The sequence below is a fragment of the Ovis aries genome, chromosome 13, assembly GCF_016772045.2.
Source record: "Ovis aries strain OAR_USU_Benz2616 breed Rambouillet chromosome 13, ARS-UI_Ramb_v3.0, whole genome shotgun sequence".
Lineage (NCBI taxonomy): Eukaryota > Metazoa > Chordata > Mammalia > Artiodactyla > Bovidae > Ovis > Ovis aries.
Genome location: NC_056066.1, coordinates 37722011 through 37783479, shown reverse-complemented (window position 1 = coordinate 37783479; position 61469 = coordinate 37722011). Strand labels below are relative to the sequence as shown.

Sequence of the window (61469 nt, the reverse complement as noted above, 5' to 3'; positions counted from 1 at the left end):
ATTGCGCTAGGTTGTAATACCATGTGATGTCAGCAGGCGCCTCCCTTCTATTAATAACACCCGATGTTTCCTGGCTGAAAATACCGGTTTCTATTCGACAAATGAGAAGGTAAAAGTAAACTTTGTGGGTCTGACATTTCATTTAAAAATTAAAAAGTTAACTTGGAACGAAGAGTGACTGTGGGTAGTGAAGGGCATATACATTTTTTCTGGACTAGTCCCGTTCAAGGGAACTTTTGGAAGTTTGCTCTGCCATCTGTCCTGTGTGATTTCTGTAGCCACTGGCCATGTGTAACTGCTGAGTGCTTGACACCTGGCTCATCTGACTGAGAAACTGAATTGTAAATGTGATTTAATTGTAATTAAAGTTTAAATAGCCACACATGCCCGAGGGTCACAGCTTTAGAGTAACCTTTGTTTCTGTCATTTCAGCAAAGGAGAGAGCAGAGAGTAAACAGATTCAGCACAGCAGCCAGTTAAGGCCCCTGCTCACCACGTCCAGATGAGGGTTCAGCTTCAGTTAGCTTATTGTCAAGCCAGTGGAACCGGAGCGATTTGGAAGTCAGTCTGGCCTTGCCACTTAACAACTGCTGTGGCTTGGGGCAAGCAAAGTCATCTCTTTGAGCCTCAGTTTCTTCGTCTGTAAATTGGGGGTAATAATACCTTCCTTGAGACTCTGGAGTGCAGTGCCGCCTGAGGGCGACGTCTACAGACATCCCCTGCAGGTGACGATGACAGACATCTAGTTCGGAGCTTGTCTTCCTGCTCAGTGTCACCAGAGGGTCGTCTCCTAGGAGTCAAGGGGCTGTGTCAGCTTTATTCTCTGGAGGTCAAATCAAAGGGCAGACCAAGGGGCTCTTGGGGCGGGGCGGACAGGGCAGGCAGGGGTTGTCTTCATCCCTACTCTGCTCTCTGGACAGTTAACTCCAGCAGGATCTCTGCTTCCTTCCTCCCGTTCTGGTCCAGCAGTCTGGTGCCTCTGTCTAGGTTATGTTAACCATCTTTTACTAGGGATTTTTGGGTCACCCTGAGGGGATACCCCCTCCCCTTCCCCTCCCCCTGCCCTCCCAACCCCCACCCCCACCCCCCCACCCCCGCCTGCCACCTCAGTCACTCCATCCTGAGTCTCAAGTGCTTGGGGGCCCCAACACACATGTGAGATGCTGGGGATTTCCTTTAAAGCTGCCCTACCCGGAAATCCAGAAAGCTTGTTTAACGTGCAGATTCTGACTCAGGAGGTCTGGCCAGCCCCCGCCCCCCTGCCGAGAGCCTGCGTGTTTTGTCGTCAAGGGCGTTTCCTCAGCCTGGAGTTTTCAGGGCTGCCAAGGGTGAGAACTGCTGCTGTGACGTTGAGAATCCAGGATCTGTAGCGGAGAGGCCTTCCTGCCCTGCAGCGGGACAGGGAGAGGCCTCTCCACCTTCCTTAGGGAGACGGCCCCTAAGAGGTTTCCAAATGGAAGTTCTGACGGGTCAGCGGGGCATTGTGGTGAGTGCGGGATGAGTGTGGACTGGAGGGAGGTTCTGGTCAGAGAACTAAACGCCCAGACCGCAGGTGATGGGCCTGTGCTGCCTGAGGTTTGCAGGATTTTTTTTCCCTTTTAATTTCACCATAACTTCAGGCTTACAGAAAAATCCCAAGAATAGAACAAAGAACTTCTTTTTTACTCTTCATCCACGTTCTACGTGTGTGTGTGTTTCTGAATTATACGAGAACAGGTTGCAGCTAGGACACTCTTTACCTCCCAAAGCTTTGGTGGTATAATTCCAAAAAATACAAAGGACATTCTCTCCTGGAATCACAGGGTGGTTACCTGACTCAGGAACTTCAGTCAACCCAGTGACGTCACCTTAGGCCTCATTCAGATTCAAATTTCGCCAACTGTCCCAATATTATCCTTTTAAACAAAATGACATTTAGGATCACAAGTTGCCTCTGATGGTTCTCTCTCTCCTAAGCCACTCCTCAGGCTTTCACAACACTGACGTCTTTGAAGAGAAAGAGCCGGTCATGTTACAGATGCTCTCTTGGTTTAGCTCTGTCTGATGTTTCCTCAGATTAGGCTCAAGTCATGCATTCTCGGCCAGAATTTTAGGGAAGGGATGCTGCTTTCTGCTCAGTGCATCGTACTGAGAGAATGTGAGGGCAGTTTCTTGGTTTGGGAGATTGTAAAGCAAATTTTGGTTATAAACACTCCCAGTGAGAAGGAAAATTAAGACCCAGGTAGTGGGATGGGATGAACTGAGAGAATGAGATTGACATATATACGCTATTGATACTATGCATAAGTAGATGATAACTAATGAGAACCTACTCTGGATACTATGATACTATCGATACTACGCGTGAATAGGTAACTATTGATACTATTGATACTACACATAAACAGATAACTAATGAGAACCTACTCTGGAGCACAGGGAACTCTACTCATTGCTCACTTGTTGTTGTGGTTTAGTTGCTCAGTCGTGTTTGACTCTCTTGTCACCCCTTGGACTGTAGCCCACCAGGCTCCTCTGTCCATGGGTTTCTCCAGGCAAGAACACTGGAGTGGGTTGCCATTGCCTTCTTCAGGGAACTTCCCAACCCAGGGATCGAACCTGCGTCTCCTGTATTGGCAGGTGGATTCTTTACGGTGTCCTAAATGGGAAGAAAATTTTAAAAAAGATGGGATATATGTATACATATGGCTGATTCACTTTGCTGTACGGCAGAAACTAATACAACATTGTAAAGCAGCAATACTCCAATAAAAATTAATTTTAAAAAGAGAAGTAAGAAATCAAAAGGACGCATACAGGGAAGCTGATGTGGTTTGTTCAAGCATCTGCGATTAACTCAGATCTGTGAAGGATGGAGCTGAGGTCCAAAGGCGGAGGACTCAAGTCAGAGAGGCAGGAGATAGAATAATGAAAAGCTGACGCCCAGAATGAGCTGAGACTACAAAGAATGCTGGAGGCAACCACGTGGGCTTTGAAATTGCTTGCTTAAAAAAACAAATTTGCTTTTCTGTCAATAAAAAAATAGAATGTGCCTATTGTGGAAAATCCTGAAAGCATAAAGAAGAAGATAGCTACTCCCTGAGTCCTAAAACCAGCTGGAACCGCTGCAAATATTTTGGCTCCTTTTCTCCCAGCTTCCAGAAGGGGCTTTGAAAGCCCTGCTTGGAGCAAGAATCGAGATAAAGAAGAGCCAAGTCTTGTCTGCCCCCCAAAATAAGGAAATTCTGTCACATGCTGCAACATAGATACGCCTTGAGGACTCTATGCTCAATGAAAGAAGCCAGTTACACAAGGACTCCACCTGGTATCACGCTGGTGGGGGTTGGTGAGAGGGCTGCCTGTGTGTCCACATCCCTCAGCGGGTCGTCTGTGAGCTGGGAGGAGTCCAGGGAGGCCGAGTGCAGCTTTGGGACCCAGAGCCACTGCCTCATTCTTTGCAAAACTCAGAGGCTCATTCCAAAAGTTTGGGCCTAGGCAAATACATCACTGATTTGTAAAAACGAAAGGGGGGAGGCAGGGTCTGTGATGGGGGCAGGTCCCAGCTTGAGATTAAGCTCTGCACACTTAAATTCAGGCTGGAGAGGCTGGGTGGGGGTGGGGGTGGGGCGGGAGGTAGGGAGCTTACGTCACCCAAAACAGCCTTCACAACCGTCTGACCAGGTGGCTATTTCTATTTTTTTTCAGGCGGGTCCTTCTCATTTTTGTTTTACAGACGAGGAAACCAAAACTCAAACGTAGGTGATGTATAAGACTCCATAAGCTCCCTACCCAGGTCCTTGGTCATCCAGAGGTCACCCTGAGAATCACATATGGCTGATGACTTCCTGTATTTCTGCACAGGGGTGTCCTCTGATCCTCTGAGGGTTGAGCAAGTTAATGCCCTCAACCAGGAAATTGATGGTAAATACCCCAATTTGTTTGCTTCTTGCTGAGACAATTTTTTTTTTTATTATGATAAAAGCGCACATACCATCTTAACCGTTTTTGACTTTGCAGTGTTACCGGTAGGCACTTTGTTATGCAACAGATTTCTAAAACTTTTCATCTTGCAAAACTGAAACCATGTGCCCACTGAATAGCTCCTCGTTCCCCTCCCCCAGTCCCTGATAACCACCATTCTACTTTCTGTTTCTATGAATTTGACTACTTTAGATACTGCGCTTAAGTAGAATCACACAGCATTTGTCCTTGTGTGACTGGCTTCTTTCATTTAGCATAAAGTCCTCAAGGTGTATCCATGTTGCAGCAAGTGACGGAATTTCCTTATTTTTTAGGCTGGAAAATATTCCACCATATGTATTTATCACATCTTGCTTATCCATTCATCCACTGATGGACACCAGGGTAGCTTCCACCTCTTGGCTGTTGTGAATAATACTGCTGTGAACATGAGTGTGCAAATACCCCTTCGAGATCCTGCTTTCAATAATTTTGGATGCATACTGAGAAGTGCGATTGCTGGGTCATATGGCAATTTTAAGTTTCTGAGGAAACATCATAGCATTTCCCACAGAGGCTGCACCTTCTTATTGAGGAGATAATTGTGGGTCCCGGAGGGACTGGTCACCATGGTAACCTGCTCACAAATGCTCTCCTTCTGTTGGCTGTATTCTCTTCCTTTCTCACCTCCACACTCTCCTACCTGTGTTTCCTGGAGTCCAGGTAAACTACAGGCACCATGTCTTTATTGTAGAGTCTCCTTCTGGCCAGACCCTCAACTAAGGCCTGTTCCTCACCTGAGACTACGCAGTTAGTAAGTGGCTCATCTGAATATCTACTGCTGTATAATAAGCCATCCCAAGACTCGACTGCTTCAGTTCAGTTCGGTTGCTCAGTCGTGTCCAACTCTTCGTGACCCCACGAATTACAGCACGCCAGGCCTCCCTGTCCATCACCAACTCCTGGAGTTCACTCAAACTCACGTCCATCGAGTCATTCAGCCATCTCATCCTCTGTCGTCCCCTTCTCCTCCTGCCCCCAATCCCTCCCAGCATCAGAGTCTTTTCCAATGAGTCAACTCTTCGCATGAGGTGGCCAAAGTACTGGAGCTTCAGCTTTAGCATCAGTCCTTCCAAAGAACACCCAGGACTGATCTCCTTTAGAATGGACTGGTTGGATCTCCTTGCAGTCCAAGACAACAATTTATTGTCATTTGTGGTCCTGCCCATTGTCTGGGCTCACTGGGTGGTCTTCATTTGAGGCCTACTGTGGCTGCAGACAGATGTTGATTGGACTGGAGGCATCTGAAGGCTCGACAGGGCTGGCCATCTGGAAGCCTGTCAGCCACCGCAGCCACAAGTGGTCTCTATGTGGTGGGCTTGCTCGCAGCCCAGTAGCTGGCTTCAGAGAAAAGCATCCCAAGAAAGAATATTCCAAGAGGCAAGAACAGGAAACTGCCAGCCCAGCGGAAGAGGCCCAGTGTCTTTCCCACTATGTTTCTCTGTGGGAGAAAGCACAGTATAGGCTAATCTAGATGAAAGTGGGTGGAGAAAGAGACTCCACCTCTTGATGAGCTCAGGAAGAGCATTGCGGCGGGAGAGATTTTGGTGTCCATCTTTGGAAAGCACAGCTGGCCACAGTGATGGGGCCAGGGTTCAGACCCAGGAAGTCCAAACTGAGAAATCATGACCTCAACCTCTAGCCTGCCTCCACCTAAGAGGTGCATTCTAGGAAGTCCTGATGTTTCCAGGGGGCTAGAGAACTAGCAATAATGGCAAACTTGAGAAATGCTGTTTTGATTTATTATGAACCCAATTTTATGTTCAGAGGGATGTGGTCTGGGGAAGTAGAGTTCTCCAGTGGATTGATAAAAGTAGAGATATTGGTAATCCTGAGGTTAACTTTAGGAAAATGATATACAGCAGAGCGTGATGAAGCTTCTTTGTAAGCATTAGGAAGGAGTGAAGTGACCATGAGGTGGGAAAACTTGGTGGGGGTGAGCTGAATAATCCTCCCACCCCATTGAGAAATCAGATCCTAATCCCTGGACCTATTAATGTTATAAGGAAAAAGGGTCTTGGCAGATGTAACAAGGATCTTTTTATTTTTTCAAAATTATTGAAATATGTATTTTTATATAAAAATATTATATGCTTTCATGTTCTATAATTATCTCCTCATCTGCTATGACAGGGATTTTGAGACATTATCTTGGATTATCTGCCTGAACCCTAAATGCCATCCTGTGTGTCCTTATAAGAGACAGGCAGAGGGAGACCTACACACGGAGAGGAGAGAGTGAATTGATGACAGAGCAGAGAAAGACGAAGATGCTGGACTTGGATGCTGGAGTGATGCAGCCACAGCCCAGGAAGGCCAGTGGACACTAGAGCTGGAAGATATGAGGAACCAGTTCCATCCCCAGAGCCCTCAGAGGGAGAAGAACCCTGCTCACACCTTGGTTTGCATCCAGTGATACAGATTTCAGATTTCTGACCTCTGGAACCTTGAGAGAATCTATTTCTGTTGTTTTAAGGCACCAGCTTTGTGGCACTTTGTTACAGAATCTGCAGAAACTAAAACACAAGCTAAGATCACTTTGTTTGCAGACAGGCTGGTGAGTAGCATGAATGAGCTGTGTCCAGTCAGCATTCAGATAATGGATTGGCAAACTCACTTCCCTGGTGGCTCAGACAGAAAAGAATTTGGCTGCAATGTGGGAGACCCGGGTTCGATCCCTGAGTTGGAAAGATCCCCTGGAGAAGGAAATGGCAACCCACTCCAGTGTTCTTGCCTGGAGAATACCATGGACAGAGAAGCCTAGTGGGCTACAGTCCATGGGGTTATAAAGAGTCAGACACAACTGAGAGACTAACATAAACTCATTCGTAATGAGAGTATTTCTGGGGGATTTGTGGCAGGTTGCACAGCTCTCTGCAACGTGTTTGTCATGAAGGGGTCTCTGGCCCCAGGCAGTGGTGGGGTCTGCAAAGAAGGGCCAGAGGGCTCTGCAGTTAGCTCTGCCCAGGTCACTGTTTCAATCAACATTACAGACGCAGATGGTGAGAGACTACGGCACCGGATATGAAGGTGATACAACGTTGGAGGTAAGAGTGAAAGTGGTCCCCAAGCTGAGATGAGTTAGTTCAATAGCTTGGCACTTTATGATTTTTTTTTTTTTTTTTTGCTGCACTGCACAGCATGTGGGATCTTATTTCCCCCATGAGGGACTGAACCAATGCCCCTAGCGTTGGAAGCTCAGAATCTTAACCACTGGACCCCAGAGAAGTCCCTCAATAGCTTGGAACTTTAGAATAAAGCTAAGATGAAATAGCTGAGAGAGAAGGTTAGATTTTCAGAAGAACCCATTGCCAAGCGAACAATGGGTTGAGAAGTTCTGGCCAGGCAGTAATTTCTTTGGAAAGGAGCTCAGGGCTCTATTTGTCAAGAGTATTTGTCTATACTGTTGACATTCATTCATGCTACACTGTCTCAAATTTTTTTTTTTTTTTTTTTTTAGGAGAACAGGATTTGGGACACTTTGTGGGAGGGCAGCGTCCAGTTCTTGGGGGGCTTGGGGGGAGATCCTAGGCACTGACTGCTGGTTGGAATGTCTGGGATAACCCTTATATTTTTAACACTTCTTTCCTTTTTTTTATAATGAGGGGCAGGAAGTAAGGAATCAGGAAACAAATGTGCTGGGTCATTGACCCTGTCCATCCTCTCCTTTCCACCATTCTGCATCGTGCCCCTCACCCCTTCAAACTTTACCACCCAGAACATGAAGCTACATAACACCATGTAATGTGTAATAAAATAGAGTCGCCTAAAGCAACAAGAGTCGTTCACTGTCTCACCATTTCTGTGGGTCCGGAATTCAAGAGCGGCTTAGCCGTGTGGTCCTGGCTCAGGGTCTCCTGTGAGGTTGTCATCAAGGTGCAAGGTCTACACTCACCTGAAGGCTTGACTGGGGTTGGAAGACTGGCTTCCAAGATGACTCACTCACATGGATGAAGTGCTCATGCTGGCCGTTGGCAGGAGGCCTCAGATCTTTACCCCACAGACTCTCCACAAGGCTGCTTGGGGGTCCTCAGCATGAGGCAGCTGACTCTCCCCAGAGCCACGACCCCGGGGAGAGCAGGTGGAACCCACAAGGTCTATCATGACCTAGTCACATCCTGCCATTTCCGAAACTGATCACGCAGGTCAGCTCTATGAAACGTGGTGGGGGACCCATTGCCAGGAAGAGGTAGGGGTCCATTTGAAAGTTTGGTTACCATGGGAACAGCAGGACGGGATGCCATGTGGCTGGAAGGTGATCAGGAGCTGGAGGGTGTGATGAAATCCTCCCCTACTTGGGTTGACCTAGTTCCAGCCCAGCTCCAGGATGGAGATCTCTGCTTCCCCGTTCAGCCAGTGGTGCTTCTGTACGTGCCAGGAGGGATTGACGACTTCCTTGGAGCCCTGCCAGGACACGGTCCACAGAGCAGGCCTTCGGGTGAGGGTGATGCATCGTGAAGACAAGAACCGTGGAGCCGCTGGCAGGAGACAAAGGCTTCCATTGAGGGGATGTGACACCGGGAGCCAGCCAGTCCACAGCCCCCACTGCTGTCAGGAAACAATAGGCATTTCAAGAAGGCACCGGAGGTGCAGCTGAGCAGTCAGTGACCTGTCACCATGGCTCACGTGCCCTCCCCACTCTGCCGCCTCAGAGGCTGTGCCAAGGTCCCTGGGATTTGTCTCAAAAGGTCAGTTGTTCAAAAGGGCTCTTTAAATCTGCAGTGTCTTCTGGGCTTCCTGCATGTTGTCCTGCCCAGTTCAGGGTGGTGCTTCGCTATCGTCTTCCGTCTGTGAAAGGCAGTTACCCACGTGCGTTAGGTGAGAAGAGACAGGGAACCAGGAGAGGGTTTGCACGAGGCTGTTTGGAACAGCCATGCCAGCACGTGGAGGTTCTGTCTGTGTCTGGGACTTCTAGCTGAGGTCAGGTGTCCAACAGGGAGCTGGTGGACGTTCTGTGCCAGGAGCAGCGGCGGGGGACCTGGACTCAGCCGCAAGTCTGCTGGCTGGGGTGCTGTGGGCAGCTTGGGCCTTGGCACTGAGCAGAGCCGCCAGCTGGATGTGGGTCTGTCCCTGTAGGTGTCATTCGACACAACGTCACAGATGAAGCACCACTTGGCAATGACGTCTCCCAAGCGCTGAGAGCATAGGAGGAAATTCCATCACAAGGACTTTCCCGGGAAATGTTCACTGGCTGCCTGGTCACCCAAGGCAGGGGCTCACGTGGCTGGCCTGAGTGTCCCTGATGGAGCATCAAGAGGGAACATCTATGCGAAAGACTGTGCTGTGCTTAGTCGCTCAGTCGCGTCTGATTCTTTGTGATCCCATGGACAGAGGAGCCTGCGGCCCGCCAGGCTCCTCTGTCCATGGGATTCTCCAGGCAAGAATACTGGAGTGGATTGTCATGCCCTCCTCCAGGGGATCTTCCCAACCCAGGGATCAAACCCAGGTCTCCAGCACTGGAGGCAGATTCTTTACTGACTGATCCACGAGGGAAGCCCAAGAATACTGGAGTAGGTAGCCGTTCCCTTCTCCATGGGATCTTCCCAACCCAGGGATGGAACCCAGGTCTCCCGAATTGCAGGCAGATTCTTTACTGTCTGAGCCACCAGGAAAGATTGTGCTGATCAGGCTTAAAGATAACAGATCAAAGTGGAAGGCTGCCTGAAATATTCTCGCAAACTGTTGGGGACGACAGACTGGTGTTTCAATCAGCATTTAGCTGCTAAGGAATGGGGTGAGCTTTGCATATCAACTTGTGCCTCCGTGGGACGGCTGGCTGGCTTCCTGGCCTTCCAGCATCTGCCTCCTTTTTCCTCAGTCTCTAATTTTCTTCTGGGAAAACTGTTTGCCCTCTCCCCATTCAGGTGCCATCGAACACCGCAAGAGGGGACCTTTTCCAGAAGTGAGCGTCACTCAAAGCCCACCCATGAGTGCGCCCTGATTTGGTTTACCTGGATGTTGGGAGTGCTGAGTCAGCTGAATTGTCCATGAATGGAACTACAGTTTACTTGCAAGGGGGAAGTTTGTTATTTTCAAGATAACTAGTTAGCAATGTTTGTAAAATCCAAAAAGCATTTAGTTGTGCAAATAACTACTCCCTTTTCACTAAATCCATCATTGCTAATTGCACTGCACACTTTCAAATCTGTTGTGAGCAAGTATCTCCCACTGCTCCTCCTGTCTTTGTGCCTCGCCCAGGCCCCCACCCCTGGTCCCTGTCTACTCTGACCTGTGTCCCAGGATGCTGGACATTTAAGCCAGGACATCCTGTTTTCAGCAGGGTCCACCCAGGGGGGTGGTACGTGCAGGGTAGGAGAAAGGCAAGGTCTGGATATTGACCCCCCCATCCCCCAGCTCCTTCCTTTCTGGGTCTGCAGAGGTCAGGGACCGCCCTCCCCTGAGGTCCCCTGCTCCTGTCCAGGACCTCATGTGGGTCATTCTCTCTGGATCATCTGGGAAGGAACCCCGAAATTGCTCACCCCAGGATTCTGCCTAACCCGGCACTGAATCCTCCTGCACCTTTGTCAACAGTCTGCTTATCAAACTCCCCTCAAATTGCCCCATTTGAGTGCCCTCTGTGCCCCCAGGGACTGTGCCTGACACGATATTTGAAACTATATTTTGTGCAATATTTGAAAAAATTCTGGGTATCCTTTTCCTCTTTTGAAAACCTTAGGAGAAAGCGGGACGTTCGGCTTGTGAGCGGGAACTTCTCGGTCGCGCACAGAAAAAGAACGATTTAAAAATGGGTGATGTTGAGAAAGGCAAGAAGATTTTTGTTCAGAAGTGTGCCCAGTGCCATACTGTGGAAAAGGGAGGGAAGCACAAGACTGGGCCAAACCTCCATGGTCTGTTTGGACGAAAGACAGGTCAGGCTCCTGGATTCTCTTACACAGATGCCAACAAAAACAAAGGTATCACCTGGGGAGAGGAGACGCTGATGGAGTACTTGGAGAATCCCAAGAAGTACATCCCTGGAACCAAGATGATCTTTGCTGGCATTAAGAAGAAGGGAGAGAGGGAGGACTTGATAGCTTATCTCAAAAAAGCTACCAATGAGTAATAGTTGGCCACTGCCTTATTTATTATGAAACAGAAGTGTCTCATGACTTTTTATGTGTACCATATTTAAATTGATCTCATACACCAGAATTCAGATCATGAATGGCTGATGGAATAATTCTGTTGGACAGTCCTGATTTAAATAAGATTGGTCTGTGGCTAAACAAATATGGTCAGCTTTTTTAATTTTGATAGTAATTCCGGTTCAACAAGTACTATCACTTTTCCCATTCTAAAGAGATGATTGAACTTGAATAAGGAATATGAAACTTTTTAGGGAGATGGTGCATTCCTTCTCAAAACCTATAAGAGATTTGTTTTATATTTAGATTTCTATAACTGGTTATATTAATATATTTAAATACTGAAAAGGTCCCTTCACTGTCTCACAGAACAGAGGAGGATTCACACATGTTTCAAGTTGTGTTCATTAGCCTGTTAAGGCAAGGATTGAAAATACACTGACAAAGTCCACTTTATCTGTTTGGTTTTATAAACTATGCCAATTTAATTAAAATTCTCTGTCTAAAATTTAGCCTTTTACTTAATGAAAGGCATTTTAGTGTGGTTTATGTATAGCATCAAATAAAGAGTATTTAGCACCTCAAAAAAAAAAAAAAAGAAAGAAAACCTTAGGAATGATGCGCATGTGTGTGCTCAATCGAATGGCTAGTGTCTGAACTTAAAGAGCAGAGGTGGCCTGGCCGGGAGGAGACAAGAGTAGCTTTGTGTTTTCTTCAGTGTAAGGCTCAACGGTGTTTTAAAAGTCATGGCTGCTGGGGAACACGGACCAAATGGGATGATGTTGTGCCCCAGGGGTCTGTCCCCGGAGAGAACGTCAGGGCAGGACTGGAGGACAGGGTGGCATGCTTGCACCGCACCGTCTCATGAGCTCCAGGTGGGAGCCAGGACAAGGGCTGGGGATGGAGCGAGGCAGTCAGGATGGAGAGGAAGGCAGCATCTGCTTCTGAAGGGACCCTGAGACTTCCCTGGCGGCCTAATGGTTAGGACTCCACACGCTCAGTGCTGAGGGTGCTAGGTTCCATCTCTGGTCAAGGAACTAAAATCTCACAAGCTGTGCGGGCAAAAAAAAAGGATCCTGGGAGAGGACTCTAAAAGGACTTGTGCTCCAGACACTGGTGACAGTTACTGCAAAAACACCCCGGGGTTAGGGTGTAAAGGTCAAGGGAGTAAAGGTTAGTAGGACACCCAGAAGATGTGGGGCCATGTGGCTGCAGAGCAAAGGAACATACAGCAGGGTGGGCGAGGCGCCTGGTGATCAGTGAACAGAAGCAGGCTCCCGCCGTACACATGTGAGTCGTTTTTGTGCAATAACGTCTATATTGATTGAGACCGAAAGGACTGGTGAGCTGGAGGGGAAGCTTAGCTGGGTGTATGTGAGATGCAGCGGAGAAGGGGGAAGGACAGAAAGACAAAAGGAACCAGTCATAGACCCTGGCTCGGGTTCCTCCATCACGGCAGGGGCCCCAGTGCCTTCTGAGAATTTCCTCTTCCTCAAGTGGGTCTGAAGAAGGGCCTGTCATTTGTCGTTTTGAGATCATCGAGATGTTAGCATTGCTATCGTCACACCCATTTTCCAGACATGGAAAAAGGCTGGAGTGGGGTGGCCTCCTGGCCTCCACTCTTGTCAGGACAACAAGAGACCAGCAGCAACTCAGTGGGGGTCCCTAAGGACATTTTCCCAATGGAGGGGCTGTTCACAGCCAGGTGGGGAGAGTGGAGAGAACTGCAAGGGCTGATGAGGTGTCCACTAGCAGCACTGGCCAGCAGAGAGCAGGAAGAGGGGCTCCAGTTGCTGGCTAGCTGGGGGACAGGGGTGGATCAATGCCCTGAGCCCTCCCTGCATCTCCTTCCAGTCTCCCCAAGGCTGTACCCACCAGGAAGAGGGGGACCAGACACTGAGGCAACACAAGCCCTCACTTCAATCACTCTTTGTGACCCCATAGACTGCAACGTGCCAGGCTTCCCTGTCCTTCACTATCTCCTGGAGCTTGCTCAAACTCATGCCCATGGAGTCAGTGATGCCATCTAACCATCTTGTCCCCTGTCGCCCCCTTCTCCTCCTGCCTTCAATCTTTCCCAGCATCAGGGTCTTTTCCAATGAATCAGCTCTTCATATCAGGTAGCCAAAATATTGGTGCTTCAGCTTCAGCATCAGTCCTTCCAATGAATATTCAGGGTTGATTTCATTTAGGATTGACTGGTTGGATCTCTTTGCAGTCCAAGGGACTCTCAAGAGTCTTCTCCAACACCAGAGTTTGAAAGGATCAATTTTTCAGAGCTCAGCTTTCTTTATTGTCCAACTCTTACAACCATACATGACTACTAGAAAAACCATAGCTTTGACTATATGGACCTTTGTTGGAACAGTAATGACTCTGCTTTTTAATAAGCTGTCTAAGTTTGTCATAACTTTCCTTCCAAGGAGCAAGCATTGTCTTTTAATTTCGTGGCTGCAGTCACCATCCACAGTGATTTTGGAGCCCAAGAAAATAAAGTCTGTCACTGTTTCCATTGTTTCCCATCTATTTGCCATGAAATGATGGGATCCTATGCCATGATCTGTTTTTTGAATGTTGAGTTTTAAGCCAGCTTTTTCACTCTCCTCTATTACTTTCCTCGAGAGGCTCTTTAGTTCCTCTTTGCTTTCTGCCATAGCGCTGAGTTTTCCAGGGCTTGGGGGGCAGGGCAGGTCCTAAGCCTGCAGGGCCTTTCTGGAGAAGCCAGTGAGGGTGCTCAGCCCTGGGCTGTGGTGTCCAGGTACCCAACACTCAGACCTTCTCTCCCTGCCTCTCCTTTCCAGGTTCTACTTTCTTTCTCCCCACCTCCCCCACTGCCGAGAACAGGGGGAGGGGGCCTACAGAAGGTTTCTCCTCACTCCAAGGCACCCCTGCCTGATGCTTGACAGATGGGGGACAAATGTTTTTCACGTGTGAGGGAAACAGGGGCTGAGAGGAGGCCTGGGATGAAGTTCTGTGCCAGAGGGACCTGCGCCAGCCCAGTGCAGGCAGGTATTTGCCAGATGATGCCCCAGCATGGGGAGAGATGGCAAGGAGGCTGGAAGGGGAGGTCACAATGCATTCGTGGGCAGTTCCTATGGGGCACCTGGGACCCCATCCTGCTGGCACCACCCGAAGAAGCAGGTGGGATGCACCCCAGAATTGCCCTACTGGGAGAGGAAGCTGCGGGAAGCATCCAAAGGCTTCTGACCCTCGTGGGTGGAGGTGGCTCCTGGCGGCATCAGACCTCACCGCCCCCAGACCTCACCACCCCCATTCCGTCTGTTCACCCTTGCCCGCAGCTGAGGTGCTGTCTGAGCACCTTCAGCTGGAGCAAGGAAGCCCTGCGAGTGCTCAAGGTAGAGGCCCAGCCTTCAGTTCAGTCGGCTCGGAGGAGGTCCACCTACTGAGCGCCTGCTGTGTGCACTTGGGTGGCCGGGGACAAGGCACCTGCTGAGGTTGGCACCCGCCCTGGAGATGCTGCCGTGGACCTGGGCTTGCAGCAGGTGCCCAGTATGAAGTCTTGGAGTGAAGGGTCCTTGCAGCAGAGGGAGTCTTGGGGAACGCGGAGGAGATGCGTTTGAAGGGTTGAGAGGGGCTGGGCATGGACTCAAGGGGTCTCTGGTTCGGTGGAAACACAGGTTTGCCAGTGGAGCACGGCTGGGAGGAGGCAGCAGGGGAACACGGGTGCCCGCTGGACGGGCTGGCTGTGTGCTGCTGGTCTTCACTTCCATCTCTGGGGTCCCTTTCCGCTGGGCTGGAGGGTGTGGACAGCTAGTGGCTGGAACTGGTTAGCAGAGAGTTCGTGGAGCCCTTAGCCCAATCCATAGCCCGAGGACCGTGTGGGAGCCCCTGCCCGCGCCCTCGTCCCTGCCCTCCCCTCACAGACCTGCCTTTGTACTGCTGATCGGACACAGGGTCTCCTTGTGGCCAGAGTCAGGGCACTGGAGCAGGTTTTCCATGAGCAGCTGGATGAGGTGGTCACAGGGCCCCAGGGAGACCTGGCCAGGGGGATGGAGGGCTGGGCTGGGGGCTCCCAGGGTTTGTCTGAGGGTTCCCAGGAGAAGGTGCCACACCGTGGATGGCTGCTGCTTCCAAAGGGCTCACTCTATCCCAGGGCAGGAGGCTCTCCTGATGCCCCCTTGCTAATTAAAGCAGCTCAACAACCCCCACCCACCATGAACGGGGCTGTGGGGTTTGCACACTCCAAAGGGCAGCCTTCCAAGACTCAGGTACGGAATGTTTCTCACGCTGGCCCTGGGGAGACTCCCGGTGAGCTGATGGTCCGTGAGGATCCCTCACTCAGCCTGCTAAGGCCACAGTTAGTTCCTCCTGCACCATTTTTTCTGGCTGCCTCGCCAGCTACTTCCCAGATGGTCTCGCCAGGCTGGGTGGGCCTCATATAGACCCTGTGCTCACCAGAGTCTCACGCTTGGCTTAATGCTCTGCTATCAGCATCTTGAAATTCTTCATGATTTTTGAACAAGGAGCTCTACAGTTTACAATTTGATTTTTCCCTGGCTCCACAAATGATATCACTTCTCCTGTCTCAGGGCTCAGGAGAAAATAGAAATGCCCTGAATTACTCAGGAGAGGGTCCCCAGCTCACCCACCCTCTTAAAGCTCCTCCTGCTTCTGGACTCAGAGTGAGGAGGACACATTTGCGGGGATTTTGCAAGTGTCAGTTTACTCCAAGAAATATTTTTAAAGAGAACTGCTTCACGAAAATGATGCTTATTGTGAACATTTTAAACAATACAGAAAGTGAAGAAAAAGTGAAAGGGAAAGTTGCTCAGTCATGTCCGACTCTTTGTGACCCTATGGACTGTATGTAGCCCGCCAGGCTCCTCTGTCCATGGAATTCTTCAGGCCAGAATACTGGAGTGGGTAGCCGTTCCCTTCCCCAGGAGATCTGGGATCGAACTGAGGACTCCTGCATTGCAGGTGGATTCTTTAGTGTCTGAGCTACCAGGGAAGACCAAGTGAAGAAAAAAATAATTCAAATTCCATCACAGAAAAGTGGCTTTATTGGCATTTTGGTGAACATTTTCATGGGGCTGTGTGTGTATGTGTACATTTATATACTGTCTAAGCTCAGACTACTGTAACAAAAATAGCACAGACTGTGTGGTTTAGACAATAAACATTTATTTCTCACAGTTGCAGAGGCTGGGAAGTTCAAAATCAGAGAGCCCAAAGATTTGGTGTCTGGCAAGGGCCCAGTTCTTGGCTGAAGATTCCAACTTCTCACCATGTCTTCACCTGGTAGAGAGGGAACTCCATATAAGGACACTAACTCCATGCTGGGGGCCCCACCCTGATGACCTCATCTAATCCTAATTACCTCCCAAAGGTCCCACCTCCTCATACCACCACATTGGGGGTTACAGGTTCAACATATGGATTTGGGCAGACATGCAGGACATAATATATGGGGTTTCCCTGGTGGCTCAGATGGTAAAGAATCTGCCTTCAATGCAGGAGACCCAGGTTCAACCCCTGGGTCGGGAAGATCCCCTGGAGAAGGGAATAGCAACCTACTTCAGTACCTGTGCCTGCAGAATTCTATGGACAGAGGAGCATAATATATAGAGAGATACATGTTTATATTCATCTGTATATGTCTACACACATTTCTGACATAATTAATATAATTAAGATCATTTATATAAATATTTATTGTTATTTTTACTTTACATTAAAATTTCAGCTATTCGAAGTCCAGGACATATAGAGCTACTGCACTCATTTTTAACAGCTGGAGAATTCCACTGCATTTGTAAACCACCATAAATGACTGAGGGCTTCCCTGATGGCTCAGTGGGTAAAGAATCTGCCTACAAGCCAGGAGACATAGGAGACATGGGTTGGGAAGACCTCATGAAGAAGAATGTGGCAACCCACTCCAGTATTCTTCTCTGGAAAATCCCATGGACAAAAGCCTGGCAGGCTACCCTGAGGTCACAAAGAGCTGGACATGATTGAAGTGTCTAAGCATGCATAAATGACTTAACCAGGACCCCACCCCCACAATATACATGTCAGCTGCTGCCAAACTTTGACTCTTCAAACAAGGCAGTGAGGATACATCCTGGGTGGAGGCATCTGGGTTTCATGTTCTCCTGCTGTATAGACATAGGGACTGGAACATTTTTCAACCTCCCCACCCCCACCCCTGACAGTAGGCGAATTAGATGGAGCATATTTTAACCTCTGGGGCTGAAGCAGTTGTTTCCAAATCTGACTGTCTTTAATGTTCTAGCATGTGTTGAATATTCCAATCCAAATCTCATTTGTTCGCTTGGCTGTTCACCTACCCCACTGGCTCCAGTGGCTTCTTTCTTTAAATTTGGAAGACTTGTGTGCTTTTCTTAGTCTCTGGTGTCCCCCATGAGAAGGGACAGTGACAGTTCTCTGCTCTAGGAAAACTCACTCAGAGCGCATGTCACACCACAGCTCTGGGACCACCATCAGCACCACTCCAGTCTCGCAGAACCCGATGTACAGTCAACACTCAACAAACATCTTGGGAGTGGGTGAAAGTGTTCACACATCCTTTTTTCTTTATTCCCCTCCCAAACATTTTATTATAAAAAAATTTTTTTGAACATACAGAAAAGTTAAGTGAATTCTGAAAAAAGTTGAGCAAACATTCAAATACTTACCACTGGATAACATTTTGCTCTGTTTGCTTCACTGTGTATCTGTCCGGCTCTCTAACCATCAATCCATCTTATCTCTTTTTATACCTTTCAAGGAGAGTTGCAGACTTCACCCCTAAACACTTCAGCTCATGTATCATTCTGTTGAATAATTACTTTACAGTTCATTTTTCTCAGGTGAAATTTACATGCAATGAAGTTTCCAAATCTTAAGCATGCCATCTGCCAAGTTTTGACAAAAGCATCTGCCTGTGTGAATCAGAACCCTGTCAAGGTTCAGGCCATTGTCGCTGTCACCCAGATGGTGCCCTCAAGCCCCTTCCTGGTCCACCCTCCCCCTCACTGCCCCCAGAGGCAGCCATAGTTCACATCTTTATTTCATCTTTGATGAGTTTTGCCTGTTCTTGACCTTCACATAAATGGTGTCCAACTGCAGAGACTCTTTTGAGGCTGGCTTCTCTCACAAAGTAGAAAGAACGAAAAAGAAAGTGAAGTCGCTCAGTCGTGTCCGACTCTTTGCTACCCCGTGGACTGTAGCCTACCAGGCTCCTCATTCCATGGGATTCTCACTCTGTAATAGTTCTGAAATCCATCCACATTGTTGTGTGTGTTCATCCCTCACACTCTTTTGTGTCACTTAACACACTTTCAAAGACCCTTAGTCCATTTCCATTTGACCTGATTTGTCCAGGGTTCCACTGCCAGTTAGAGGGGGGTGGTCAAGGTTTGTCTCTATGCCTCCAGATAGCAATGTACCCCAAAAGTTATGGATGGAAGCTTCAATATCACGGTAATCCAAGTCTATGGCCTGACCAGTAATGCTGAAGAAGCTGAAGTTGAACAGTTCTGTGAAGACCTATAAGACCTGCTAGAACTAACACCCCCAAAAGATGTCCTTTTCATTATAGGGGACTGGAATGCAAAAGTAGGAAGCCAAGAAACACCTGGAGTAACAGGCAAATTTGGCCTTGGAGTACAGAATGAAGCAGGGCAAAGGCTAACAGAGTTCTGCCAAGAGAACACACTGGTCATAGCAAACACCCACTTCCAACAACACAGGAGAAGACTCTACACGTGGATATTACCAGATGGTCAACACCGAAATCAGATTGACTATATTCTTTGCAGCCAAAGATGGAGAAGCTCTATACAGTCACCAAAAACAAAACTGGGAGTGGACTGTGGCTCAGATCATGAACTCTTTATTGCCAAATTCAGACTTAAATTGAAGAAAGTGGGAAAACCACTAGACCATTGAGGTAGGACCTAAATCAAATCCCTTATGACTACACAGTGGAAGTAAGAAATAGATTTAAGGGACTAGATCTGATAGAGTGTCTGATGAACTATGGAATAAGGTTCATGACATTGTACAGGAGACAGGGATCAAGACCATCCCCAAGAAAAAGAAATGCAAAAAAGCAAAATGGCTGTCTGGGGAGGCCTTACAAATAGCTCTGAAAAGAAGAGAAGCGAAAAGCAAAGGAGAAAAGGAAAGATATATCCATTTGAATGCAGAGTTCCAAAGAATAGCAAGAAGAGATAAGAAAGCCTTCCTCAGCAATTGATGCAAAGAAATAGAGGAAAACAATAGAATGGGAAAGACTAGAGATCTCTTCAAGAAAATTAGAGATACCAAGGGAACATTTCATGCAAAGATGGGCTCAATAAAGGTCAGAAATGGTATGGATGTAACAGAAGCAGAAGATATTAAGAAGAGGTGTCAAGAATACACAGAAGAACTGTACAAAAAAGAGCTTCATGATCCAGATAATCACAATGGTGTGATCATTCACCTAGAGCCAGACATCCTGGAATGTGAAGTCAGGTGGGCCTTAGGAAGGATAACTATGAACAAAGCTAGTGGAGGTGATGGAATTCCAGTTGAGCTGTTTCAAATCCTGAAAGATGATGCTGTGAAAGTGCTGCACTCAATATGCCAGCAAATTTGGAAAACTCAGCAGTGGCCACAGGACTGGAAAAGGTCAGTTTTCATTCCAATCCCAAAGAAAGGTAATGCCAAAGAATGCTCAAACTACTGCACAATTGTACTCATCTCACATGCTAGTAAAGTAATGCTCAACATTCTCCAAGCCAGGCTTCAGCAATACATGAACCGTGAACTTCCAGATATTCAAGCTGGATTTAGAAAAGGCAGAGGAACCAGAGATCAAATCGTCAACATCCACTGGATCATCAAAAAAGCAAGAGAGTTCTGGAAAAACATCTATTTCTGCTTTATTGACTATGCCAAAGCCTTTGACTGTGTGGATCACAATAAACTGTGGAAAATTCTGAAAGAGATGGGAATACAGACCACCTGACCTGCCTCTTGAGAAACCTATATGCAGGTCAGGAAGCAACAGTTAGAACTGGAGATGGAACAACAGACTGGTTCCAAATAGGAAAAGGAGTATGTTGTAGGCTGTATGTTGTCACCCTGCTTATTTAACATATGCAGAGTACATCATGAGAAATGCTGGGCTGGAGGAAGCACAAGTTGGAATCAAGACTGCCGGGAGAAATATCAATAACCTTAGATATGCAGCTGACACCACTCTTATGGCAGAAAGTGAAGAAGAAATAGAGTCTCTTGATGAAAGTGAAAGAAGAGAGTGAAAAAGTTGGCTTAAAGCTCAACATTCAGAAAACTAAGATCATAGCATCTGGTCCCATCATTTCATGGCAAATAGATGGGGAAACATTGGAAACAGTGGCTGACTTAATTTTTCTGGGCTCCAAAATCACTGCGGATGGTGATTGCAACCATGAAATTAAGACACTTACTCCTTGGAGGGAAAGTTATGACCAAAGTAGATTGCTTATTTAAAAGCAGAGATATTACTTTGCCAGCAAAGGTCCATCTAGTCAAGGCTATGGTTTTCCAGTAGTCATGTATGGATGTGAGAGTTGGAGTATAAAGAAAGCTGAGTGCTGAAGATTTGATGTTTTTGAACTATGGTGTTGGAAAAGACTCTTGAGAGTCCCTTGGACTGCAAGGAGAGCCAACCAGTCCATCCTAAAGGAGACCAATCCTGGGTATTCATTGGAGGGACTGATGTTGAATCTGAAACTCCAATACTTTGGCCACCTGATGGGGAGAGCTTACTCATTGGAAAAGACCCTGGTGCTGGGAAAGATTGAGGGCAGGAGGAGAAGGGGACGACAGAGGATGAGATGGTTGGATGGCATCACTGACACAATGGACATGGGTTTGGGTGGTCTCCGGGAGTTGGTGATGGACAGGGAGGCCTGGGGTACTGCGGTTCATGGGGTCGCAAACAGTCGGACAGGACTGAGCGACTGAACTGAACTGAACTGAACTGTGGACCACACTGCCTCCTGGTTCCCTCTGCCTCCAGCCCCACCCACACTGCAGGATTCCTTGATGGCCCTCTGCACCTTCCCCTCTAATTCTGCCTTCAGTCCACTGCAGGCCAGCCTTGGCTTCCGCTCCCTACCTCCTTGCAGCATTCAGCACAGTCTGCCCGTGCCTTCTAGAAACACCCTTCTCTGTTGCGTCTACTGCCCCAGTAGACTTTCCTCCCACCTCCCTGGCCGCTCTGACTCTGTTTCCTTGGCTGCCTTTCCCTCTCTGGATGACCTGCAAATATTGAGAGTCTTCAAGGTCAAGGTCAAGTTCAGGACCACTGTCTCTGCCCTCTCATGCTCCAGGTGGTCACGTCCAGAACCATTGCTTTAAATTCCATCCACATGCTGATAGGCCCCTAGTAGGTCCCTTCTTAAGTCCCAGACTTGTGCAACCTCCACATGGGGCTCAAATAAACACCTTCAACTTAACAGCCAGAAACAGAGCCCCTGGTTCCCCTCGCTAATCTGACCCTGCTCCATTGCCTTTGCTCACTCAGTGGTCCCACTAACCATACAATTGCTGTAAGCCTGGAGCCTGGGGGATCCCGATTTCTCTGGCTCCTGCATCCAGTTCATGGCAATCCCCCAGAGCCTATCTCCTCATCAAATCCTAAATCTGTCCCTGTCTCTTTGTTCCCTACCCCAACAGCCCTAGTCCATGGAACACCTTATACTACACCTTATTTCTGATTGATCTGAAATTCAAATGTAAATAGCATCTTGCCTTTTTTATTCAGTAAGTCTGGCTGCTCCACCTACCAGGTGCCAAAGCTGGCCAGGGCCTCCTACTTGGTCTAACCTCACCTTGCCGAGAGGCTCCCTGTGCCTGCTCCCCGGCCTGCCTGGGCTCCGAGTGAAGCAGGAGAGGCCTCTGCCTCCCCAGCCTGCAGCATTGGTGGGGGGAAAAGAGTCAAATCCCCCATCCCCAACCTCCTGAGATGTCTGCATGGCTCAGCCAGAGGCAGGCTTCCGTCTTCTCATTCCAGGTGGCTTCCTGCTCATGACTCTTGCCCCAGGGTTCTGATTTGAAGGATGGAAGGGACTGATATTTGTGAGGGTCCCAGCAGAGGGTCTGGCTCACCCAGTGCCCAATAAATGATGGCACCCCCTTATCCTCCTCGTGCCTGTGTGGACACTGCAAAGACAGGAAGATGAGGAAAGGATTTCTTGGTGGGAATGGCCCTTGCTCTCTCCAACAGCTTTGTTTTAAATCACTACATTTAATCCATGTGTCGTGGTGAGGAGCCCTGTTTCAGGAAGTTCTAGGAGTCACAGGGACAAAGTCTGGTCTTACAGCTGGCGGAGCAACATGGGGGTGTGGACACTTGTGTGCAGGCTCGCCGCGCCCACACAGGACAAAGTCCAGACCCTGCACCGGGCCTGTGGCCAGCCAGCCTGGCTATCTGTCCAGCCTCTCTCCTCCCCCTCATCTCTGGTCTTCTGGTAAACTCCTGGAAGCTGAGCGAACTGGCTCTTTAGGATCTGAGAGAATACCCTTTTACTAAAAGCCTGCTCTTGGGGAAGATGATACTTACTCTCTGGGCCTCTACTTTTCCATCAGCTGAATGGGGCTAAGGAACACAGCCCATCTCCCCAGCTGAGCAAATGAGACCTACCACACATCCAAGAGCTGACGATGCTCTCTGCCCATGTGAGCGGTCCTCCTTGGAGACCAGCTCCCTGACAGGGAGGTTTCCAGGTGCTCCCTGGGCCTTGGAGCTGGTTCCTCTCCTGTTTCTGTGGCTCTATGTGCTTCCCTGTTGCCTTCAGCAGTCTGTTGCTAGATGCCTCTGGACTCTGAGAGCTCCCTGATCTCAAGGAGCTGTGGTTTCCCCTGGCGGTGCTTGGCACACAGATGGTGCTTGATAAGTGCTTGATAAACAAGCACAGACCGTGGAATTCCAGTGCCTCTGTGGTATCTACAAGACAGAGAGGGGCCCCTCCACCTCCCCCACCTCCTGCCTATTCTAGAGCAAAGCCTTAATTCCTGTCCCTGGAAACAGGACTTCCCCTGCCCCACTTTTTGGTCAACCCTAAGTCAGAAGATATTAAGAAGAGGTGGCAAGAATACACAGAAGAAACTGTACAAATAATAGCTTCAAGACCCAGATAATCACGATGGTGTGACCACTCACCTAGAGCCAGACATCCTGAAATGTGAAGTCGAGTGGGCCTTAGGAAGGATCACTATGAACAAAGCTAGTGGAGGTGATGGAATTCCAGTTGAGCTATTTCAAATCCTGAAAGATGATGCTGTGAAAGTGCTGCACTCAATGTGCCAGCAAATTTGGAAAACTCAGCAGTGGCCACAGGACTGGAAAAGGTCAGTTTTCATTCCAATCCCAAAGAAAGGTAATGCCAAAGAATGCTCAAACTACTGCAAAATTGTACTCATCTCACATGCTAGTAAAGTAATGCTCAACATTCTCCAAGCCAGGCTTCAGCAATTCGTGAACCGTGAACTTCCAGATATTCAAGCTGGATTTAGAAAAGGCAGAAGAACCAGAGGTCAAATTGCCAACATCCGCTGGATCATCGAAAAAGCAAGAGAGTTCCAGAAAACATCTATTTCTGCTTTCTTGACTATGCCAAAGCCTTTGACTGTGAGGATCACAATAAACTGTGGAAAATTCTGAGAGAGATGGGAATACAGACCACCTGACCTGCCTCTTGAGAAACCTATATGCAGGTCAGGAAGCAACAGTTAGAACTGGACATGAAACAACAGACTCGTTCCAAATAGGAAAAGGAGTATGTCAAGGCTGTGTATTGTCACCCTGATAATTTAACTTCTATGCAGAGTACATCATGAGAAACGCTGGGCTGGAGGAAGCACAAGTTGGAATCAAGATTGTCAGGAGAAATATCAATAACCTTAGATATGCAGATGACACCACCCTTATGGCAGAAAGTGAAGAGGAACTAAAATGTCTCTTGATGAAAGTGAAAGAAGAGAGTGGAAGAGTTGGCTTAAAGCTCAACATTTAAAAAACGAAGATCACGGCATCTGGTCCCATCACTTAATGGGAAATAGATGGGGAAACAGTGTCAGACTTTATTTTGGGGGGCTCCAAAATCCCTGCAGATGGTGATTGCAGCCATGAAATTAAAAGACGCTTACTCCTTGGAAGAAAAGTTATGACCAACCTAGATAGCATATTCAAAAGCAGAGATATTACTTTGCCTACAAAGGTCCGTCTAGTCAAGGCTATGGTTTTTCTTGTGGTCATGTATGGATGTGAGAGTTGGACTGTGAAGAAAGCTGAGCGCCGAAGAACTGATGCCTTTGAACTGTGGTGTTGGAGAAGACTCTTGAGAGTCCCTTGGACTGCAAGGAGATCCAACCAGTCCATCTTAAAGGAGATCAGTCCTGGGTGTTCATTGGAAGGACTGATGCTGAAGCTGAAACTCCAATACTTTGGCTACCTCATGTGAAGAGTTGACTCATTGGAAAAGACCCTGATGCTGGGAGGGATTGAGGGCAGGAGAAGGGGACGACAGAGGATGAGATGGCTGGATGCCATCACCCACTCGATGGACATGAGTTTGAGTGAACTCTGGGAATTGGTGATGGACAGGGAAGCCTGGCGTGCTGTGATTCATGGGGTCGCAAAGAGTCGGACACGATTGAGCGACTGAACTGAACTGAAGTCTCCTTGGGATGATTAAGCTCTGTATTCTGATTAGCCCCTTTCCATGCTATACGAGATCAGCACTGATTTTTAAGCCAGGCCCATTATGTGTGTTATTTTGTTTGAGCTCCCCAATAATTTTATGGAGTGAGCACTTGTTAACGTCATCCCCATTTTACAGACGGAGAAACTGGGGCCCAGAGAGTTGAAGTACCTTCTCCAAAGTCACAGATCCAGCAATCAGGGATTTGAACTCAGCCAGTCGGATGCTGGAGCGCATGCTCTTGAATCTCTGGGGGTTGGGTGTTGTGAGAGTGTGAGCACGAAGGCGGAGGCGGCTGCGGAGATCCGGCGCAGGAGCAGATGGAGGACCACGAACGCGGAGGCAGGAGCCGGGGAGGAGTCGGCCGCGCTGGTGGGCGGGGCTACGGTGAGAGCCGCCAGTAGTGGACGGGGCCTGACGGGCAGGCCCTCCCGGATCTCCGCGGGAGTCCGGGATGCTCGGAAGGCTGACTGACAGCGACCTGCGGAGTGGGCTGGGCCAGGCAGGGCCGGACCGGGAGGGGGCCGGAAGGCCGACTCCGCTACGTGGCGGCCTCGGGCAGGCTCGGCTCTCGCCACCAGCCAGCCTCGGGGCGGCGGGACTTCCCTAGCAGGCGCCTCCCTTCGGGTTTGCTCCAGGTCGGACTAGTATTTATTTAAAGCTGGATTTAAAGGTCGCCAGCTGCAGCGAGAAGGCCATGGCACCCCACTCCAGTACTCTTGCCTGGAAAATCCCATGGATGGAGGAGCCTGGTAGGCTGCAGTCCATGCTGAGGGTCGGACACCACTGAGCGACTTCCCTTTCACTTTTCACTTTCATACATTGGAGAAGGAAATGGCAACCCACTCCAGTGTTCTTGCCTGGAGAATCCCAGGGACGGGGGAGTCTGGTGGGCTGCCGTCTATGGGGTCGCACAGAGTCGGACACGACTGAAGTGACTTAGCAGTAGCAGCTGCAGCGAGCGATACAGCGGGCGCTCTTGGAGGCTCCGGCCACCCCAAGAGGGTGCCCCACGCCCCACACCTTGGTGATGGCTTCCCCTTCCTTCCCGACACGTCAGCAGCCCAGCCGCAGTCCTGAGTCGCCTGAGGGCGATGGGCATCCCTCTGGCTGCAGCCAGGGCTGCTCCGAGGTCCGGCCAAGTCAGCGCCCAGCGAGGGCGCGGGGCTGGGCGGGGTCTGGCAACAGTCGTATCCCCAGGACCTTGCACTGTGTATCTAGTAGGTGCACACAGGCATTTAATCTACATAACATAACCTGCAGGCATCTCTGGGATCGGTTTGAACTCCGGCCCCACTGCTTACCGCCCAGGAGAGGACACTTACCACAATTTAGTCCTTTCTTTCTTTTTTTATTTTAATTGGAGGCTAATTACTTTACAATATTGTGGTGGTTTTTGCCATACAATCACATGAATCAGCCATGGGTGTACATGTGTTCCCCATCCTGACCTTCCCTCCCACCTCCCTCCCCATCCCATTCCTCAGGGTCATCCCAGTGCACCAGCCCTGAGCACCCTGTCTCATGCACGGAACCTGGACTGGTGATCTGTTTCACATATGATAATATACATGTTTCAATGCCAGTCTCTCAAATCATCCCACCCTCGCCTTCTCCCACAGAGTCCAAAAGTCTGTTCCTTACCTCTGTCTCTTTTGCTGTCTCTCATATAGGGTCATCCTTACCATCTTTCTAAATTCCATATATATGCATTAATATTCTGTATTGGTGTTTTTCTTTCTGACTTACTTCAGGCCTTAACCTTTCTAAGCATCAGTTTGAAAATGAAAGTTGCTCAGTCGTGCCCAACCCTTTATGACCCCATGGACTATACCGTCCATGGAATTTTCCAGGCCAGAATACCAGAGTGGATAGCCTTTCCCTTCTCCGGGGATCCTCCCAACCCAGGAATCGAACCTAGGTCTCCTGCACTGCAGGCAGATGCTTTACCAGCTGAGCCACAAGGAAAGCATCAGTTTACCATTCCAGAAATGGGGATAAGACGCTTATTTACCCTCTGAAGGTGTTTTGAAGATTAGATCTAATATTTGTTGAGCACTTACTTTGTGTCAGGCATTATTTTTAGGGCTTTGCTGTTTTCACTCAACAGCGTATCAAGTTGTTATAAGTTGTTGTTCCCTTTCTATGAGTGAGGAATGGACACTTAAAGAGGTTAATTTTCCCAAGGTCACACCATTTGGAGCCCTGGGCAGGGTTATCCCACTGTCTGGGCCAAGGTCCCCGCCCTCCCCTGCCTCTGTTCCAGGAGGCAGGCGCCTACCATTCACCGAGATCCTCACAGTGGGAGCCCCCACCCCATAAGAAGAGGGTTGTCAGATGACAGCTGTCTTCCAGTCTCGTCTTGAGACTAAATTGTGGTAAGTGTCCTTACCACAAAGTACACGTGTTCCTTTTTTAGACAGTTCAGGGACCACTCAGGGGCCCAGTGGAGCCATTATGAGGCGAAACCAGGAGAATATGGGATTAGAGCCTGTCCTACTGGGTGGGTCCCAGAAGCCACCTCGCCCTGTCCTCTGCGGTCTGTTCTGAGGTCACTGGGCTACGTGAGCTGGAGGTTTTGTGTGGCCATGGATGGTCCCAGCCTCACCCTCTGGGGATCGTCCATCAAATGTTCATGAGCTGGGGCAAACCTGCTCACCCCCAAATCTGGTTACTGTCCCTGGGGGAGGGGATAGACACTGGCTAATTTAAAACAGAGCATCCCACCCGAGTGGCCTTTGGCTCCTGCCGTCTTCCAGCCCTGCTGGCAGCAGACCTTTTCTCTGTGGCATGATTTGCTGATGTGGCTGCTGTTGGGTGGTGGTGGGGGGGCGGTGGGGTGGGGTGGGAGGCACCGTTTTCTGAGCATATGTTTGTGAAACTAAAACCCTGCCTGTGAGAACCCTCTGCACGTTGCAGCTGTGAAGACATGAGAGCAAGGCCAAAGGAGGCCTTTTGGTGGGACGGCTGGCAACCCTGGGAGGATCCAGCTCTGTCTGGGATCTGGCAGCCGTGGCTGCACCATGTCCCCTCTCGTGGCCCTTTAGGGGAAATCAGGCCCCTGTCTTCTCTCAGTTTCCCCTTTTCCATCTCTTCCTCTTCTCTCTTCTCATCCTGATTTCCAGAAGAGAAGAAACACACCCGGGACTCAGGGGTGCACATGTGGCTGCTGGATTTCCTCGCCCTGCCCCGCCCCCAGCCTGGGAGACAATGGTGCCCCTACATGGCCATTGGTTCCAGGCCTGGACTGGGGTGGTCTCCAGTGGGGTCAGGGGCCCCTGGGAGACATGGAGGCCCTTAAGGCTCAGCAGCCGTGCTCCTGTTATGTGACGAAGGTGTCTAGCTCCACAGTGTTCTCTCCACCCAGGGCCCTTCCCAACTCCAGAGGGACCCAGCCCCCTACAGCCCTCTTCTCTCCTGTTTTCAGTCAGACCCAGGGTTCAGATCGCTCTACTGCCTCTTCCTGTGTGACTCTGGGCCAGTCCCTTCCCATCTCCAAGACTCAGTTTCTCCATCCAGAAAATGGGAAGTATCCCAGAGCCCACCTCACAGGGTGGGGTAGTGAGGTTACACGAGCTTATGCCCAGAACCACCGAAAGCACTCTGGATATACCATGAATTTCCCCACTCACCAAATGATGCCGAAACAGGAGGCTGTTCATTTTCAAGAAAGACGCACACATTCTTTCATGTAGTGGAGTGCTCTTAGTGATTAGTTTTTGAACAACCAGTGAGATATGCTGCCTAAAACAACCTGCATGGGTCCTTCTGGCCAAGGTCATTTGAGGAACCGCTTGAGAGGCAGTTAGCAAGTTTAACCCAGATTGGAACGGATCCTATGGCGTCATAGGCTCCAGTGCGAGTGTGCACAGATCCTTTGAGGACACTTAAGAACACGCAGTCCGTGGTTACAGGATGGGGATCAGGCAGGGACACCTCTGATGAATGGGACCGCCAGCTGCCCTAATGTTATGCAAATAGGTGCTTGAAGCTTGGATAAAAATGCCCATGAAAGCATCCTACAGATTTCAAAAATGTTGCATCGCAGAGAACCAAGAAGGGAGAGAAGAAGACGTGCTTAGACGACTCAGATGACTCAAAAGGTGGCTTTGATGATGGCAGAGGCCCTGAGCCCACAGGTGCAGTGGATGAGGTGGCAAAAAATTGAGTGACAGGATAGGGTGACGAGAGCACTCTTCTAAAGTAACACGTTGTCCCACATAACCTGTGATCATGACTTGCCAACCTCACAGATGGCAAGTAAGTTACTTGTTATAAATAGATAATTAACTATTTCATTGACTGAAAGATTATCTTAAATACATTCAGTTAGGTCACACATCCTTTGGATATTTGAGTGGGGAAACGGAATTGTTACAGGAAGGGGGACCCCGTCCAAGGGCCCGAGAGTGGGCTCTTATCTAACACTCGAAAATGAATTGTCCGAGGAGACGTGCATGCTGACAAAGCAAGAGGCTTTTTTGGGAAGGGGTGCCTGGGCAGAGAACAGCAGCGCAAAGGGAACCAGGAGAAGGGCTCTGCCACGTGGCTCACAGTCTTGTGTTTTATGGTGATGGGATTAGCTCCTGGGTTGTCTCTGGCCAATCCTTCTGAGTCAGGAGTCCTTCCTGATGGTGCTTGCATCCACTCAGCCAAAATGGCTTCCAGCCAGAAGGCTCCTGGGAGGTTGGTAGGACATATATATGGACTGGAGTTTCCTCTCTCCTTTTGACCTTTCCCGAATTCTTCCAGTTGGTGGTAGCTTGTTAGTTCTGTATTTCTTACCAGGACCTCCTGTTGTAAAACAACTCATATAAAAGGTTACCGTGGTGTCTGGTCACAGCGGGTCATTTCAGCCAGTGGTTCCCCTAATAGAATCATCCTATTGGGGGGCTTGTTATTTGAGTCTCTCAGTGCCCCTTCACCCCACACATTCCCTTTCCAGAGGGGGCCCCCTCTGTCTGTGTCACCCTTCCCCTGGCTGCCTGTCCTGGGGGTGGCTGCACACGCCAGGAATTGACTCCCCCTCGACCAGGAGCAGCCCTGAGGCCGTGACCAAGCGGGCTGGTGTATAATTTCCCCCAGCTCCCTTGTCCCTTGAACAAGCTGATGCTGAAGTCTGTGTTCTGTGCCGGCCCCCACATTTCCCTGGAGGGTTAAGTGCCAGGGGCCCCAGTGGTTACATGCTTGACAACACACCGTTTATTGGCCGACTCCCATTCTCTGACTCACTTTCCCTCTCCCTTCCTGGTCCCTCCAGCCTTCCCTCCAAATAAAGAAGGTTGACTCCATGTTTGTCTCAGGTCTTCTGGGGAAATCCAACCTACGGCAAGTGCAAATGATGAAGGAGAGTGGTGGTTATCATCACCCATTGTTATTTTGATAAAAGCAGGAAAACGCGGTTCCTGCTTTGGGCCTCCTAGACCCAGAACTGGGGGAGACAGGCGAGGGGGTCTCTTTTAGGTCAGATTGGGGAGGGGGAGATCTGACTACACGTTTATCTCAAAGCAATCTCAAAGTAATTCATCCTCTCTCCCTCTCTCTCAGTCAATTATATGCTTGAGCAGCTAAGCCCCAAATCGGTCCATCCAGAGCAATTAAAAGCTTCCTTTGCCAGGCCTTAGGGATTGATCTCTGATCAATGAGAAGAACACCGCAGCTGGAAAGCAGCCGAAACCAAGAACAGGGCGACTGTGTCCTGTTCAGATGAGCTAGGCCACCGTTAAAATTTGTTTTTAAAAGTGCCTCTTATTTTCCAATATGGGATGAGGGGTGGGGGGAATGTCATACAAATGACCAGAAATGTCTCATTCGTTTTCTAGCCTATTTGTCCCCAGATGAAATTTATTTGTGAAAACCTGTTTTGGGCCCATGAGCCATGGTATTATTATATTTATATCATTATATTTGTAAACACTGTATTCCTAATTATATTTAGAATGAATCATACAGCAATAGCAGTGGAATCATGTAACTTGTAGGTACAATGTGCTGGTAGCTGTGCTAAGAATGTCACATATTTTATTTTAGCTGACTCTAATGATACTATGAAGCGGTCACTGTTATTGATGCAACTACTCAGGCTCAGAGAGGTTGAGTAACTTGCCTGAGACCACACAGCAGAAAATAGCAGAAGAGGATTACAAACCCAGGCAGTCCAGCTTCCACGCCTGGGTTCTTCACCATGAAAAAAGCAGCCTGGCTTTTCATACCAGGAGAGAAGGGACCAGATGGCTTGGCTGACTTTGTTGTCAAAGCCAGGCTCACCCTGACTTGCCTTTCCCCAGGGACCTGAAACTAGGTGGATTTTGATTCTCAGCCATTCCTCCCTGCTGGTCTCTGTCACTGAAACGTCAGAGGGTTCTGTAAACCAGCTTTCCCCAGGTCCCAGCTCCTGTGGCCTCAGAAGGAACTCTTGGGAGACAACCCTGTGTCCACAAACAAGCGAGTTCACACTGAAGCTAGTGCTGCCTGGGAACAGCTTATCAAGAAAGGCAGGGTAAATGTGGAGAACCCAGGACGCTAGCCCTGCACCCTCTTAGGTGGTCCACTTTCGAGAGAGTGTCCCAGGAGACTCCAGGATGCCCGTAGAATAGAGAGTGGATGAGGAACAAGGAAATGTCCTGTCCAAGGGACATCTCGGGGTGCTACAGGGAACAGTGGTCCCAGTGTCACCAGTCATCATGCACTGTGTGACTCTGGCCACATCACCTCTCTGCTCTATTTCCTCCTCAGTGAACTGGGTGGATGGTTCAGAGGAGTCCCGAGGCCCCTCTTGTCTCAGGGATCGGGGAGCATCAGTTTCCGCAGGTAGCTGAAAGCCCACTCTCTGCTCCCCACACTTCTGCTCACTCCATGTCCTTGTGCTGGTTTGCATGGTTCCATGACCCTCTGAGGATGCAGCCCGGCCACTGTAAATGTGTGAGGTCAGTGAATGGGAAATTCCCTGTGTTTGGATTTGCAGAGTGGGTTTGGCATAGTGGTTCCGAACCAGACGTGATTTTGCCCCTTGCCAGCCTCCCCTTGGACATTTGGGAATATCTGGAAATATGTTTGGCTGTCACAGCGAAGGGGAGAATGCCCCTGGCAAGGAGTGGGCAGAAGCCAGGGATGCTGCTGAACACCCAACAGTGATCGGGAAAGAGCGACCGGGGCCTCAGTGTCAGTGGCAAAGTTGAGGAGCCTGGACCACAGGAGGCTGGATGGCCCACAGCTGCAGGTGCTCCAGACTGTGCACGCCCTGGGACTCCCTCCTCTTCAAATTCCTTTGCCCCAACAACCAGAAGGCTCCCAAATAAGTACGGCTACGACAAGTCATAGTTATTCCTTTTAGAAAATAAGGAAAACATGCACATGGTAAGACATTCTACAAAATGGCTCAAAACAGTGCACAATGGAGAAGAATCATCTCACATGTATCATGTATCATCTCCATGTATCCTGGTCTCCCAGTTCCTCTGCCCCACCGGTAAGCATCACTCACCTGTTTCTTGTGTTATGTTCATCTTTCCAGCCCCAGAGTTTCTCAGTGTCAGCCCTAATGGCATTTCAGACCAAATAGTTCTACGTCATGGGGACAGTCTTATGCATTGTAGGATATAAGCAGCACCCACCGGATGCCAAAATTATCTCCAGACAATGACAAATGTCCCTGGGGATGCGGGTTGAGGACCACTGTCCTGGAGATAGCTTCTGCATATTTTCACATATATGTATTCAAGAAAGCATGTCTTTCTCATTTGGGGAGATGGGCACATATTAGATGTTCCATGAATATTTGTTAAAAGAATGCATAGGGATTCCCTGGTGGCTTGGTGGTAAAGAATCTGCCTGCCAATGCAGGGGACACAGATTCGATCCCTGATCCGGGAAGATCCCACATGCCGTGGAACAACTAAGCCTCTGCACCACGACGACTGAAGCTCATGTGTCCTAAAGCCCATGCTCCACAACAAGAGAAGCCACCACAATGAGAAGCCTGCACAGTGCACCTAGGGCATAGCCTCTGCTCTCTGCAACAAGGGAAAAGCCTGGGAAGCAAGGAACCCCCAGCATCAGTTCAGTTCAGTTTAGTCGCTCAGTCGTGTCCGACTCTTTGCAACTCCATGAATTGCAACACGCCAAGCCTCCCTGTCCATCACCATCTCCTGGAGTTCACTCAGACTCACGCCCATTGATTCAGTGATGCCATCCAGCCATCTCATCCTCTGTCGTCCCCTTCTCCTCCTGCCCCCGATCCCTCCCAGCATCAGAGTCTTTTCCGATGAATCAACTCTTCACATGATGTGGCCAAAGTACTGGAGTTTCAGCTTTAGCATCATTCCTTCCAAAGAAATCCCAAGGCTGATCTCCTTCAGAACGGACTGGTTGGATCTCCTTGCAGTCCAAGGGACTCTCAAGAATCTTCTCCAACACCACAGTTCAAAAGCAGCAATTCTTCGGCGCTCAGCCTTCTTCACAGTCCAACTCTCACATCCATACATGACCACAAGAAAAACCATAGCCTTGACTAGACGGACCTTAGTTGGCAAAGTAATGTCTCTGCTTTTTAATATGCTATCTAGGTTGGTCATAACTTTTCTTCCAAGGAGTAAGCGTCTTTTAATTTCATGGCTGCAGTCACCATCTGCAGTGATTTTGGACCCCCCCTCAAGAAAAAGTCTGACACTGTTTCCACTGTTTCCCCATCTATTTGCCATGAAGTGATGGGACCGGATGCCATGATCTTCGTTTTCTGAATGTTGAGCTTTAAGCCAACTTTTTCACTCTCCTCTTTCACTTTCATCAAGAGGCTTTTTAGTTCCTCTTTACTTTCTGCCAGAAGGGTGCTGTCATCTGCATATCTGCTGCTGCTAAGTCACTTCAGTCGTGTCCGACTTGGTGCGACCCCATAGACGGCAGACCACCAGGCTCCGCCGTCCCTGGGATTCTCCAGGCAAGAACACTGGAGTGGGTTGCCATTTCCTTCTCTAATGCATGAAAGTGAAAAGTGAAAGTGAAGTCGCTCAGTCGTGTCCGACTCTTCGTGACCCCATGGACTGCAGCTCTCCTGGCAATCTTTTTTTTTTTTTTAATTTTTTTATTTTTTTAATTTAAAAATCTTTAATTCTTACATGTGTTCCCAAACATGCATCCCCCTCCCACCTCCCTCCCCATAACATCTCTGTGGGTCATCCCCATGCACCAGCCCCAAGCATGCTGTATCCTGCGTCAGACATAGACTGGCATTCTTACTGGCATGATAGTATACATGTTAGAATGCCATTCTCCCAAATCATCCCACCCTCTCCCTCTCCCTCTGAGTCGAAAAGTCCGTTATACACAGCTGTGTCTTTTTTCCTGTCTTGCATACAGGGTAGTCATTGCCATCTTTCTAAATTCCATATATATGTGTTAGTATACTGTATTGGTGTTTTTCTTTCTGGCTTACTTCACTCTGTATAATCGGCTCCAGTTTCATCCATCTCATCAGAACTGATTCAAATGAATTCTTTTTAACGGCTGAGTAATACTCCATTGTGTATGTGTACCACAGCTTTCTTATCCATTCATCTGCTGATGGACATCTAGGTTGTTTCCATGTCCTGGCTATTATAAACAGTGCTGCGATGAACATTGGGGTACATGTGTCTCTTTCTATTCTGGTTTCCTTGGTGTGTATGCCCAGCAGTGGGATTGCTGGGTCATAAGGTAGTTCTATTTGCAATTTTTTAAGGAATCTCCACACTGTTCTCCATAGTGGCTGTACTAGTTTGCATTCCCACCAACAGTGTAGGAGGGTTCCCTTTTCTCCACACCCTCTCCAGCATTTATTGCTTGCAGATTTTTGGATCGCAGCCATTCTGACTGGTGTGAAGTGGTACCTCATTGTGGTTTTGATTTGCATTTCTCTGATAATGAGTGATATTGAGCATCTTTTCATGTGTTTGTTAGCCATCCATATGTCTTCTTTGGAGAAATGTCTATTTAGTTCTTTGGCCCATTTTTTGATTGGGTCGTTTATTTTTCTGGAATTGAGCTGCATAAGTTGCTTGTATATTTTTTAGATTAGTTGTTTGTCAGTTGCTTCATTTGCTATTATTTTCTCCCATTCAGAAGGCTGTCTTTTCACCTTGCTTATATTTTCCTTTGTTGTGCAGAAGCTTTTAATTTTAATTAGATCCCATTTGTTTATTTTTGCTTTTATTTCCAGAATTCTGGGAGGTGAATCATAGAGGATCCTGCTGTGATTTATGTTGGAGAGTGTTTTGTCTATGTTCTCCTCTAGGAGTTTTATAGTTTCTGGTCTTACATTTAGATCTTTAATCCATTTTGAGTTTATTTTTGTGTGGGGTGTTAGAAAGTGATCTAGTTTCATTCTTTTACAAGTGGTTGACCAGTTTTCCCAGCACCACTTGTTAAAGAGATCAGCTTCTCTTCTTTTCAGAGCTATTTGTAAGGCCTCCCCAGACAGCCATTTTGCTTTTTTGCATTTCTTTTCCATGGGGATGGTCTTGATCCCTGTCTCCTGTACAATGTCATGAACCTTATTCCATAGTTCATCAGGCACTCTATCTATCAGATCTAGGCCCTTAAATCTATTTCTCACTTCCACTGTATAATCATAAGGGATTTGATTGAGGTCATACCTCAATGGTCTAGTGGTTTTCCCTACTTTCTTCAATTTAAGTCTGAATTTGGCAATAAGGAGTTCATGATCTGAGCCACAGTCAGCTCCCGGTCTTGTTTTTGCTGACTGTATAGAGCTTCTCCATCTTTGGCTGCAAAGAATATAATCAATCTGATTTCGGTGTTGACTATCTGATGATGTCCATGTGTAGAGTCTTCTCTTGTGTTGTTGGAAGAAGGTGTTTGCTATGACCGGTGCATTTTCTTGGCAAAACTCTATTAGTTTGCCCTGCTTCATTCCACATTCCAAGGCCAAATTTGCCTGTTACTCCAGGTGTTTCTTGACTTCCTACTTTTGCATTCCAGTCCCCTATAATGAAAAGGACATCTTTTTTGGATGTTAGTTCTAAAAGGTCTTGTAGGTCTTCATAAAACCGTTCAACTTCAACTTCTTCAGCGTTACTGGTTGGGGCATAGACTTGGATAACTGTGATATTGAATGGTTTGCCTTGGAGACGAACAGAGATCATTCTGTCATTTTTGAGATTGCATCCAAGTACTGCATTTGGACTCTTTTGCTGACCATGATAGCTACTCCATTTCTTCTGAGAGATTCCTGCCCGCAGTAGTAGATATAATGGTCATCTGAGTTAAATTCACCCATTCCAGTCCATTTTAGTTCGCTAATTCCTAGAATGTCGACATTCACTGTTGCCATCTCTTGTTTGACCACTTCCAATTTGCCTTGATTCATGGACCTGACATTTCAGGTTCCTATGCAATATTGCTCTTTACAGCATCAGACTTTGTTTCTAGCACCAGTCACATCCACAGCTGGGTATTGTTTTTGCTTTGGCTCCATCCCTTCTTTCTTTCTGGAGTTATTTCTCCACTGATCTCCAGTAGCATATTGGACACCTACTGACCTGGGGAGTTCCTCATTCAGTATCCTATTATTTTGCCTTTTCATACTGTTCATGGGGTTCTCAAGGCAAGAATACTGAAGTGGTTTGCCATTCCCTTCTCCAGTGGACCACATTCTGTCAGACCTCTTCACCATGACCCGCCCGTCTTGGGTTGCCCCGCGGGCATGGCTTGGTTTCATTGAGTTAGACAAGGCTGTGATCCAGAGGCCAGGGTCTGGGGCGGGAGGAGCCACCCCATGCCCGAGGCCAGGGGCGGAGGCCAGGAAGATCAACACATATCCATGGAGCGGTGGCTGCGCTGGCACAGGAGGGCCTAGAGGAGCTATCCCACGTTGAAGGTCAGGAAGGGCGGCAGTGAGGAGATACCCTTTGTCCAAGGCAAGGAGCAGCGGCTGCGCTTTGCTGGAGCAGCCGTGAAGAGCTACCCCACGCCCAAGGTAAGAGAAACCCAAGTAAGATGGTAGGTGTTGCAAGAGGGCATCAGAGGGCAGACACACTGAAACCCCTAGCATAGCCAAAGATAAATTTTACAAAATTATTTAAAAGAATGGATAACTGAGAATTGTTCAGTCATTCAGTTTTGTCCGACTCTTTGCGACCCCGTGGACTGCAGCATGCCAGGCTTCCCTGTCCTTCACCATCTCCCAAAGCTTGCTCAAACTCATGTCCATTGAGTTGGTGATGCCATCCAACTGAATAAAAGTCCACTTAAATAATAAATCGAACCCTATCCTAAATGGCCGGTTACATGTATCCTAATACAAGCACAGGATATGAAACATTTTCTTCCTGATTTCCTCTTACCCATTTCGCTCTAAAGAGGACCATCTTGTGATGCTCCCCAAACTCTGTTTATCTCACTGCTAAAGGCTGAGATTTGGGGGTTGAGTCCCCAGTGCCCTTGCAGCCTGTTCTCAGAAGCAGCTGGAACTGTCCTCCATAATGACTTACTCCCTGCACTTGAGGATTGCCTTCCCTGCCCCCAAATGACAGGCTGGGGAGGCATCAGGGAGGTGCCCCATCTGCCTCAAGTGGCCCCTCCCATCTATCTGTCCTGCTCTGCCAACATCTGGCTTTCGTGACAAGCTGTGGCCTTGGTTCCGGAAACAGTGCCCTTTCTAAGAAGGTGGGGGCATTGGTCCAGCTTGGGCAATCAGCCCAAAGTCCATTTTGTGTGATTCTGGGCAGCTGCCCAGTTTCTCTTCCTGGAGTGCAGCGGGGCCTGGGATGGTCTCTGGATTTTCATGTTTCCTGGAGGGGAGTGGGTGGGGGTCTGGGAGCTGGCAGGTGACTTGTGTCCACCACCACGGGGACCAGGTCAGGGGCGATACCCTGCCCAGGGCCTGCTTGCCTATCACTCACTCTAGGCCCTGGGGAGGTAAAGTCAGCCTTCTCAGGGCTGGTAGGGGAGGGGGGTAGGCTGGGCCTTATGATCTTCCCCAGAAACAAGGCAGATCAAGGTCAAGAGCCATGGCTTTCAAGAGCCTTGGTGCGAGGTGTGGCTGGCATGTGTCAGCTGGGAGTTCAGCTGAGGCCAGGTCAAAGGGCCTTCTTTGTGGTGGTTTTAGGTTAATCAGACTTATGTGGTGGCTCAGGGCTACAAAGACACATGTTCCCAGAGAGAAACCTTCAGAAGCTGCATGGTTCCGTTCAGCTGTGAGGTCCAACCCCAAGGATGAGGTCATTGCTGCGCTTTATGCCAGACTCTACTAGTTGAGTCACAATGGCCACCAGGGTCAGGGTGGAGAGACTCAGGCCTCACCTCTCGGTAGGGGTGTGTCGAGGTCTCATTGTGGAAGAGCCCGTGGACGGGAGATGCTGCCATCTGCCAAGGGTCTTTTACTGAGTCTTTCTTCTCCCTCCCCATGGCCACAGCCCCTGATCCACTTCCCTGGAACCATGGCAACCACCTTCCCAGAAGGCACTGACCTTGTACCTCTGTTCTCATCCTTTCCTTCCAGCGGGTTCCAGCCCCAGGGAACAGGTGAGAGGAGAATGCCCCATGAGTAACCAGGAGGCCTCAGATGCTGAACTCCTCCCCCACCCCCCCGAGGATTTCCTTTTAGGCTTCTCTCAGCAGCTAGTTCAAGCCCAGGGCAGGGGCAGGTTCAAGGGACAGCATGTGTTCTCCAACCAAGTCCCTCCTTTCCTCAGCTCCTTCTGTGTTGATGGCTGGGTGGAGGCGGGGCAGGACAGGGAATGTTCCAGTGTGAGCGGGGTCTGAGTCTGGGCTCATTGGCTGTCCCAGAACATCCTTCATCACCCTGGGACCTGTCCACTTCTTCCCTCCTCCCTTTCTCACGATCATGTCTGTTCTCAGTGTCATCCCAGGTTCCTCCTTGAGGGGAACTTGGTACCACTTGCAGCCCCTCACTGACCTGGAATCCCTCATGCCTCTGAGATTGCTGTCATGTGGTCATCAGCGGCCCCTCATTACCAAAGTCTTTCGGTTCTTGTCTTGTTTGCTTGGCCTGTCTGCATCATTGAGCATGGACCACCTTCTTCCAGGAACTTTTTTGCCCTGCCCGCCCCCCTGCCCCATCTCCTCTTACCTCTCAGATGGACTCCTTTCCAGATGCTTCGTTGGTTCTCTCCTGTCGTTTAACCTCATGACTTATCTGTCCCCTAGGAGCACTAACTGTGGAATCTATTTCCCGTTCCCTACTCATCTCATGAGCTCAGAATCTCACATTTCCAACTGCCTACTAGCTATCCCAACCTGGCTGCTCCCAGCTGTCTCAGATTCATTCGAGCAAAGCTAAACTCAGTGTCTCTTTTCCATTGCGATCATCCCCTTCCCGTGGAGATGCCGGTGAGCATCACCACCCAACTCATCAACACGAACCTCAGTGTGTCACCAGTGCAGCCTTCTTCCGCTGCTGAATTTTAATCACAGGCAGTTTTAGCAAGTCTCTTGCCAGAATTTCTTGAGCCCATTCATTCATCCATTCTTTCTGTCTGGAGTGACAGGCAAATATTTATTGAGCATGTGCTCTACCCCAGGCACTGTTCATGTGGCTGGAGATACAGCAGTAAGCCAAATAGAATTCTTGCAGTCTATGAGGGAGCGAAAGACAATGAGCAGATAGATAGGCAAACACAGAGCGGGACCAATGGTGGTAAGGGCTGTGAGACAATAAGGCTGAGTGAGGAGCTGGGAGAAGAGGCAGGTGAGCCTCTCCTGTCAGGTGGAGAGGGAAGACTTACTGATCAGACTTACTGATTACTTACTTGAATAGAGGCCAGAAGGAAATCAGAATCAGCTGAGTGGACACTAAGCCATGGCAGCTGCCTTCCCAAAGGGCACTGACTTTGTACTTCTGCTCTCATCCTTTCCTCCCAGCCGCTTTCAGGGCTTTCTGTTTCCCACTGAATCAAGGGTCTTCACAACTGGACTTTGACCCTGTCTTCCAGCTAAGTCTTACTGTGGTCAGCAGAATTCTGCAATGGCCTGGTGAACTCCACCCCCTATTTTTACCCCTCTGTGTGATCCCCTCACCCAGATGTAGGTGGGACCTGTGACTGGCTGTTTGACCATAGAATGTAGTTTTCCTGCTTAGGTTATCTGATATAAGATTCCATCTCAGCCAATTTATGTGATGAGAAGGCTTCCAGGAGCCTGCAGTGGCCTCCAGTAGAAACGTGGGGCTCTTGGTCCTGGAGTTGTGAGGCAATGGATTCTGCCAGTCATCTGGATGAAGTGAGAGGCAGATTTGTCCCCTCGAAGCCTCAGGGATACCACAGCCCTCAGACACCTTCTGCAACTCATGGGCAGAAAATCCAGCAGAGCTGTGCTCACCCCTGACCCACGGAAACTGTGAGACAACCAGCGTGTGTTCCTTGTTACACAGCAATGGAAAACCGACACGCTCGCCCCTCAAGCCCTATGCAAGTCCTTTGGCTGCTCTTGCTTCCAGACAGGCTATTTTTTCATGCCCTTCTCTGACCCTACATTTTCTCTCTGGTTAAATTTTGTCTGTCCTTCAAAATCCCATTCAAATATGCCCTCTTCCTTTCTGCACCCCGGTTTGTCCTGGCCCCTCCAGCCCCCCACCACATGGCCCTTGGTCCTCTCCCCCACACTTGCCCTGTCGGTTGTCTGCATGCCCCGACCCACTCCCTCACCCCTCCCGCATCGTCCATCTCAGGGTGTTACTCAGGGCCCGGCTTCCAACACATGGAGGGCTCCTCACTTGGGGGGGGCTTGGGGGGTTCTGGATTGGGCTCTGACCATTGTGCATTCCCTCCCACTGCTTGGAGAAGGCTACTCCGGGCCCAGACCTCTCATCAGATTCTCAAAGAGGCCCGAGGTCCTGAGAAGATAAAGACGGACTGAGGCTGGACAGATGTCAAGACCCAACTCTTGAACTGAAGCCCCTGGGTTCTCACCCACTAAGGGATTTCCGTCTGAAGCCTGGGTGCTAATCACAGCTTTGCTGGAGGAATATGAGGCTTCTGGGGTGCTCTGCAGGACAGTGGCTGTTCTGACACGTGTCAGAGCCCAGTCATCTGCTCTGGGGTGGAGGTGGTTCAGCGGGAGGAAGGAGGAAGGGAGAGGGGTGCAGCAGGGGCCCAGGGGAGCCCCCTCGATGGCAAGAGGAGGAAACAGAAGGGAGAGTCTTGGGGACCAAGCGGGCAGGGGAAAGGAAGCTGGCTCATTCTGCTCTGAAGGAGTGACTGCGTTTCTCCTTTTAACTGTGGCAGGTGCCTGATCACCGCTCCCGCTGCTGGCTCCCCTGGGCTCCTTGGCAGTGCCAGGGTATTTTTAGCCCTCCAGGAAGTGGAACAAAGCACCCGGGCAGGCAGTGCCGTGCTCTTGGCTTTGCCTGGGGCCGTGCTCAGCAGCTTTCTAAGAAAGCACCGGGGGCCTTCTCCATTGCAGGGGACGTGGGGGATGTGCATCCAGCTCCCTCACATGCCTCCAAGGCTGTCTCCCTCAGAGGCTTGGAGGGGGACATTCTTGCCAGCTAGGGGCACTGAGAGCCGGGCTGGGATGTTAGGGGTGGGGGCGAGTAGCGGGCCTCTCTTCAGGAGGGATCAATCAATCAATTCAGCGGCTCAGTCATGTCCGACTCTGCAATCTCATGGCCTGCAGCACGCCAGGCCTCCCTGTCCATCGCCAACTCCCAGAGTTTACTCAAACTCATGTCCATAGAGTTGGTGATGCCATCCAACCATCTCATCTTCTGTTGTCCCCTTCTCCTCCTGCCTTCAATCTTTCCCAGCACTAGGGTCTGTTTCCAATGAGTCAGTTCTTCACATCAGGTGGCCAAAGTATTGGAGCTTCAGCTTCAGCATCAGTCCTTTCAATGAATACATAGGGTCAGATGCTTGGCAGCCCCCACGCCTCACTCTGGGGAAGACACTAACTTGTAGGGGAGCCACTGGGGTGAGGTGTGCAAGGCAGGAACTCTAGGTTGGGGGCTGGGAAAATGGGGGGTGGGGGCCGCTCTGGGCTAGAAACACCTGCCCCTGCAGTGAGGGGGAGGCGGGGGAGAGTAGCCTGATCCCACACTCCGAGGACCCAGTGATGGACTCTCAAGGTCAGCCTTGAGCCTTGATCTGCCAAATATTTGCTTGGATCACTGACCCAGCTGACTTCTGGCCCTCACACCCCCTGGGCTTGTATCTAGGTCCTGCGCCAACCAGACACCCCACCTTTTGTTCCTGGAGGGGTTGGTGCTGTTTCCTAAAGAGGCCTTTCCAGGCAAGTGTGGCAGCCATATCCCATCATGGGGTTCCTGAACTGCAGACCAAGGTGGACAAGCTGGGGGGTTGCAGCCAGGAGTCCCCTTGGATGCTTTGTTTGAAGCAGCAACTTCAGTGAACTGGACTGAAGTGGTCAAGGTTCAGCATGGCTGCCCACAGAGACTCAACCAACACAAGGCCAGGTCACCTGGGGCCTTCTTCCCCCAACCCTGCAAGCTTGGGAAGGAGAGCGGCCTTGCCCCCAAACCCCCCCCAGAGTGGGTGGAGGGAGGCTGAGATGGGCTTGGTCAGGGCCTAGAAAGGAGGGAAGAACCAATCTTTCTGTCTGCCTGCCTGTCTGTCTCTCTCTCACACACACTCCCCGCCGAGTGTCCACTCTATGGGTAGCCACCATGCTAAGTTCTGCACCGGCATCAGCCCCTGAATCCCAGGGACCCTGCAGTTACTTTTGCTCCATTTTGCTGACATGGAAACAAAGATTCAGAGAGGTTGAGCAACTTGTCTAAGCACACACAGCCGGGTGTCAAATCCAGGTGGGTGTACGGACTGCCCACTGCAGCCAATTAGAGGAGGAGGAGGGAAAAGGTCGTGCAACGGGGTGGGGGACGGGCTGGTGGGGGGCAGGGCCATGTGCCTGCCTGGACCCCTTACTTCCCAAGATTGAGATGGGATCAGTAAACTTCTGACCGTCACCGGAAGCCAAGCTCAGGCTAAACGACGCTCTGTGATCTCAGCCCCGCTCTCTGCTTTTGCCTGCACCCCTTACTCCCGTTGCAGCCTCGCCTCCCGTTATTCACCCTTCAAGGTCCAGAGAAAAAGCCAGCTCCTCCGGTCTCTTGGCTTCTGCCTTGCACTGCGCTCAGCCTGTTCTGATTAGAGTCTTATAATCTTTCACTGTCTATCTGTCCGTCTTACTCATTGGGTTGGGAGAGAAAGTGTTTGTTATGGTAGTGTTTGTTTGGTCATCTGATATGAAGAGCAAACTCATTGGGAAAGATCCTGATGCTAGAAAAGATTGAAGGCAGGAGGAGAAGGGGATGACAGAGGATGAGATGGTTGGATGGCATCACTGACTCAATGGAAACGAGTTTGAGCAAACTCTGGGAGATAGTGAAGGACAGGGAAGCCTGGTGTGCTGCAGTCCATGGGGTTGCAAAGGGTCAGATACGACTGAGTGACTGAACAAGTGGAGTCCTGTTAACTCAGTTGCCTGATTTGTGGTGCTTGCTGATTCCAGGGTGTAAATATTCCTGCCATGGTCAATTTCAAGCTGTGATGGTTCAACACAGGGCTCACAAAATTCCAGAGGATTTAACAGTTGCTGTTGTGCATCAGGACTCAGGGGCTCCAGTTCAGCACTGCTAAGACTTGCAGTTTGCACTTAGTAGGTGCACACTGGGCTGATGCCACAGAATCCTTGCTTGGGTGGACTATTCTATTCAACATTTTTGTTCTTGCCAGGAGTCTCTGCTTTTTTCCTAGAAGACTTTAGAAAGGATATCTGGGGACATGGTGATAGTCTTTGTTTCCTTCCTGTGTTCATGCCCCTTTGGGATGTGACTTTTCAGCTTCCCCCATGAAGAGCTGAAGCCAGTTTCTCAATCCTCAAATCAGGCTTGGCCTTGTCACTTGACCTTAGCAGTGGAATACAGTCACAGTGACCTTGAGTTCTTCTGCTCCAGTCTTTAAAATTTTATTTTTATTTATTTACTTTTGGCTGTGCTGGGTCTTTGTTGCTCTGAAGGCTTTTCTCTAGTTGTAGTGAGCGGGGTCTACTCTCTAGTTGTGTTGCATGGGCTTCTTACTGTGGTGGCTTCTCTTGTTGTGGAGCACGGGCTCCGGATGCACGAACTTCAGTAGTTGCAGCTCCCGGGCTCTGGAGCACAGGCTCAATAGTTGTGGAGCATAGGCTTTGTGGGATCTTCCCAGATTAGGGATCGAACCCGTGTGTCTTGCATTGGTAGGCGGATTCTTTACCACTGAGCCCCCAGGGAAACTCCCGGCTCTTGTTTTCAGATCCTGCCAGCTACAAGATATAAAGCCCAGGCTTCCCTGTGAGGATGAAGCCATACACTTTGGCTGAGCCATTGTATCGACACAGGAGCCAGGCCAGGCAAACCCTGCCCCAGGCCATAGGAGTGAGCCCAGCCCAAACTGCTAACTTGCAGAATCATGAGCTAAGTAAATGGCTGTTGTTTTAAAACACTGAGTTTGGGGGTGTTTTTTAAGCAGCCAAAATGCTCTGATGTAATATCATCCTTGCATTCATAAGTAGCCTCGTTTTCAAGTAGATTGCCCATCTCTGAGTGCACTGAAATAGCCTCCTGCTCCCTGCAGCTCATTAGCTGTGAACTCAGGTATTACAACTGCTGCCTCCCAAGTACACGACTTCTAGCAGAATGTTAATCCTCCTAGAAGGACCTGGAAGATGTGGCCCCCTGACCCCTCGATGAAATGGCTGAGGCCTGGATGAGAGGCCTGGTGGATGAAAGGCCTGGAGCCCAAGGCTTTGGACTCTGTCTGAGCTCTCTTCTCATCTACTTGTGTCTCATGTAGCCATGAGACTGGGAGCTGCCCTCTTCCTAATCTTCCAGTGAGGATTGAATTGCCTTTTTGGGGAAATGTCCCACCAGGAGTGGGAAAATGAAACAGATTCCTCTTTTCCACCCTGTCATATAATTTTGGGGGTAGGAGAAAAGATCCTGATATATTTGGGTTGGGGAGGAGGGAGAGAGCTGTGCCCTAAACCATACTTAATAAATTCCTACTTTCAGTTCACAAGCAAAATCTTGCCTGTGACCTGTGAAGGCTTTTGTGAAAAATGCAACCCAACCCATTCTGCCCTCTAGGTTTGAACCACCGAAACTCAAGTGGTGAAGAGGCATCATTTCAGAGACAGAGAGAGGAAGCAGGCATGAAATGGGTTTTGCAGCTGCACGTGTGGTATGGGTTATCCTCCACCAGCTGTGTCACCTTGGACAAGTCACCCAACCCCTTTGGGGCCTGCAGGGCAAGGGAGACTGGAGAGCCTCATAGCCTCTTCCTGCTGCCATCGTCTTACTGGCTTAAAGGGAAAAGTCAGGGAGAGCCAGAGAGGCTTCTGAGAGCTGACCACTGGGGTTCGCACTGACTCTGTTCCGTCTACGCATGGTGTGCTCACCATCATGACCTGGAGGCAGTGCAGCATCACACTCTGGGGCATGGCCCAGTTCACATTTGGCCTTGGGATGTTGTCAGAATATAAACATCCAACATCACCACCCTGCCTGCCACCTCAGCTCAGCGCCGGGCACCCTGGACCTGATTGGATAGGTGGGGAAATAGTAGTGGGGGAGGGGTTCATTAGCAGCCACTCCATCACAGAGTAACATGCTGTCTCTCATGGGCAAGCTGTGTGACCCTAGGCAGGTTACTCAACCTCTCCGATCCTTCATTTCTTCCCCTAAAGTATAATGTCACGTGAAACTTTTATAAACCTGCATCATGATAAATACTAAAGGAAAACAGAGGGGGGGCTGATGCCCACTGTATTGCATAGAACATAGGCCAAAGTGAATGGTTCTCTATCTACCTAACAGAAAATTATGTTGACCCTAAGGTCTTGTTTGGCCTCAGCCAGTCACACCACACCGGCTCAGACCTCCTGGGAGGTTCCCATTTTTCAGTTTCAGGATTTTGACTTTGCTCAGTTATTTGTGGACACCTGGGACATACTTTTAAAATTTTTTGACGATAAAAAAAATTTTCCCCCTGGATTTTATGGGGACATACTTGGTGCGTATTACGGGTTGTTAAAAGAACAGATGAAACTGTCCATCTAGAGCATGAAGCTTAGCGCCTAGACTCCTAAAGCCTTCACCAACAGCAACTGCTATTACCAACCCCCCCATCACCTTTCCCCCATCCTCTCCCCGTCCCCCATGTTGGCGGCGCTCCACTAACCCGGAGTTAGATGCCCAGCTGTGGCCGGCAGGGCGGCTCAGGAGCCATCGTGCAGGGAGGTCAGGGTTGGGATCCAGCGTACTAGCTCCCCAGGCCCCGGGTCAAGTGACCTGAAGTGCCCACAAGGTCATTCTCCAGTTCTCCCTCCTGATGGTGCGGGGTGACAGCGGCTTCTCTCTCCAGACTTACCCTCCTCCACCGATGTGTGGACCGAGGAGCTTTGAAGATTCAGCAGAGGCAAACCCGTTGCCTCCGAAGGCAGCCCTTCTCCGCCCCACGGTACAACTGGGCATCAGCTACAGCCATCGGGTCCACCCCCTCCCCCGCCCGCTCTCCTGCTCTGCAGTGCTGCCTGGCCCGACCCCGTGGACTACATTTCCCAGGGCCCCTTGCACGCGGGCATCCCCGCTAGGTTCAGCCAATGGGAAGCGGGGAAGGGAGATAGGCACCGCCTCCCCCTCCACGGGAGGAGAGAAACCCTGCGGGGTACCTCCAGCGCTCTCGGCTCTGAACCAGCCCAAGCGGGCGTTGTCTCCTCTTTGGTTTTAGCTACTGATCTTGCCCTGCTTCCTCTGTCCCTCCAGCCTGAGGGAAGCAGCGGTTTCTTGCCGCTTCTATTAGGTTTTCATCTGCTCCTTCCTACATTAATTCCCTGTAGAATCAGTTGGCCTGGACTCTTGCTTTTCTGTTGGGATTCTGGCTACCGCAGCTGCCCGGGAAAGCAGTTTGCAGACAGAGGCCCTGGGCCACCCCACGGGCCTGGGGATGCTGCCCTCGAAGAAGAGGGTGTGCCCTAGAAGAGCTGTTTTCATTCAGTATTCATTGTGATTCAACCTTGTAAAAGTTTCACATGACATCATACTTTAGAGAAAGAAATGAAGGATCAGAGAGGTTGAGTAACCTGCCGAGGGTCACACAGCTTATGGGTCATCTGGCTGTACACGTCCCCTTTGTCTCACCAACTCCTTACCCAACACAGCCCAGAAGGACCAGCGTGGGGGCTCTCACCAGGGTTAAGGGCAACACTATCTGGGCACCCTGAGTTACCTCGCCCCTGTGTGCCCTCTCCTTACTCCTTGGACCATCAAGGGTCTCCTTTTCAAAGGGATGCCAAGTCCAGGTCTTTTAAAGCTAATTTCTTGTCCTCATCTATCTTACCATGTAATGGGCAAGGTCTTTCTAAAGAAATGAAATCTCTAGGACTTCTCTGGTGTTCCAGTGGCTAAGACTCTGTGCTCCCAATGCAGGGGCCCTGGGTTTGATCCCTGGTTGGGGAACTAGATCTCAGATGCTGCAACTAAGCGTTTGCATACTGCAACTAAGACCTGATGCAGCCAAATGAATACATTAAAAAAATAAATAAGCAAAAGCTCTAAATTCAGTCTCTGCTGGGCATCCTCTTTGGAAAGTTACCTCTCTACAGAGGGGAATCTTAGCCCACCCTAAGCAGGCCCCCTGCCTTGGTGCTCAGAAGCCTGTGAGACCCTGTCCCACACCTGCAGACCAGCCTGCCACCCGCTTCCTGTTCTAGACCTCCTGGAGGCCCTCGGCTTCCAGCGGCCCCTCCCATCCCAGGCCCTTTGCTGCTCCATTGTCATCCAGGAAACATATGGGCACATGTTTTTGGCAAGCCACAGGGGGCTGTGGTTAACCTGAAGGGGCCCAGAGAGGGTAAATGTACCACTTGGTGAGGTGTGTTCTCTCCCTGAGCCACCTGGGCGCTCTGGTGAGTGAGCGGCATGTATATTTATAGTGGCACTGACAGTGGTGGATGTACTTTAGCCTCTGAATTAAATTCCTCTCCCCCTGCTTGCAAAGGTCAGGGGCTAAACCTGCAGCTTGAACTATACGACCCTGATGCAGTAGGTAAGGGATGTGCCGAGATGTGCTGAGAGCCCCCTTCATTACAGAGGAGGAAACTGAGCCCACCTAGGGACAGGGGCTTGGTCTGAGAATTCTTGCAGCAAGGAACTTTCTTTCTTCTTCTTTTTTTCATATCCGTTTCCATTATGGTTTATCCCAGGATATTGAATATAGTTCCCTGTGCTTTACAGTAGGACCTTGTTGATTATCCATCCTACATATAATAGTTTGCATCTACTAATCCCCAGACTCCTACTCCATCCCTCCCCTTCCTGTCTTCCCCTTGGCAACCACAAGTCTGTTCTCTATGTTTGTGAATCTGTTTCTGTTTCTTAGATAAGTTCATGCATGTCATATTTTAGATTCCACGTATCAGTGACATCATATGGTAATTGTCTTCTCTGTCTGACTTACTTCACTTAGTGTGATCATCTCTAGGTCCATCCATGATCCTGAAAGTGGCATTATTTCATTCTTTTTATGGCTGAGTAATATTCCATTATATATATATATATATATATATATGTATGTATGTATGTATGTATGTATATATATGATGGCTTCTTTACCCATTCATCTGTCAATGTACATTTAAGTTTTGGCTATTGTGAATAGTACTGCTATGAACATTAGGGTGCATGTATTTTTTTATTTAGAGTTTTCTCTGGATATATGCCCAGTAGTGGGATTAATGGATCATGTGGTAATTCTGCTTCTTGTTTTTTAAGGAACCTCCATACTGTTTTCCATAGTGGCTGCATCAATTTACATTCCCACATTTACATTTCCACAGTGTATAGAAGGGTTCCCTTCTCTCCACATCCTCTCCAGGATGTATTGTTTTTAGACATCATTTTAATGATGACCATTCTGACAGGTGTTAGGTGATACCTCTGCGGTTTTGATTTGCATTTCTGTAATAATAATTTTGATGTTGAATATCTTTTCTTGTGCCTATTGGCCATCTGTATGTCTTCTTTGGAGAAATTTCTATTTAGGTCTTTTGCCATTTTTTGATGGGTTGTTTGCTTTTTGTTATTGAGTTGTATGAGTTGTTTGTATGTTTTGGAAAGTAAGCCCTTGTTGGTCGACTCATTTGCAAATATTTTCTCCCAGTCTTGTCTCTTGTTTTGTTTATGATTTCCTTTGCTGTGCAAAAGCTTGTAAGTTTGATTAGGTCCCATTTGTTTATTTTTGCTTTTATTTCTGTTGCCTTGGGAAACCGACCTAAGAAAACATCCGTGAGATTTATGTAAGAGAATGTTTTACCTATGTTCTCTGCTAGGCGTTTTATGATGTCTTGTCTTATATTTAAGTCTTTAAGCCATTCTGAGTTTATTTTTCTGCCTGGTGTGAGGGTGTGTTCCAGCCTCACTGATTTGGATGCGACTCTTCAGCTTTCCCAGCACCCCTTGCTTCATAAAGAGACTCCAGGAGCCTTCCTGGGTGCCCAGCTGGGTCTGGCCTCACAACTTCCTCTGGGGACACGTGGACTCTGCCAATTCTGCAGCTGCTCCTGAGACTTCGGGGTGGCCCAGCAGGCTGTGGGTCCTCAGGGAGCTCCCAGGCTGCCTGATGGGCGCTGCAGGACTGCTGGCTGCTCAGGGGGACTGCCTGGGTCTCCACTCCCATCACAGGGGGAGGTGCTCTCTGGGGCCCACCTGTGAGACAGCACCTGTTTGGCTTGTGTTCTGGGGCTGAAAAGTGAAGTCTTCTCTGTTCCTGGAAGGTAATACCGGGATCTACTCCAAGGAGGCCAGACACTCCCTGGGACAAGGAACATTTTGCCAAGTCTCATTTGAAAAGAAGCAGAATGAACCTGTGTGTATGTGATGTTTGTGTGTGTGTGTACATGGGTGTGATGTGTGCATGTGCACAACAGACTTCTGTTTGGCATGTGTAAACGTGCGTGTGTGTTATTTGCACGTTTGTGGATATGTGTGTATGGGAATGTGGGTTTATATGTGTGTTTCATGTGTACATGTAAGCAAATATGTGTGCTGGGCCTGCTTACGAGAGCACACGAGTGTGTTTGTGTGTGTACATTTGTGTGTGTCATATGTGTGTGTTGTGCAGAAGAGGGCTGGGTGTGTATGTGTGAACGGAAGCTCTTACCATTGCATGTTTTCACCTCCTGGTTGTGTTCCCTTCCGGGGAGGAGGCTGCTGGCTGGTGATGAGCCACCTGTGTTGACCAGTCTTCCCTCGTGTCACCATCTTTGGCCCCAACTTTTCTTCTGCTAAAGGCTTCATCTGGAGACTTCTGCCTTTTCAGTGATGCCTGGAGATGAGCTGTCCTTCCTGCTAATGAAGATGTGTGTGTTCCTCTGGGAAGATTTGGAAAATACAGACCTCAAAGGAAAAAGAATCGCCCTTAGTCGCAACAGTCAGAGTCCAGGCTTCATGTAATGTGCCTCTCTGGGCTACAGCTGGGACTTGGCGGGACAGCACAGGAGAAACACAGGCATCGTTGTCACCCAATGGCCCTTGACCCCTTACCCCCACCGTTGTTGGGTCTTTGGAACCTGAAGGCTCCTAAGTTGTCTTCCTCTGTTGTTGAATTCTTAATGGCTCACAAAGTCCCTGAGCTGACTGGTTTGGCCAGAGCTATGAAGACAGACACACTGACCTCCCTCATGGTTGGGCCAGTCACTAAACCTCTCTAAGTCTCAGTTTCCTCATCTCTAAAATGGGGCAAAAATAACTACCTTAGGGGGTAGTTGCCAGAAATCCCACCCAAACCTGTGCTTCTGTGGCTACATTTCTACTGTGGTTCCAGCACCTGCCAGGTGGCCTGAGCCATGGGCTCTAGTAACCCTAGCTTCTCCCTTCCTGTCCTGGCCCTAGTGATGGCAGCAGTGACTTACTGTTGTCACTAAACTGTCTGGTCACCTCACCATCCCATTTGGCTCCTCAGGAAGTCCAAGCTGCAAAACAAATTCCCTGTGTTAAATTCCTTTGGTTGAAAGACCTCATGTGATTTCCCTTGGTTGAAAGACATGATGTGCAGGGTGGTATCTGGAGCTTACAGGACACTCACCAGATGGTACTTGGGTTCGTGGCTGTGGCCCCTGCTGGGCTGGTGACATCTTCACCAGCTAACTTGTCCTCCAAATGAAGAGGTTAGGAGCCCTCCCTTCTCCCCTCTTTTGATCTAAGCCCTAACTAGACATGTTTAGCTTTCTCAGTAGATGGTTCAGGGGCTTCCCCGGGGGTCCAGTGGTTAAGACTCTGCTTCCACTGTAGGAGTCATGGGTTCAATCCCTGGTTGGGAATTAAGATCCTGCATGCTGCAAGCCAAAAAAAAAAAAAAAAAAAAAAGAAGAAGAAGAAAGATGGCCCAGTGGTACTGGAATCAGCTCTGGAGTAAGGCAGCCCTGGGTTTGAATCTGATTCACCATTACTAACTGGGTGACCCTTGAACAGATCACTTCAACTCAGCTGCATTACCTGAAACCAGGGGGTAAGAACAGTGATTCACAGAGAAGGCATCAGCAAAGTGCTTGATGGAGAGGAAGCCGCCATGTTTGTTAACTGTTATCCTTAATATTATCATGACAGCCCCTTCTTTCAAGAACTTGGTATCTTTTCACTTGGATTTTGGCCAATGGACATAAAAATGACTCACCCGTGAAAAGCTCAAAGGTGGCTGGAAAAGGGTAAGCAGATTTGCACAAGGGCCAAGAATCATTGTGGGAAGAAAAAGATAAAAGACCTAGAACCTTCCCTTTGGATGTGAGCCTCAGAGCACCTTGAGTGGGTTGACGTGGTCGCTGAAAGGACGGGGACCTCGCCGTGATGGAGGCTGTGCCTGGTGGGGTCCAGACGGTCACAGAGGGAGGGCCAGCTTGGCACATGTGCAGTCGAGGGCAGATGCTCACGAGGGAAGAGCTGCAACCCTTCACTCATCTGTGTCTTCTCCAGACACTTAGAAGCCCATCTTGGAATCCGCCCTGCCCACATGTTCGCTTTCACCTGAAACACCTTTCTCGTTATCCAGCAAACCTCATATCCTTCATGATCTAGCTGAGCGGCCACCTATGGTAGCTTTGGTGACATCCCCAGGGAGAATGATACGTCCCATCTTCTGTGCTAAGAGTGTGCTCTGTTCTGTGTCCTCCTGGAAGCTTCTGTGCCCTTTGTTAGGGTACTTAGCCCATTGGTCTCTGGGCCAGCATCCTACATTGTAATTCTTCTGTTACAGCACCTGCTTGTGTACTAAGTCAATTCAGTCATGTCTGACTCTTTGCGACCCTGTGGATGGTAGCCTGCCAAGCTCCTCTGTCCACGGGATTTCCCAGGCGAGAATACTGAAGTGGGTTGCCCTCTCCTCCTCCAGAGGATCTTCCTGACGCAGGGATTGAACCCGTGTCCTTTATGTCTGCTGCACGGGCAGGCAGGTTCGTTACTAGTGCCACCTGGGAAGCCCCCAGCACCTACTGCACTCCTATAGTAATAACAGTAATAATGACAATCCGTGACTGCTGGCAGCTTCACCTACATGCCAGGCTCTGTGCCAAGGGCCTCACAGGCAGAACCCCACTGGACCCTCCCCAGGTCCCTATGAGGTCCTCATCTCACAGCTGGATAGAGACCCATGTCCAAACCTGCCACTTGTACCTGCTTCTGGAGACTGAACTCTTACTAAAGGCCTGTTGTTGCCCTTGTGACCCCCGGCCCCGGAGCCTTCACTCTCCGGAAAGAGCCAAAGAACCGAGTTTATCTCTACCTTTGTGTACCCAGAGGCTGGGCAGGGTGCCAGTCAACCATCCGGCACCTAAGGAGTTCCAGGAGACATAAAGTCACATTGCACTATGCTGATGGACCAACATTTGTTAAACCGTGTCCCCTACCACGGGCGACGGCTTCCGGACACGTCTCTCCTGGGTCTGAGTTCTTTTCTTTGGGTCGGATCCCGGGATCCCGAGGGATGGAAGTCTGGGCCGAAGTCGTGGCGCTGCCTCGCGCCGCCACGTCATCCTCCACGAAGGGGCCGCAGGCAGCGCGGGGCCAGCGAAGGGCCCTCGGGCCCTTCTCACCTGCAGGGGCTCGAGCCTCACGCCCGCCGCCGGCCCCCCAACCCTGACCTTGGCCCGAGGGGCCTCTTCCAGCTGCTCTCCCCAGCCCCGGCTGCTAGGCAGCCGGATCCTGCCGGAGGGAGGGTAGCAGCCCCCGGGCATCCTCACCGCCGCTCTTCCCTCTGGTTCCTTATTTGGTGGGGAGAGAGGAGGGTGGAGGGAGGCAACCCGGGAGAAAAGTGTAGGGGGTGGGAGTGGGGGGCGGGGAAGGGGTGGCCCGAGTATCGAGTGTCGAGTATCTGGGCGGGGTGAGTAAGCCTTCAGTCTCCCTCCCGTCGGTGCTGGGCTGGGGCAGCTACCGGATGTCTTCTGACCTTCGCTCCACATCCTCGGATGGCAGAGAGAGAGGCAATTTCTACCCTGGCCTGTAGCACGGGGTGGGGTGGGGTGGAGTTGGAGTCGGGAGGGCTGGCCAGGGGATGTGGGGCCCCTCACCCCGCACCCCTAGCTGGACCCCCTCCTCCCTTCATTCCTCCCTTTCCTGTCTACTTCCACATCTTCTTCTGGCGTTTCCACTCTACCTACAGATAGAAGGCCAGAGACAACCTGCCTGGTCAGGGATGCCCGGGTGAAACCAGAGACCTCTACCTAAGCAGAGACACCAGTAACTCTCACACCCAGGTAAGGGAGTCCTAACCAGTTGCCCATCAGAACAAGACCCAGTTTCCCCCTCAGTTTCTCCCATCAGGAAGCTTCCATAAGCCTCTTATCTTTATCCCTCAGAGGGCAGACAGAATGAAAACCACAATCATAGAAAGCTAATCAAACTGATCCCATGGACCACAGCCTTATCCAACTCAATGAAGCTATGAGCCATTCTGTGTAGGGCCACCCAAGACGGATGGGTCATGGTGGAGAGTTCTGACAAAACGTGGTCCACGGGAGAAGGGAATGGCAAACCGCTTCAGTATTCTTGCTTTGAGAACCCCATGAACAGTATGAAAAAGCAAAAATATATGACACTGAAAGATGAACTCCCCAGATTGGTAGGTACCCGTATGCTACCAGAGATCAGTGGAGAAATAACTCCAGAAAGAGTGAAGAGACAGAGCCAAAGAAAAAACAATGTCCAGCTGTGGATGTGACTTGAGATGGAAGTAAAGTCTGATGCTGTAAAGAGCAATATTGCATAGGAACCTGGAATGTTAGGTCCATGAATCAAGGTAAATTGGAAATGGTCAAACAGGAAATGGCAAGAGTGAACATCAACATTTTAGGGATCGTGAACTAAAATGGACTGGAATGGGTGAATTTAACTCAGAGGACCATTATATCTACTATTGTGGGCAAGAATCCATTAGAAGAAATGGAGTAGCCCTCATAGTCAAAAAAAGAGTCCAAAATGCAGTACTTGGATGCAGCTTCAAAAATAACAGAACGATCTCTGTTCATTTCCAAGGCAAACCATTCAATATCATGGTAATCCAAGTCTATTCCCTGACCTGTAATGCTGAAGAAGCTGAAGTTGAACAGTTCTGTGAAGACCTACGAGACCTTCTAGAACTAATACCAAAAAAAGATGTCCTTTTCATTATAGGGGACTGGAATGCAAAAGTAGGAAGTCAAGAGATACATGGAGTAACAGGCAAATTTGGCCTTGGAGTATGAATGAAGCAGGGCAAAGGCTAGCAGTTTTGCTAAGAGAATGCACTGGTCATAGCAAACACCCTCTTCCAAAAACACAAGAAAAGACTCTACACATGGACATCACCAGATGGTCAATATAGAAATCAGATTGATTTGCAGACGAAGATGGAGAAGCACTATACAGTCAGCAAAAGCAAGACCAGGAGCAGACTGTGGCTCAGACCATGAACTCCTCATTGCCAAATTCAGACTTAAGTTGAAGAAAGTAGGGAAAATCACTAGACCATTCAGATATGACCTAAATCAAATGCCTTACGATTAAACAGTAGAAATGAGAAATAGATTCAAGGGATTAGATCTAATAGACAGAGTGCCTGAAGAACTACGGACAGAGGTTCATGACATTGTACAAGAGGCAGTGATCAAGACCATCCCCAAGAAAAAGAAATGCAAAAAGGCAAAATGGTTTTCTGAGGAGGCCTTACATATAGCTGAGAAAAGAAGAGACACGAAAAGCAAAGGAGAAAAGGAAAGATATAAGCATCTGAATGCAGAGTTCCAAAGAATGGCAAGGAGAGATAAGAAAACTTTCCTCAGCAATCGATGCAAAGAAATAGGGGAAAACAATAGAATGGGAAAGACTAGAGATCTCTTCCAGAAAATTATGCCAAGGGAATATTTCATACAAAGATTGGCACAATAAAGGACAGAAATGGTATGGACATAACAGAAGCAGAAGATATTAAGAAGAGGTGGCAACAATACACGAAAGAACTATACAAAAATGATCTTCATGACCCACATAACCATGATGGTGTGATCAGCTCACCTAGAGCCAGACATTCCAGAGTGTGAAGTCAAGTAGGCCTTAGGAAACGTCACTACAAACAAAGCTAGTAGAGGCGATGGAATTCTAGTTGAGCCATTTCAAATCCTAAAAGATGATGCTGTTAAAGTGCTGCACTCAGCATGCCAGCAAATTTGGAAAACTCAGCAGTGGCCACAGGACTGGAAAAGGTCAGTTTTCATTCCAGTCCCAAAGAAGGACAATGCCAAAGATTGCTCAAACGACTACACAATTGCAAAATGCTCAAAATTCTCCAAGCCAGGCCACAACAGTAGGTGAACCGTGAACTTCCAGATGTTCAAGCTGGGTTTAGAAAAGGCAGAGGAACCAGAGATCAAATTGCCAGCATCTGCTGGATCATCAAAAAAGTAAGAGGGCTCCAGAAAATACATCTAATTCTGCTTTATTGACTACCCCAAAGTCTTTGGTTGTGTGTATCATGACAAACTGTGGAATATTCTTAAAGAGATGGGAATCCCAGACCACCTTACCTGCCTCCTGAGAAATCTGTATGCAGGTCAAGAAGCAACAGTTAGAACTGGACATGGAACAACAGACAGGTTCCAAATTGGGAAAGGAGTACGTCAAGGCTGTATATTGTCACCCTGCTTATTTAACTTATATGCAGAGTACATCGTGCAAAATGCCAGGCTGGATGAAGCACAAGCTGGAATCAAGATTGCTAGGAGAAATATCAATAACCTCAGATATGCAGATGACACCACCCTTATGGCAAAAAGCAAAGAGAACTAAAGAGCCTCTTGATGAAAGTGAAAGAGCAGAGTGAAAAAGCTGGCGTAAAACTCAACATTCAGAAAACTAAGATCATGGCATCTGGTCCCATCACTTCATGACAAATAGATGGGGAAACAATGGAAACAGTGACAGACTTTATTTTTTTGGGCCCCCAGTCACTGCAGATGGTGACTGCAGCCATGAAATTAAAAGACCCTTGCTCCTTGGAAGAAAAGCTATGACCAGCCTAGATAGCATGTTAAAAAACAGAGACATTACTTTGCCAACAAAGGTCCATCTAGTCAATGCTATGGTTTTTCCAGTAGTCATGTATGGATGTGAGAACTGGACTAAAAAGAAAGCTGAGCACTGAAGAATTGATGCTTTTGAACTGTGGTGTTGGAGAAGACTCTTGAGAGTCCCTTGGATAGTAAGGAGATCCAACCAGTCCCTCCTAAAGGAAATTAGTCCTGAATATGCATTGAAAGGACTGATGCTGAAGCTGAAACTCCAATACTTCGGCCACCTGATGAGAAGAACCGACTCATTTGAAAAGACCCTGATGCTGGGAAAGATTGAAGGCAGGAGGAGAAGGGGATGACAGAGGATGAGATGGTTGAATGGCATCACCGACTTGATGGACATGAGTTCGAACAAACTCCCGGAGCTGGGGATACACAAGGAGGCCTGGTGTGCTGCAGCTCATGGGGTTGCAAAGAGTTGGACCTGACTGAGCGACTGAACTGATTGAACTGAACGAGTGGCAATAGCAACCCACTCCAGTATTCTTGCCTGGAGCATCCCATGCACAGAGGAGCATGGCAGGCTAGGGCCCATGGAGTCGCAAAGAGTCAGACACAACTGAGCACAGCACAATCAGCTGAGACCTATCTACTCTCCTGTAGGTTTTAGGGTTGCCAGATAAAATCAGGATGCCTAGTTAAGTTTGAATTTCAGATAGGCAATGCACACAACTTTTAATATTTGCCCCATGCAATATTTAATATAAGTATGACCCCTATGGCATAGGACACACTTCTACACTAAAAGAATTATTCAGTGTTCATCTGCAATTCAAATTGAACTAGGCATCCAGGTTTTGATTGAATGAGACTCTTTTTATTTGCTGAATCTGGCAACCCTTTCCCTGAATTTGAAACTCTCAGAATTCTGCCCCCTCCCCAACCCCAACCAGCCTCTTTTTTTCACTTTCTCAGTGGAGGTTCGGCCTCTCCTAGACCCAGGCTCTTTTTAATTTTCCTCCTCCCCTGGTTTTTATTTACTTTAGCAAAATCATACTGGGTATCGATTTCAAAGTCTTTGATGTTATACCGGAGACTCAGTTGAGGGTGCCTGAGCTTTAGGAAGGTTTCCTCAGGACACTGGGAGGAAATTAAACCTCAGAAAATATGCTTGACGTTTCTTCTTTCCTCCTGAAAAGAACGTCTGTGGGTCGGGCTCCGTTCTGGTCACGGGAGCGCAAACAGCGGAGTGAAGGCCAAAACCCCCGCTTCTCAAGTCTCCACCGGCTACGGTCCCGGCCCATGAGTGATTTATCTCCAGCTGCACTGGCAGCTTTCCCAGGGTTTCCATCCTCAGCTGAACTTATTTAGGGAGGCCCTGAGCCTGCAGGCTCCAGGGAATCTGAGAAGTCAGCGAGACTGGGGCTTCCCAAGCCGTACTGTGCACATGGATTCCCTGGGGAGCTTTTTCCAGCCCTAGTGCTGGGGCTCGTGAACCCAGGATCTCTGGACGTGGACCCAGGCATCGTGAGTTTAAAAAAAATCTCCTCCTAGGAATCTAGTGGGAGGCCCCAGGAGCTGGAGCCCTGCTGCTCTGGCTGGTAGAAATTGATGGGTATTGCCCCAGGTCCCTTCCCCTTGGTTGGGGTAACTCTGAGGCCCTTGCCTCTCTCTGGTGGTCACCTCTGTCCTGGGTGTCCCAGCTGCCCACAGCACTAACTGGCTTCCTTCACTTCCTAGGTGCTTTTGGTTGCAACCAACAGATACCAGGTTTGGTCTCTGTCCTCCTTTCTCTTCCATTTTCTCATCCAGCCTCTTCTGTGCATGAGGGCCCGCTCAGTCATGTCTGACTGTTTGCAACCCCATGGACTGTAGCCCACTAGTCTCCTCTGTCCATGTGATTTTCCCAAGTGAAAATACTGGTGTGGGTTGCCATTCCCTTCTCCAGGGAATCTTCCTGACCCAGGAATCAAACCTATGTCTCCTGCGTCTCCTGCATTGGCAGGTGGGTTCTTTACCACTGAGCCACTGTAGAGTCCACCACAACCATCCAGTCTGGCTGCTAACCCTAACCTCTGTTCTCACCGACTTCCCTCATTTTCCAAGCCTTCATATCAAGGTTGCTTCTGTCTTCTAGAATTTCCATCTTCAAGATAAGTGAGTTACTTCTGCCCACTCCCCGGAGCATTCCCTGGGAATTTTTTTTTGTTTTCTAAATGACTTCCAGGTGGGTTTTTTGTACCAGCCACTATGCAACAGGGCTGGGACTTACTGAAATTGGGTTTTGCCAGTCAAGTCCCACCCAGACATACAGTCTGCATGGCTGCCAGGTGATGGGGGGAGGACCTGGGGGAGGGGGAGCTTTGGGAGCAACCACACGGTAAAAGAAGGGTGACTCGCAGAGGAAGGGGTGGGGTGGGACAGGAGAGCAGAGGGGCTGTGGGAGCCCTGAGCATCCTAAGCTGGTTCTCAGAAAAGGCAGTGTCCTTTGACAGTTCTGAGGCTCTCTAACTGTGGTTTCAGCTCCTGGCAAACTTCTTTTTTCCACTGTGGGCGGAGTTGTCTGTTAGCCTGGCTATGTCTATGGGAGGGGCCTCCAGAACAGATCCTGGGACAAGGGCTCGTGTGCCTGTGGTTTATTAAGGAAGTTCTCCCAGGAGAAACTTTGAAGGGAGTGGAGAAAGCAGGTCAGGGCAGAGGGAAGGCCATGGCAGGAGCAATTTTAGGCAGAGTCCCGCAGAGGGTGTGTTAGCCTTGGGACCTCTGGAGTGTGAAGGATGCTCAGGGTTATCCTGACTCGAGGCAAGAGGGCCAAATGTCCACACTCCTGTTAGTCCTTCACCAAAGATGGTGGACGAGCAGGGTCTGGAAGAAGACTGTGAAGTTCCAGTACTCCGGGCTCACTGTCTCCAGGCAAGGAAACTCTGTGGCAGGCGGGCAGCCTTTCAAGGATGAGCCCAAGCGGCACTCTCCGGAGAGCAAAAGCCCTTTTGAGCGGGGAGGAGAAAAGGAGACTCAAGGGGTGGATGGGGCCCCGGGCATTGCCCACTCCAGGCCACAGTGGCCCAATCAGCCAAGCCCACTCATCAGCTATCACCCATAAAGAAAGGTCTCCGCCTCTGACCTGTCAGCCCAGCTCTCACATTAATTTTACTCAACCCTCAGTGAGCTGGTCTGCCAGTGCCTTAAGGCCTCTGCACTCGTTGTTAGTCGTTCAGTCGTGTCTGACTCTTTGTGACCCCCTGGACTGTAACCCACCAGGCTCCTCTGTCCACGGAGTTCTCTAGGCAAGAATACCGGATTCCATTCCCTTCTCCAGGGGATATTTCCGACCCAGGGATTGAACCTGGGTCTTCTGTATTGCAGGCAAATTCTTTACCGTCTGAGCCAACAGGGAAGCTAGTTGCCAACATTTAAATCTCAGGTGATCTGTGCACAAGAATCCGAGTCTCTAGGTCAGATTTATTATCGGAGGCCCACGATCCACGTGGCCGCAATTGGTGGAGGCCACTGTATCTTCCTGTGCCGATCAATATTAGTGGAGGGTCCTGATGCCACAGCCCCCTCTGTTCTCTATCATGTTCCAAACACATGCACTATAAGTTTTCTTCATAGGAGAGTCAAGAGGAAAGATGCTGGACTCACATCTATCAAGTGGGGGGAAACATACAGCTGAGGACGGTTAACGTGAACATGAGATGTGTTTGCGTCTGAAGACTGCAGCCCAAGACGCCCATAGGAAGCCTCCATCCTGGTGCCCGCTGGGCTGTGAGTTTGCCCCTCTGGCTATGAGCTCGGCGTCCCCACCAGACACTTCCTTTTCTACCAGGATCCAGCTGCTTGCCAGTCCCTCCCCCACCCCACTTTGTTAGAAGCAGCTGTTTTTTCCCCTTCCAGTCCTCCAAGTGCTGATTTCATTTCTTTCCCGACAGAAGTTTGGAGCCAGGAGGGAAATGGTTTGGCAGGAAGTCAACGAGCCATGGGAGGAAGACGACAGAGTGGAGAAAGCAGACATCTCACAGAGGGGCTGGGCCGAGGGGGTCTGAGTGGGCAGACTGGACAGGGCTCCAAAGACCCCCAGAAGTCCCTGGAGTCCAGGTGGGTCTGTGGCCTCCATGGACTTTCCTTGCTCTCCTCTGAGTTGCTCTTAGCAACTTTAGCTGGGGTGGATTCCAGAAAGTTCTTTTCCCCAGCAGTTTTTCTCTCTGGTGTCGCTGGAGAGAGGTGAAGGCTAGCTGTGGGGAGGAAGGGAACCACGGGGGTCCGGGGCTGGCAGGGAACGTTTGAACATGTGTGTTGAGGGTTGACAGTGCCAGGGCAGACTTGAGGGGTGACGAGAGGTACCGGAGGACCAAAGGCTGGAGAGCTGTAATGTGTGTAGGCCGTCGAGACTCAGCACCCGAGGCCCCTGGGACAGGTGGCCCAGGCCTGGAGGAATCCAGTCCCCCGCTCCCCAAGGTCTCACGTTGTCCCTCCACCCTCACCCCAGCCACAGCTGCTCCGGCTCTTCTCCCCTAAATCTCCCTCTCCTCCCAACCCAGCTAAACCAGCGTCTTTTGAGTTCTGGAAAAATTCCTCTCCCCTTAACTATGCCATAAAAAGGCTGAAAGTTTTCCAAAAGGAACACTTAACTGAGACATAGAAGGGAAAACCTGGGCACAGAGAAACGGCTGATGTTACAGAGTGCAGACCCAAGTCCAGCTCAACCGCACGTCTGGTGGGGGGTCGTTGGTGGTGCAGGAGCCGACTGTTCTTGGAATTCCTTGACTCAGTCCAGCCTATGTGGTGGCCGCAAACACAGGCCGACTTCTCAGCGGAAATGTGGCTGGTGGAGTTGAGGGGCTGCTTCCAGCCTTGAGGGACCTTCGAGTTGCTCAGAGGCTGATGGGCCCAGGTCTTTGTCTGAGAAGGAGCTCTGCACCTCCACCCCAACCTGGGCTGACCCAGGCCCCTCTCAGCAGCCCTCCCTGACCCAGCCACCTCCTTGAGTCTTGTCCTGGCCCTGCCTCCTTCATTCTTCTCTTGGAGGTGACTGGCTCCTGGCTTAGGAGAGCCTACTACCCCTCTCCCCACACTACCAATCTCTCTCTGCCTGGCCAGTTTGCCAGAAGCATGTTCCCTGGGTTTGCGGCTGGCTCCAGGG

The 61469-nt window shown here is 49.4% G+C and overlaps 1 protein-coding gene and 2 long non-coding RNA genes across 8 annotated transcripts; 2 read left to right on the top strand and 1 right to left on the bottom strand.

Annotated features, from left to right (window-relative positions):
* The first annotated feature begins 1306 nt into the window (after window positions 1-1306).
* LOC105613248 (uncharacterized) lies at window positions 1307-7774 on the top strand. Of its 5 annotated transcripts, XR_001044463.5 has the most exons (5): window positions 1307-1486; window positions 3713-3900; window positions 6133-6556; window positions 6993-7046; window positions 7460-7774. It is a non-coding gene; the product is annotated as an uncharacterized LOC105613248 (long non-coding RNA). The 5 variants fall into 5 exon arrangements; XR_009595916.1 differs by having other exon boundaries at window positions 6133-7046; XR_006055879.2 differs by adding an exon at window positions 3135-3304 and having other exon boundaries at window positions 6133-7774.
* A 2899-nt stretch (window positions 7775-10673) lies between these two features.
* Window positions 10674-11109, top strand: LOC114108777 (cytochrome c). The gene has a single exon (XM_027976725.3). It carries the CDS (start codon window positions 10745-10747, stop codon window positions 11060-11062), a length of 318 nt encoding a protein of 105 aa, XP_027832526.1. The 5' UTR covers window positions 10674-10744; the 3' UTR covers window positions 11063-11109.
* Window positions 11110-16209: 5100 nt separating this feature from the next.
* LOC121816326 (uncharacterized) lies at window positions 16210-46340 on the bottom strand. Of its 2 annotated transcripts, none has more exons than XR_006055878.2 (3): window positions 45976-46340; window positions 24962-41627; window positions 16210-16343 (listed from the first exon to the last, which is right to left on the bottom strand). It is a non-coding gene; the product is annotated as an uncharacterized LOC121816326 (long non-coding RNA). The 2 variants fall into 2 exon arrangements; XR_009595913.1 differs by having other exon boundaries at window positions 46165-46340.
* Window positions 46341-61469: the final 15129 nt, after the last annotated feature.

What these genes read in the sequence shown, in the direction of transcription:
- LOC114108777 (XM_027976725.3), top strand. Translation starts at nt 10,745, where the DNA reads ATGGGTGATGTTGAGAAAGGCAAGAAGATTTTTGTTCAGAAGTGTGCC.